The sequence below is a fragment of the Lactuca virosa genome, chromosome 2 (genome assembly GCF_052849685.1).
Source record: "Lactuca virosa cultivar CGN04683 chromosome 2, Lactuca_virosa_CGN04683_v6, whole genome shotgun sequence".
NCBI classification, from domain to species: Eukaryota; Viridiplantae; Streptophyta; class Magnoliopsida; order Asterales; family Asteraceae; genus Lactuca; species Lactuca virosa.
Window position 1 is genome coordinate 28,920,892 of NC_136427.1, and position 72,089 is coordinate 28,992,980.

Genomic DNA, 72,089 nt, shown 5'->3' on the forward strand with positions numbered 1-72,089 from the left:
TATGTTCCAGATATGGACTGTGGTCATGGTTTTGGACTCCAAGTTTGAGTCTTGGCCCTGTTCCCTTCATTTTGATCTAAGTTGGTGTTTAAGTCATGTATTGGACATATGTGGCTGGAAAGCTTCGATTTTTATGGTCCTTGGGGTCAAGGAAGACCCTCTAGACTGTCCCATGTTAAGGCTAAATGGATTAGGAGCTTAGTGCTCATTTTTGGTCAGATCCGGACTCAAACGTGAGGAGTGAAGCCTCACGACGTGAGAGCATGTTCGAGGAAGTTTTTGGGCCAAATTCACGACCTCACGACATGAGCGTAAGGTACTCATGACGTGAGCATCACCTGTGCAAGTTTTGGGCTCTTTGATTGTGGGCTAGCTTGGTATTGGACTTATCCTTTGGTTTGGGCTCATAATGCACTAAGGATTTTAGAGTAATGGACTTATGGTTGGGCATGACTTACTGGGCTTGCCTTAATGGGCCTTGGATGATGAATTGGGCCTTAGTGGGCCCAATGTAGTTAGGCCTTGATTGGGTTAATGGGCTTGGACCTTTGGGCCATCGGAAAATCATTGGTTCATAAAAGTAAATAGGCTTTAGGGAAAGGCCCATGTAAGGGTTTGGGCCAAATTTGGTAAATTGGGCCATTGATGGGTTTTTATGGATTTTATAGCTTTGGGCCTTAGTTATGAATCTTGTTGGGCCAGGGGTAAAATGGTCAATTTACCCCCAAGTATGGATTATGGATCATGGTTTGGGACCCAATTGCTAATTGGGTGATATTTTGGTATTGATTCCTCGAGGAATTGTCAGGGCAGCAACTAAGGACTTCGTGCAGTGAGCTTCAGCATTCGAGGTGAGTTTCCTCCTGTTTGAACGGGTCGAAGGCACCAATGCCGACCCGTATTTATAACTAAATGTATTTCGAACTAAGGTCTAATGTCGGGCGGTGCCCAATGTATGTTTATATGATTTCCGGATTATGGTTCGATGTCGGGCGGGGCCTGAGGAATGTTTATATGTATGCTTGATTTCTTCGTGATTCTTGCATGTGTTTGTAGTTATATGCTTTCCGGATTACAGTCTGATGCCGGGAGGTGCCCGATGAATGTTTATACGTTTTCCAAACTAAGGTCCGATGTCGGGCGGTGCTTGAGGAATGTTTATATGTTTGATTATACTTGTTGTCTATGTGATACTTGTATGTGCCTGGTAGGGAGGTGAGTGTGGGCGGGGTCCCGTATCTCATCACTAGCTGAGTGTGGACGGGGTTCCATATCTCATCATTAGCAGAGTAGGGGCGGGGCCCATGATAAGCGAGGCCTTAGGACTGGACCATGTAGTACTGTGTATGATTCTTTATGTACTAGCATGATTATATGATATTGTTTGTATGTGTATAGCGGGTGGGGCCCAGTGACAGGCAGGTCCAGGGAGAAACAAATTTGTATATTGAGCGAGGCTCGATGCCATGCGGGGCCTGATGTCGGACATTTTCCGATGTTGGGTGGGGCCCGATAAAGGGGCGGGGGCCCACTTTATGTGATTATGTGTATGATATGTGGTAGTTTGGGGAGACTCACTAAGCTTCGTGCTTACGCTTTTCATTTTTGGTTTCAGGTACTTTCAGTTTCAAAGATTAGAGCTCAGGATGACTGCATTGCACACACCATGATGTTTAGCCTAGGATGTTTACTCTAATGTTTTGATTTGGAAACTCTGATAATAATGTTTTGAAATACTTTGACTCGTGTTTTGATGGAATGGTTTGATAAATATGGTTTTATTAATAATTAAAAATGAAATTTTTGGTTATGATTTTTGGGATGTTTCAGAGATGGCTGGATTGGGAGGCACTGTGCGTCTTGAAGATAAACCCACTACCCTCGTGCTTCGGGAATCGAGGAATACACTTCTTGATCGTCTGTATCGAAAGCGCCTTACTGGTTCTTCCAAGTCTTCCAAGGGGCCAGTGACTAGGTCACTTGCTCATCCAAAGACCGATCTTGCGCTGGAATCTGAATCAATTATTGATTCTCAGGTGAATCTCGATGCCGGTGACTTTGCTATGACCTCTTCTACCCTTTTGGAAAAGAAAAAGACCAAACTTGAACGTCCTCATGGTAAGTGTAGCACCCTATTTTCTCTTTACAATATAAGCGACCAGTTACGTAAATAGACGTTTTTGATAGAAGACTATTTAGGATAAATAGTCTTGATGAAAGCCACAGCAATTGTAAAAACGAGAGGGTGCATATAAAAAACGCCTAAATCTGACTTCATAGGAAGAAGTTATGATTATTAGAAGTTTCAGTGTAACAATGTACGACACAGAAACCGAATTTTAGATTGGTCGAGTGTTAGACAAAACAATCTAAACGAGATTTGAAGATCTCTTGATTAGGAGTCTGTCGATATAAAAACAGTCGATAACGGATGTCTTATGAAAGAGTTATGATTTTCATACAGGCATTAACAGTCTAAGCACGTTAAAAATATAACTTTTAAAAATAAAGTGAGATTTAGGCAACAAAGCTTAAATGAAAGTTATAGATCTCGTCGATACCGACGTGTGGATATAAAGAACGTAAAAAACGGAGCTCGTATGAAGAATATATGAATTTTTGAAAAATCAGAAGACTCGGTGCGCCTCCGCATGTGTCGACAAGTTGTGCGGCGCGCACTGACACTCCGCCAAATCCTGGCGCATGTTAGTGTCTGAAAGGAGCCACATTAACGCCCCCGACAGAGTGTGTGACACGCACCCAAGCATGCGCGTGACGTGCACCTCTTTCCAACCTATAAATACCTCTCAAATTTGCACCATTTCCTCACATTCAACCCTTTCTTCTCTTTGAATCCTCTGAAATTTGGAGCTCAGAGTTTCTCTAATTGTTAGGGTATATTAGTAAGACTATGATGTATCTAAGAGCCCGACAACTAGAAGCTCTCGGGCGATAGTTCTACCCTTGTAAATCCCGGTTCAACAAAATACAAGCCACAATGGTTTTCACACCAGGTTCAACTAAGTATAGGTCACTATGTTTCTTACACCATGCATCGACCAAATACAAGCCACCATGGTTCGGCTATGTATAGGTCACCATGGTTCTTACACCAAGGTTCGACCAAATACAAGCCACCATGGTTCGGCTAAGTATAGGTCACCATGGTTCGGCCAAATACAAGACGCCATGGTTTTCACACCATGGTTTGGCTAAGTACAGGTCATCATGGTTCTTACACCATGGTTCGACAAAATACAAGCCGACGTGGTTTTCACACCATGGTTCGGTTAAGTATAGGTCACCATGGTTTTTTTTATGTACGTGTATAAATTAGAGTTTGTCTATATTTTGATCTTTTTTTAAATACATTTTTTGCTTATTTTTATGCAGACCTTTTACGTATGAGTCGGGTCATATATAATACAATTCTGATTATTTGAACTTACGTTCGTTAATTACAAAAAACCTTACTTTTTTTATATACGTACCCCTGTAGTATATATATATATATATATATATATATATATATATATATATATATATATATATATATATATATATATATATATAGTCTGATTTTCCTTAATAATTTTCTAAACTTTTGTGTTTACTCCATCTATCGACAATTTAGTTTATGACATCGATCTTGTATATTTATTTAACAACAAATACAACAATACGTAACTTTTATTAATACAATCGTGAGAATTCAATTTATAAAACGAATTAACCCGCCGCCACACAAAAAAGAAAAAACACTAGCTAGAATAAAAAGAAAAATGACATATTGTAACCATCATAGTAATTTAAAAACCCACACAAAGTGGCATATGTAATGTTTAATTGACCAAGTTTGGAAAAACTATTTCAATGTATAAAATGCGTAATATTTTTTAATATGTATAATATTCATAAAACATATGTAATGTTTATTTTTTTCAATTTACTATAATAGTTATTTTAATAATATAGTAATTAATTATAGACGAATACCTTTTTTTAATACATCTGTAATACTATAATTTATAAATTCGTTGTAATAAACATATACGGATAAAGTTTAGAACAACTTAATAAATATAAAAGTTATTTATGTAATATTATAGATACTAGATTATGACCCGCGTTAAACGCAGGGAACATAAATTAAATACATATCACATTAATAAGTGACATTGTCTTAGGTGAAATTTTAATAAAAAAATGTAGTTAGATTCATTTTTGGAGTTTTTGAACCAAATTTATTAAATAAAAATATTTAATATTTATATTAGAGCAACTTGGTTTTTCAATACAATAATTTTTAATATAAATGATTCACGTGATCTTTGTTTTATCAAAATATATTGTTGTAATTTATAATATATATATATATATATATATATATATATATAATGGACAGCAATATAAATTATTTTTTATGTTCATATAGATAGCAGAATTTAACATCCAAAATGACCTTATTGGCACTGTATACAATCATATTCACAATTATAAATGAGTAAAATATTAAAGAATAAAATTATAGCAGTAAAAGGGGGCAGCAGTGGCAGTGGTAGGGGTATTTCAGGTAAAGAGAACGCAAACATAGATGTTGTTATGCCCTTATTCATCATGCAAATAGTATTCAATGTAGATGATTATTTTTTTTATGTGGTGAATAGAAATATACCAGCTTCATTCATTGATATAAACCATTGTATTTGATTCATGATTACATTTGATAACCCTCACATATTAATAACATCGATTACACAAGTTTCAGGAATGTTGCAAACAGAGGATATAACGTTGATTATACATAGACTCACAAACAAACATAGGTCAACACACTAAAAAAATCGATAGAAAGGATATAATTTTGTTTCTGTAACTAAATGAATGAAACTAATATGCGTAAAATAGATTGATTAATTTTTTTAATGATCTCTCAATAGGAATACAGTAATAAGATTTAATAAGAATAGAGTAAATGCAAGAAATTGGAGAAGAAGAAGGCGAACAGAGTAAAGAAAGAATCTGGAAAAAAAATTGGAGAAGAAGATCGCTGAAGAAGAACACTTTAAATCGTAAGACTCAATCCAAACTCGTAAGAATAACAACTTCAATGTAATCGTATATATAACGTGTTTTTGAATAAGGAAATTATTATCTTTCAAAAAAATTGGGATTCTAAGATATCATCTTGTAGATTTTCGGCTATTCATCTGAAAAAAAAAAAGATATTGGTTATATTGATTCAAAATTTCAAATTAATTGACTTGCTTATTTAATGAGTTTTAAAATTTAAACCATTATCTCAAATTGATTAATTTTACATGGGATATACTGAGAGATAAATTATGAATAATATTGACTTTAATTTTGACTCTCAAATATTTTGTTGATTTAATGGGATTAGATTAGATTTTATAGGTTAATAACCAATTATTGATATGTTTATTTAATGAGTTTTTTTTATTTTTTTTATTTTTTTTTTATTTTTTTAAGTTAAACGGGTTTCAATTTTGAAGCCAAAAGCTATAAATAAGGGAGTTAAATTGGGATCAATATTAATTAGGGTCAATGATGACATAGATCGTCAAAAGATGTCTTGAAGGAGATGCATGCTTCAGTTTGTAGAGATTTGTGTGAAGCCAAAGCAATGGTGTGATAATTGGAGATGCATGGAAGAGGCGATACACAAATTCTAAGAATACATGAGCAAAAAGGAACCACCTTGTGGTGTTGCATTCTGTTATGAACACACAAAACATCAATTGAAACACAACCATTGACATGAGGATGAAGAGGATTAGGGAATTAGGGTTTAAGAGAGAAAAATAGAGGAGAAAGATGAGGCAACTATTAATATTTTTGGCCAGAATTATGGAGAAATTGATATCTCTTATATAAATAAAATGATATGTTTTAATTGATTACATAATTGTTAAATTTAAAGATTCTATAATTTATGTAATTGTGTTAGAATTGTGAAATATATTTTAGAAAGTAGCGATAGATTCTATAATTAAATGCATTTGTGTTCGAAATGTGATTGCTGAATTTAAAGATTTTATAAGTTAAAGATTCTATAATTAAATGTTCGAATTCTATTTGGAGAAGATGATGCCAACAATTTGATCTAAGGGTAGAAAACATATGATTGAAATACAATCAATGGTCAGGATTCCTTCATTGGTGAATTAAAGGTTCTCTTTTAATAATATTTAGAGATTATTTTTTTCGCATCAGACCAAACTCGATGTTTTTTTAGCATTATTATCATCCTATATTATACATTCTTGATAGTTTTGAAAAGTTCGTTGCAATTTCTCATTTCTTTTTGAAAGTTCGTTGTTATTTCTTGTTGCTTTTTCGTTGCAATTTCTCATTTCTTTTTGAAAGTTCGTTGCTATTTCTTTTTGCTTTTAGAAATAAGTTTTAGACAATTTTCTTTGTATTAGACCAAATTTGAAGGTTAGTTTCGCATTATTACCATCGTATATGTTCCATTTCATTTTTATTATTTGAATATAGTTTTTGTAGTTCAAAACCGATACGAATACAAAAATATTGACTATATATTAACCGACTCTCTATAATGTATAATTAAAAAGCAAGAAAGTGTAATCATAATTTGTGACAACCCGAAACTTCTATCTTGTACACTTATTCAATTCAATCAAAATTAAACATGTTTTGTCGACTTCTTACACTGTTTGAGGGTTCGTTTAAGTGATTCTAAGCTTGAGTGTGACCAAGGTAGAGTTTAGGAATGAGTCAGCGAGTCGTATACTGTCAAAACAAGGCCATGCACACCCTTAGAGAGAGTGTACGGCCGTACACATGGGTGTGCGGCCGCACACACACCTCCTGGACGCACACACACCTACTGGCAGTACACTCCCTTCTAGGCAGCACACCCACCCTATATAAAGGGTAGACTCCTTTCCTTTCATTCCTTTAACACCTTGGCAACACACTCAAGACTCTTCAACCGCAAACCCTCCCAAGGCTTCAAAGACGTGAGTAATCCATCCCTTAGCTTGTTGTACTAGAAGAACCGCTTCATTTAAGCCCTGATTCATCAAAGTTCATCGTGTTCTTCATCATATGAAGGAGTACGGCCGCACACCTTCATAAGGGTGGCCGTACACTCCTAAAAGGCCCTCCAAAGTGAGAGTTGTACTTCCATATTCGAGTTGGACATGAACCTAGCCTTGCTACTCCCTAGATTTGGCATTTTGGACATCATCTTGTGGGGTGTACGACCGCACACACCTGTGTACGGCCGCACACACCCTTGTGCGACCACACACTCCCGTGTGCGACAGCACACTCCTGTGTGCGGCAACACACTCAAGTGTGCGACCACACACCCAAGTGTGCGACCACACACCCAAGTGTGTGACCACACACCCAAGTGTGTGACCACAAACCCCTGTGTGCGACCACACACACACTCTAGGACCACAAACCCATTTTTAGGACCCTAAACTTGTACTACAACCAAGTATGGACCTAGAACACTTCATGAATTGCAAGTATGGACCTTGAAACACCCCAAAGACACCTCCCAACATGAGTGTACGGCCGCACACCCCTTGGGCCGCACACCCATGGCCGTACACACCTTTAAGGTGGTCATACACCTCCCTCATGCAATCCTTTAAGGTCATAACACTTAGTGCAAGTAGTTCCAAGTCCCTAGAGTGGTTCTCCATCACATCTAGTGGTGAAATACCTTCATTTGACTCCTTTATGTGTCATTACGAGTTAATTAGGCTCAAATTGTGTTCAAGGCTTCACTTGAACATCCAGCTTTCCGTATCGATCCTTCAATCAAACCACTTACCCGAGGTGAGTTCATACCCCTACGTTTTTCCGAGTTTTCATGTTTTCAGTGGGGGGATACAAGCAAAAGTACAAGGAAACTTATACTCAAAATATATTATTTTGTTTAAGATAATTATACTTTCAGCATGCTTTTAACACGGAAAACAGTTTTACCAAACGATTAAGAAATCAACTCGTAGAAACAGTTTTCAAAACTAGAACAATGAAATTGTGAATCATGTAGTAAAATGTATTATTTTATAAAGGATTCATGCAAATCATAAACAGGATTTTCAGTATTATTACTTGTAAATTTGTTAGTCTAAGTTGGAGACACGTCCTTGGTAACACTCCCACAGAATCAGAGTGTAGGACTAGCACTTATGACCAGAATCTCTTGTAGGGAGAGCGTGACTGTTGTGTATAAATCTATGCGAGACTGACTACCCCGCACCTCGCTGCTAGCTACAGTGGGACCGGCAGGTCTACGGGTGACAAAGTCATAAAGGATATTGGCCCCAGTACATGCCATATCCAGTTAATGTATGGTCATGACCCTCGCAACGTAGATAACAAAGATTTACTTTTGTAATAATGAATCAAGTGAACTAACCTCAAAGTAATAACCGATAGATTACTGGAGGGTATTATTAATAATATCTTCAGGACTTAGTTCATAACGGTTTTCTTTTATTTAGTTTTTAAGGCTAATATACCTCTCTGGGTGTAACCAGGGTTTCTAAAAGAAAACTGCTTTTATCAACACGAGTATGGTAGATACTTGCATACCTCAGTTTAAAACGGAAAATCAACCATCAACCTTTAGGGAAAATATAGGATTTTCCCGGGATAAACCGGCTATTCAAAACTAATTGTTCATCATGTAACCAATGGATATTCATATTCATTCCACGACTCCTTGGATTGTACATACTTTGTACGAATCTGGAAGTCATGGAAGGAATCGGTTTTCAAACACGCTTTTCATAAGAAAATATAGGATTTTCTTGAGGAACACTTTTCAAAAGGATTCCAAGAACACTTTTGCACCAAAACTAAATGCTTATGAACTCACCAGCTTTATGCTGATATTCTTTCAAACTGCTTGTATTCTCAGGGAATCAGTAGACAGGTACTTCTTGGATTTAGAGGAGCCGGAGCAATAAGAGTCATGTTTTCTATATTTTACATACTTTTGATGTATTTAAAACAAGTTTCAAACTGATGTAAACACTTTTCATATTTGTATTCAATGTTTGGTTATGTTTACTACGCTTGCTATACAATTGTTGTGATACTACGCATGACGTCAACCACCCCCGAACATTTCCGCCGTTCCGGTTTGGGGGTGTGACAGATTGGTATCAGAGCCCTTGTTTATAGCGAACTAAGTATACCGAACCTTACATGGTATACAACTATGAACAATAAGGGGCCTAAGTGCTCTAAACTAAAAGTATATTTTCAAAATATAAAGTATTTAGTAACCAGTATACTAGTATGCATACATAACAGAACCAGAGTCATAGATAGAACGAAACAAAAGTATTTGGATGTTGGGACACTGCAGTCAAACCTGGGCAGTTATGTAACCATGTCTAGGGTCAATATAGCCTGATCAACTATATTCATTCGAGACATGACCAACATGTGCTTGGGAGTGACTGTGGTGTTACAACAAGCCTAAAACTTACCAAGAACAAAAACATCCAACATAAAATACTATAGGAGTATTTTAGCTAGAGCCAAATTCAGTATACAGATTCATTCCAAGTGTTGATACCACTTTCTTCTTAAGTGATAACTTACTTGCGTTAGTAACCTTTCTGTGCTTATCGCTCGGTAGAATACTTTTACTATCAGGATGAGATATATCTTGTTTCATATATCTCGAGGACTTACCATCCTCTTCTTCCTGATTTTTTCTAGAACAAGATGCCTCCCCGACCCAGACCCGTCAGAAGAAATGACGATACTCCACCACCACCACCCCCTCAGTTCGACCCCATCATGTTCCAGGCAGCAGTTAAAGCCGCCGTGACTGCAGCAATGGCACAAGTGAACTCTGGTGGGGCTGGAGGTGGAACCGACCCCCAACGGCAAGACGGAAGTCAGGGACATCAAAAGGAGTGTTCCTACAAGGACTTCATGACCGCAAAACCCAAGCCCTTCGACGGGAATGGAGGTGTTATCGCTCCAACTCGATGGTTCGAGAAGATCGAATCCATCTTCGAAATTTGCGCCTATTCCGAAGCCAACAAGGTGAAGTTCGCCGCCTGCACCTTCACCGACAAAGCCTTGACCTGGTGGAATGGTCGAGTCAAAACCCTAACCCTGCCAGTGGCTAATGCCATGGGTTAGGAAAGACTGAAGGAACTCATGCTTGCGGAATACTACCCGAGAGGCGAAGTGCAAAAGTTGGAGCACGAACTCTGGAATTCGAAGATGAAGGGTTCCGACATCGCTGCCTACACCACTAGATTCTGTGATCTGGCTCTCCTCTGTCCCGGAATGGTCACCCCGGAAAGAAAGAAAATTGAGAAGTACATTTGGGGACTGACACAACCAACCAAAGGAAATGTCTTGGCCGCTAGGCCGACTACATTTGATAGCGCCAAGCGTCTGGCGCAGACTCTGATCGATCATGGAGTCGATCTTGACGAGGTGACAGCTGCTCCTGCACTACAGAAGGAGAGTAGTGGGAAGAAGAAATTTTGGAAGAAGCGCAAGGGCCAGTCCTCTTAGGAGCCCTCCAAGAAACAACAAATAGTGGCAGTCCACGCTGCTACTACTCCTGGTACTACTCCTCCTGCAGTCCCCGTTACTCCAACGAACCCCAGTCGCTATGCTGGAAAACTACCTCTGTGCAACAAGTGCAACTACCATCATCAGGGACAGTGCCGGGAAATGTCGTGCACCAGCTGTGGCAAGAAGGGACACACAACTCGATTCTGCAAAGGACCAGTCCAACCAATCAATCAGGCTCCTGAGGCGGGTGCTAGTCAAGCCTGTTATGGATGTGGAGAGGTTGGGCACTTCAAGAGAGATTGTCCCAAGGCAACAACAGGTGGCAATACAGGAAGGGTGCTGGCGATGGGCCAGGAGGAAGCAGTCGCTGATCCTACCGCTGTTACAGGTACGTTCCTCCTTGACAACTCTTATGCATGCATTCTTTTCGATTCTGGTGCGGAGAGAAGTTTTGTTAGTCATGCATTCAAACATCTAATCAAGTGTAAATCCCAACCTCTAACCGAAACATTCACCGTCGAGATGGCTAACGGAAAGAAGGAGAGCACTAACGATATATTCATAGGCTGTACTCTTACCCTAGACGGTCATTCCTTTCCCATCGACCTTATGCATGTATCCATTAAGAGTTTTGATGTTATTATCGGCATGGATTGGTTAGCCCCAATTGTGCTGATATCCTTTACTACGAGAAGGCTATTCGTCTCAATCTTCCCTCTGGCGAAGCCCTCACTATTTTCTGTGATAAACTCAGTTCGAGCCTTCGTATCATTTCATGCATTAAGGCCCAGAAGTATTTGCGGAAGGAGTGCCATGCATTCCTAGCTCATGTTGTCGATGAGACGCAAAAAGTTAAAGACCTCGAGAGCATCCCCGAAGTCTGTAACTTTCCTGACATCTTCCCTGAAGATCTTCCAGGAATTCCTCCCAAGCGTCAAGTCGAGTTTCGCATCGACTTAATCCCCGGAGCTACTCCTGTAGCTAAATCTCCTTATCGTTTAGCGCCAGCGGAAATGCAAGAATTATCTAGCCAGCTCAATGAGTTGATCAGCAAAGGATTCATAAGACCGAGTTCCACACCCTGGGGAACCCCGATTTTATTCGTAAAGAAGAAAGATGGATCCTTCCGGATGTGCATCGACTACCGAGAGCTGAACAAGCTTACCATCAAGAACCGTTATCCCCTACCCAGAATTGATGACCTCTTCGATCAACTTCAGGGAGCCAGTTACTTCTCGAAGATAGATCTAAGATCAGGGTATCATCAGTTGCGGGTTCACGAGGATGATGTGCCCAAGACAACATTCCGAACTCGCTATGGACACTATGATTTTGTAGTAATGCCCTTTGGTCTAACCAACACACCGGCAATATTCATGGACCTGATGAATCGGGTGTGCCGCCCTTTCCTAGACAAGCTCGTGATCGTGTTCATTGATGAAATACTTGTCTATTCGTGGAGCGAGGATGATCATAAACAGCAGTTGAGGCTAGTGCTAGAAACACTAAGGGCGGAGAAACTATATGCAAAATTCTCAAAGTGTGAGTTTTGGATCAGGAAGGTAACTTTCCTTGGTCACGTGGTTAGCGAGGAAGGCATACACGTGGACCCTTCCAAGATCAAAGCGATTGAGAACTGGTCAGCACCAAAGACACCCACAGAAATCCGCCAATTCTTGGGTCTCGCTGGCTATTATCGCAGATTTATCCAAAACTTCTCCAAAATTGTTAAGCCTTTAACCACCCTGACACAGAAAGGTGTAACCTTTAGTTGGGGAGAAAAGCAAGACACTGCGTTTGAAACATTGAAGCAGGCCCTATGCAGCGCACCTATCTTGTCCCTGCCCGAAGGAACGGAAGACTTCGTTGTCTACTGTGATGCATCCAGTCAGGGCCTAGGCTGTGTGCTCATGCAGCGGGGAAAGGTTATCGCCTATGCCTCGAGGCAGTTGAAAACACACGAAGTCAATTACACAACTCACGATCTAGAGTTGGGAGCAGTGGTCTTCGCGTTAAAGATCTGGAGACACTATCTTTACGGATCCAAGTGCACTATCTTCACCGATCATAAGAGCTTGCAACATATCTTTGATCAGAAGGAGTTAAACATGAGACATTGGCGATGGGTAGAGCTACTCAGTGACTACGAGTGCAAAATACGCTTCCATCCCGGCAAGGCCAATGTGGTAGCAGATGCCCTCAGCCGAAATGAGTATTCAGGACGTGAGGTGAAGGCATTAACAATGACTATCCATTCCTATTTGTACACGCAAATCAGAGAGGCTCAGCTGGAAGCCTTAAAACCAGAGAACATCTCGGATGAAGCCTTGCGGGGAATGGATAAGAATTTAGAGGTCAAGGGAGACGGAGTTTATTATTTCATGGACCGTATCTGGACCCCGAAGTATGGTGGTTACAGAGAAGTTGTCATGAACGAAGCTCACAAGACTAGATACTCCGTCCACCCAGTTTCAGATAAAATGTATCTGGATCTCAAACACCTCTACTGGTGGCCGAACATGAAAGCAGAAATTGCTACTTTCGTGGGCAAGTGCCTGACTTGTGCCAAGGTAAAAGTAGAATATCAAAAGCCCTCAGGTTTGCTTCAGCAGCCAGAAATACCTGAGTGGAAGTGGGAAATGATCACCATGGATTTTATCACCAAATTACCCCGATCTCCGAGTGGGCACGACGCCATGTGGGTAATTGTCGATCGGTTGACTAAATTCGCCCATTTCCTGCCAATCAAAGAAAACTTCAAGATGGAGAGACTCACACGAATATACCTTCGAGACGTAGTTCGCCTTCATGGTGTACCTGTGTCCATTATTTCCGATAGAGATAGCAGGTTTACATCGAGGTTTTGGCAATCACTACAGAAGGCTCTTGGAACTAAGTTGGATATGAGCACGACATATCATCCTCAGATAGATGGACAGAGTGAGAGAACAATTCAGACATTGGAAGATATGTTGAGATCCTACGTCATCGACTTCGGCACGTCATGGGACACTCATCTTCCCTTGGTCGAGTTTTCCTACAACAACAGCTACCATACCAGCATCAAGGCTGCGCCGTTTGAAGCCCTCTATGGCCGCAAGTGCAGATCCCCTCTGTGCAGGGCTGAAGTGGGTGACACGCAGCTAGTCAAGGGTCGAGTCCCTGACAGCACTCTCACTGGTCCTGAAATCATCCGAGAGACGACTGAAAAGATTGTACAAATCCGAGAACGACTGAAAGCCTCACGAGATAAACAAAAGAGCTACGCCGACAAAAGAGGAAAACCCTTGGAATTCCAAGTTGGTGACCGCGTCCTTTTGAAGGTCTCACCATGGAAAGGCATGATACGTTTCGGAAAACATGGAAAGCTAAACCCAAGGTACATTGGGCCATTCGAGATCCTTGATAGGATCGGTCCCGTAGCATACAAACTCCAGTTACCCCGAGAACTCAGCAACGTCCATCCTATCTTCCACGTGTCGAACCTAAAGAAGTGTCTGTCCGACGAGACACTTGTGATTCCTCTCGACGAGATCGAACTAGACGAAAGTCTACGTTTCGTGGAAGAACCTGTCGAAATCATGGACCGAGAGGTCAAACGCATAAAGCAGGGCCGCATCCCGATAGTGAAGGTTCGCTGGAGTGCCAAGCGGGGACCTGAATTCACTTGGGAGCGCGAGGATTCAATGAATCAGAAGTACCCTCATCTCTTTCCAAGTTTATGATTGTACTCTATTCTTGAATTTCGGGACGAAATTCCCTCTAACGGGGGGATGATGTGACAACCCGAAACATCTATCTTGTACACTTAGTCAATTCAATCAAAATTAAACATGTTTTGTCGACTTCTTACACTATTTGAGGGTTCGTTTAAGTGATTCTAAGCTTGAGTATGACCAAGGTTGAGTTTAGGAATGAGTCAGCGAGTCGTATACTGTCAAAACAAGGCCATGCACACCCTTAGAGGGAGTGTATGGCCGTACACATGGGTGTGCGGCCGCACACACACCTCCTGGCCGCACACACACCTCCTGGCAGCACACTCCCTTCTAGGTAGCACACCCACCCTATATAAAGGGTAGACTCATTTCCTTTCATTCCTTTAACACCTTGGCAACACACTCAAGACTCTTCAACCGCAAACCCTCCCAAGGCTTCAAAGACGTGAGTAATCCATCCCTTAGCTTGTTGTACTAGAAGAACCGCTTCATTTAAGCCTTTATTCATCGAAGTTCATCGTGTTCTTCATCATATGAAGGAGTACGGCCACACACCTTCATAAGGGTGGCCGTACACTCCTAAAAGGGCCTCCAAAGTGAGAGTTGGACTTCCATATTCGAGTTGGACATGAACCTAGCCTTGCTACTCCCTAGATTTGGCATTTTGGACATCATCTTATGGGGTGTACGACCGCACACACCTGTGTACGGCCGCACACACCCTTGTGCGACCACACACTCCCGTGTGCGGCAGCACACTCCTGTGTGCGGCATCACACTCAAGTGTGCGACCACACACCCCTGTGTGCGACCACACATACACTCTAGGACCACAAACCCATTTTTAGGACCCTAAACTTGTACTACAACCAAGTATGGACCCAGAACACTTCATGAATTGCAAGTATGGACCTTGAAACACCCCAAAGACACCTCGCAACATGAGTGTACGGCCGCACACCCATGGCTGTACACACCTTTAAGGTGGCCATGCACCTCCCTCATGCAATCCTTTAAGGTCCTAACACTTAGTGCAAGTAGTTCCAAATCCCTAGAGTGGTTCTCCATCACATCTAGTGGTGAAATACATTCTTTTGACTCCTTTATGTGTCATTACGTGTTAATTAGGCTCGAATTGTGTTCAAGGCTTCACTTGAACATCCAGCTTTCCGTATCGATCCTTCAATCAAACCACTTACCCGAGGTGAGTTCATACCCCTACGTTTTTCCGAGTTTTCTTGTTTTCAGGGGGGGATACAAGCAAAAGTACAAGGAAACTTGTACTCAAAATATATTATTTTGTTTAAGATAATTATACTTTCAGCATGCTTTTAACACGGAAAACAGTTTTACCAAACGATTAAGAAATCAACTCATAGAAACAGTTTTCAAAACTAGAACAATGAACTTGTGAATCATGTAGTAAAATGTATAATTTTATATAGGATTCATGCAAATCATAAACAGGATTTTCAGTATTATTACTTGTAAATTTGTTAGTCTAAGTTGGAGACACGTCCTTGGTAACACTCCCACAGAATCAGAGTGTAGGACTAGCACTTATGACCAGAATCTCTTGTAAGGAGAGCGTGACTGTTGTGTATAGATCTATACGGGACTGACTATCCCGCACCTTGCTGCTAGCTACAGTGGGACCGGCAGGTCTACGGGTGACAAAGTCATAAAGGATATTGGCCCCAGTACATGCCATATCCAGTTAATGTATGGTCATGACCCTCGCAACGTAGATAACAGAGATTTACTTTTGTAATAATGAATCAAGTGAACTAACCTCAAAGTAATAATCGATAGACTACTGGAGGGTATTATTAATAATATCTTCAGGACTTAGTTCATCACAGTTTTCTTTTATTTAGTTTATAAGGCTAATATACCTCTCTGGGTGTAACCAGGGTTTCTAAAAGAAAACTGTTTTTATCAACACGAGTATGGTAGATACTTGCATACCTCAGTTTAAAACGGAAAATCAACCATCAACCTTTAGGGAAAATATAGGATTTTCCCAGGATAAACCGGCTATTCAAAACGAATTGTTCATCATGTAACCAACAGATATTCATATTCATTCCACGACTCCTTGGATTGTACATACTTTGTACGAATCTGGAAGTCATGGAAGGAGTCGGTTTTCAAACACACTTTTCATAAGAAAATATAGGATTTTCTTGAGGAACACTTTTCAAAAGGATTCAAAGAACACTTTTCCACCAAAACTAAATGCTTATGAACTCACCAGCTTTATGCTGATATTCTTTCAAACTGCTTGTATTCTCAGGGAATCAGTAGACAGGTACTTCTTGGATTTAGAGGAGCCGGAGCAATAAGAGTCATGTTTTCTATATTTTACATACTTTTGATGTATTTAAAACAAGTTTCAAACTGATGTAAACACTTTTCATATTTGTATTCAATGTTTGGTTGTGTTTACTACGCTTGTTATACAATTGTTGTGATACTACGTATGACGTCAACCACCCCCGAACGTTTCCGCCGTTCCGGTTTGGGGGTGTGACATAATTTATTGATGTTAGTTAAAATATAATTTATTTGTGGAAGAGGTTAGTTTTTGGTTATTTATTTGGGAAGCATAATATGTATTCTGCATTATAAGTGCTTACCTTTTGAATTTAGCATTTGTTACTTTAGAATTTTATTTTGGCTTGACATAGTCATGATCATCCCATATTTAATACTTTGCTCTTCTTGCACCTCTACTACCTACTGAATTACATTCATTAAATCAAGATTTAACGTTTTTTAAAAACAAATATAGACAAGAAACTTTAAAACTCAATGGATACGCTAAAAGAGACAGGAGACTTGCCTTTTGTGAGATCAGTAATACCAAATTTGACCACTTTCTGCAAAATAATTTAAGAACCGAAGAAAACCTGATTGCCTAAATATGTAATATCATTATTTAAGTCATAACCTGTTATATGCAGAAAATTGAAAATTTCATCCAAAACTCTGTTACATGCCATCAAAGTTGAAAAAAGATCATCAATAGTTAGATGAGGGTATTAATTTAAAAAATCGTCTTTCACTATTTGTTAGATGTATTTTTTGATGACAGGAATAATTATCAGGCCAAACATAATCTGTAGAAACCATCCTAGCCAAATCATAGATCGCTTAATCAACAAAATAGAATACCACAGTCGTAGATGGTAATACAGTTAGAACATCTTTTTTCTAAAAGATCAAGAAATAGACAATTTATTAGAATCTTATCATGTTGATAAAAGTCATAACAAAGTGTAATAGAATGAATCGATAGTTTACAATAAATATAAAAAATGAAGCCCTATCAGAGATAGAAAGACCCGAGGACAAGACAAAAAAGCATGTAACAGTACAAAGTTGCAAATAACAAAAACACATGATGCTAAAAATCTAGAAAAAAAAATAAAACCAAAATTTATACAAGGTTGTGAGGTGAGCGTAGAGAACTTGTGTCAAATTCTTTGAGACATTTCGTCAAACACCTAAGGTGCATGTTCTAATAACCCATCTTTTGAATGTAACATGACAAAAAAAAATCTAATGTTACAAGAAAGTGTGGGAAATGAACTAAATTAACATGTATTTAGATTATGCAAATTATTTTGAACAATGTTCCTTCAAAAATATACTTATTATTGTTTCATACCTACATATAAAGTTTAATAAAAAAAATGTTAATTGTAATTATACAATTTGATTCTACCATATAAATACGACCACATAGAAAATTTAAGAATCAAATAAAAAATTTGTCTATAATACCGTAAATCTGATATTCAAGGAAATAATATCATTCCTAATTTAAATTCTAACTTCTTAGCCTACTTTTGATATGGTTCATGTATTAATATTTAGAGAAACCGGTAGGCAAAGATGTTGATATTAAGTGTTGTATATTGTTGTTACCGGTAAAAAACAAAGTTTTATTTTAATATTAAAAGTTTTTTTAATGGTAAGTATGTTGCTATAATTTGTAAAAAAAAAATCAGATAGCTATTGCAGTTTGTAGAGGTTGTTGAGGATCGAGTCCAAGTTAATAGGTTAATCATTTAATATGAAAAGTTATATATTGTTGTTTTGTTTGACTTAATCTAGACTGAATGATGTAATATGTTAAGCCAAAAAAACCTTATGTAATATTTTATGAGATTTCAAAAATAGAAAACATAATATGCGTTTTTGTCGTTCAATATAATTCAATAAAGGGAACAGGTAATCCGCCACCCCCTATCCTTTGTTTATCCCCCTCCCCCATGATTTGGCATTAGACATATATATATATATATATATATATATATATATATATATATATATATATATATATATATATATGAATATATTTTTTTAGTAAAGATTATTATAAATAAAAAAAAGTATAAATAATTAATCAACGTTGCAATTAAATTGTTAAACAATAATAATTATTATACATATTTAGCCGTTAAAACTAGAACGATAATAATGATTATAAATATTTAGTCGTTCAAAATACGGGGTGACCCGTTCAGCTATAGTTAAAAAATTTCAAGTTTTAGAAAATAATAAATTATTATATACAAAAATAAATTTATAAAAACCAATTTATAAAAACCTTCAAATAAATACAACAAATTAATAAGGATATATAAAATATAAGTTATTTTTATAGAACTAAAAATTGAAATAGTTAAAACGGTTAATATATATATATATATATAAAATGATTTTGATCTGACATAAAATAAAAGGGAGGGGGGGGGGGGGGGTGGGGGGGGGGGCGATTTAACAGACCCCTTCAATAAATCAGAAATATTTATGGTTGTACTACGTTTATATTTATTGTTGGTCTAAAAGAATATATTTATAGAAATATTTAAATGATTAAATGATTAAATAACTAGCACAGTGTTCCATCAAAGGAGCCGCAGAAGAAATAAAAGAAACCAACTGAACTCCTGATTCAGAACATGTACCTGTCCCGAGTTTCCACCCAACCAAAGATCCACCTTGATCTCACCGTCAATCCACAATGTCCTTCGCCGTCAACTCACCGCCGGCCGTCAGACACTTCCCCCTTTCCCGGTCATCCGTTTGCCGCACGCCACGTGTCACCATGGTCGCCCGATCCACCACCGGTGTCTCAGTCTCCACCGCCGCTGCACTCCCTATATTAACCAAATTACAAAACGACTGCGCCACCCCTCTCCCCGTTCTCCGCCACGTTGCTGACGCCATGGCAACTGATATGCGAGCCGGCCTCGCCGTGGATGGCGGCAGTGATCTCAAGATGATCCTTAGTTATGTCGATTCTTTGCCAACTGGGTATGATCTGTTCTTTCAACTTTATCAATTTTTTAACTCTGCAATTTGATTACCACTTTTAAACCCAAAAACTTTCAAATTTTTGATTTTTGGACGAGTATATGATTCATAATAGTGGGTTCTTCTAAACATTTTGAATTCGAATTTGAAGCTTCTAAGTCAAATTGACTCCTTTTTTTTGGGTATTCATCTATATTTGGATATTGAAACTGAACTAAAGAGGATTTTGTATATAGGGATGAGAGAGGGTTGTTCTATGCATTGGATCTTGGTGGAACGAATTTTCGAGTTCTTAGAACTCAATTAGGAGGAAAGGAAGAACGAGTGATAGACACAGAGTTTGAGCAAGTTTCAATACCACAAGAAATCATGTTTGGCACTTCGGAGGTCTGTTCTTCATCATGATCATTGTCATTTAATTTGTTTCTTTTGTTCGAATTTCTCATTGATCAATATATGGTTTAATGGATTTGTAGGAGCTGTTTGATTTTATTGCCTCTGCCTTAGCAAATTTTGTGAAAAAAGAGGGGGGAAAGTTCGTTTTGCCAAATGAAAGAAGTCGAGAAATGGGGTTTACTTTCTCTTTTCCGGTGAAACAAACCTCCATTGATTCCGGGATACTAATCAAATGGACTAAAGGTTTTGCAGTCTCGGGAACGGTTTGTATTTCTCTCTTTATTACATGGATCTGGATTAGATGAGACTTAACAAGCTTTCTAGGGCTATCTTCGATGAGAAACTATTTTCCACCTTGTTTCATGGGACAATTTTTGTCTCATTTACATCAAACCCAGTCCAATGCATGCCATACGTTGTACAAATCATGCTCCAATGCATGCCATACGTTGTACAAATCATGTTCTGTTCTGTCAATTTTTGTCACATTTACATAAAACCCTGTCCAATGCATGCCAAATGCTGTATAAATCATGTTGCGTTCTGTCCTGACAAATTTTCTCATTTACATCAATCCCGGTCCAATGCATGTCAAACGTTGTACAAATCATGTCTTGTTCTGTCAATTTTTGTCACATTTACATTAAACCCTATCCAATGCATGCCAAAGGTTGTACAAATCATGTTTTATTCTGTCAATCTTTGTCACATTTACAGCAAACCCTGTCCAATGCCAAACGTTGTACAAATCATGTTGTGTTCTGTCCTGACAAATTGTCTCATTTACATCAAACCCTGTCCAATGCATGCCAAACATGGTATGCACCATGTTCTGCTCTATCTTGTCAACTTTTGTCTCATTTACATCAAACCCGGTCCAATGCATGCCAAACGTGGTATGCATCAGCTCTATATTGTCAATTTTTGTCTCATTTACATCAAACCCAGTCGAATGCATGCCAAACGCTGAACAAATCATGTTCTGTTTTGTCTCATTTACATCAAACCCTGTCAATTTTTGTGTCATCTACATCAAACCCAGTCCAATGCATGCCAAACGCTGTACAAATCATGTTTTGTTCTGTCTTGTTCTGTCCTATAAATTTTTTTCTCGTTTACGTCAAACCGTGTCCAATGCATGTCAAACGTGGTACACATCATGTTCTGTTCTGTCTTGTCCTATCTAAAAATCGGAGCCTCTGTGACATTCGTACGATATTGAGAACTAAAGTCAAGTTTGAATAATTGTGTTTCAGCCCGGAAAAGATATTGTCGCGTGTTTAAATGAAGCTATGGGAAAGCAAGGGCTGAATATGCGGGTATCCGCACTTGTTAATGATACAGTGGCAACACTAGCCGGGGCAAGATATTGGGATGATGATGTCATGGTTGCGGTAATTCTCGGGACAGGAACTAATGCTTGCTATGTAGAATCCGTGAATGCCATTCCTAAACTACAAGGCCATAAATCTAGCTCTGGAAAAACGGTTTGTACATTAATTTTACTTATAATGTTATATTAAATTTAAACATGCCACTTAAGTTACTCATATATAATTAAAAGTTCTACTCCTTGCCTTTGTATGAATTTTCAGCTGAAATTCTGACCTCATTAGTTATGTCATGTGGGATTGTTTTCAGATAGTCAATACAGAGTGGGGAGCGTTCTCAAAAGGTCTTCCTTTGACTGAATTCGATAGAGAGATGGATGCAGAGAGTATAAATCCCGGTGAGCAGGTAAATCTCCACCATCATTGCAATCGAAAAAAATATAAGCTAAAATTACTAATCTACCCTTTTTACACGATTATCAACTTTTTTGGAGATAGTTATTTGAAAAGACGATATCGGGTATGTATCTTGGCGAAATTGTGAGACGCGTACTTGTGAGGATGGCTGAAGCAAGTTCGTTATTTGGAAAGGATATTCCTGATAGACTACGAACTCCTTTCACGCTCGGGTAATTAGTAGAATAAAGTTATAATTTTTTTTTTCTTGAAAATATTGTGTTAAATGGTATCTATTTTTGAAAACTAATATTAAATTAAAATTATAGGACCCCAAATATAAGTTCTATGCAGCAAGACACTTCTGATGATCTTGAAGCTGTGGGATCGATCCTTTATGAAGTAACAGGGGTAAATTTGTCTTTTCAATATCCTTCTCAAGTTTCAATATATTATTGTTTTAACCGAGGCATGGTTTGGTAATTCGTGTCAATTGCATAAATTGGTAAAAAAAAGGTGAAATATTGTTGCGTAAATTGTTAAAAGAAAATAAAACATTGTTGAATGAATTGGTAAAAGACGAATCATTGTTTGGTAAGTAAATGAAACAATATTATAAATAAACATTTAGGGAATGAAACGTGGTCACAATTGTCTTCTTATGATTCATATGTTCATTTTTTGAAAAAAAAAGTTCTAGGAAAAGCTGTCGATGATACTATATAACCTAATAACAATAACAACAATTTAAAGAGAAAACGTCTACATTTCATTATTGAGAGAAAACTTGAAATACAAAGAAACAAAAATAGACTTCAATCTGATGGTTAACCTAGTTAAATCCTATATAAAAGCCCAAATGCAAAATAAGCCCAATAACTTATTATGCTAACAAAAACAACCACCTCACCCACCCAATAACTTATTACCACCTCTTCTTTCATATGGTCTTGGACTCTTGGTTATAATGTTACATTTTCGGTCATAAAGTGAAAAGTAGATTCACATTTCATCGAAAAAACCAAAAAAACCAGGGATATATACAATAAAGTTCTAATATTTTCATCGATTTGACAAGAAATTCCTAAAATTTATTTTTTTGACAGTAAAGTCCAAATTACCGGCAGTTTTTAACACTTTTACCATTTTTTCCCGGTTAGCCGGTAATTATGATTTTTTTGTCAAAAAAATAAAGTTTAGAACTTTCTTGTTAAATTGTCAATTAGGACTTTACTGTCAAAAGAATAAAGTTTAGGACTTTCTAGTCAAATCGTTGAAAATATTGAGACTTTAGTGTATATATAATTTTTTTTGGTTAGAAATTTAATTGTATGATACTCTTTAACCATAAGAGTTATTGAAACATTCTCTAATCAGCTAGATCCTATTGAAATCCTTAACGTTTGCTTCTTGTTAAATCGTTTTTTTAATCTCAACAAACCGACATTGAAAAAAATGGAGATAATCAAGAAAGAAAGAAAGAAAGAACCAGGGTTGTGTTGGCTTTTTGCAGTCCTAGAAATGGAGAAATAAGAAACCGAAAAAAACGAAATTGCCCTTCTTTCCCTTCTCCACATTCACACCCTTTTGACTAGGCATGTGTTGTTTGTGTTTGTATAAAGCCAGGGCAATTTCGTTTTTTCGGTTTCTTATTTCTCCATTTTTAGGACTGCAAAAAACCAATACAACTCTGGTTCTTTCTTTCTTTTTTGATTATCTTCATTTTTTTCAATCTCGGTTTGGTGAGATTAAAAAAACGATTTAACAAGAAGCAAACCTTAAGGATTTCAATAGGATCTAGCTGATTAGAGAATGTTTTCAATAACTCTTATGCTTAAAGAGTATCATACAATTAAATTTCTAACCAAAAAAAATTATATATACACTAAAGTCCCAATATTTTCAACGATTTGACAAGAAAAGTCATAAACTTTATTTTTTTGACAGTAAAGTCCTAATTGACAATTTGACAAGAAAAGTCCTAAATTTTATTTTTTTGACAAAAAAAGTGCTAATTACCGGCTAACCGGGAAAAAAGGGTAAAAGTGTCAAAAACTGCCGGTAATTTGGACTTTACTGTCAAAAAAATAAAGTTTAGGACTTTCTTGTCAAATCGATGAAAATATTGGGACTTTACTGTATATATACCAAAAAAACCACTTCATTGTATAAACTAGGTGTTAGATCCGTGTCATATATGACTTTTTTTAAAAAAAATTAATATATTTTGTTAAGCATTACATGTTTAATAATTTACAAAACTGAATTTGGAAAGAATATCAATATTAGCTGTGAATGAATCAATTTTTGCAAGGTTTCTGCAAATTATCGTGAATTCAAAAGGGATTTGCCGAAAATTATGTTTTTCAATTAGAAAGGTTGATTTTAATTTAAATTGATTTTAATACATTAATTGACAAATTAAGTGAGAATTTATGGAGACATTTAAATTTCCTTATTTTCTTTATTATATTTTTAGATTTAATTACAAAGCCAAAATACCACAATATGCCAAATGGATTTAAATGAAATTCAAAAAATTAAAAAAATGTCATGTGACATATTGAATTAAATGAAATTGAAAAAATTAAAAAATGTCATGTGACATATTGAATTTGGTGATTAATGTGACAAAAAACCTTCATTTATTAGGTAGGATAAGAAAATTATCAAACGTGGTTTATGAATATTCATTTTAATCCTTCTTGTTTTAAGACATACAATTTGATTAACAAACTCAACACTGTATCTCAGATGGATTCAAATTTAGATACGAGGAAGATGGTGGTGGAGGTTTGTGACACGATTGCAAAGCGTGGTGGCCGATTGGCGGGAGCAGGAATTGTTGGGATACTACAAAAGATGGAAGAGGATTCAAAGGGTATTGTGTTTGGAAAACGTACAGTTGTTGCCATGGATGGAGGCCTATATGAACACCACCCTCAATACAAGAGATACCTTAAAGATGCTGTAAAAGAGCTTTTAGGGCCGGAGATATCAAGCAATGTAGTTATCGAGCATTCGAAAGACGGATCTGGTATTGGAGCCGCTCTCTTAGCAGCTACAAACTCGATATACGAACATTAATTGTATATTGTAAGGGTAATTATTGGCCCAAAACTAAATATGTATTGAATGTATCTTATGTGTAATTTTTATAAAAATTCCAATTTTTGGAGAATAAAATAACATGAGCGATTGATGTTAATGAAAGGGTAAATTGGAGAAAATGGAAACGAGTATTATCTTTTCTAACAATATAGGTAATATACTTTTAAGTTTTGCTAATGATAACAATGTATTGACATTTGTTCACTCATAACAACAATGTACTTATATTTTTTTTTACCGATAATAGCTATATGTAACTCATATTAACGATGTACTTACGATTGTTTACCTATCATAACAACGTGCTAATATTTCTTTAGATAACAACAATGTGTAACAAATAAACTACAATGCTTATATTGTAATGTAATCTAATTAGTTACATTGCTAGTATAAGTAAAAGATAAAATACATTGTTACTATCGATAAAAAAAATGTAAATGCATTGTTATTATAGTACAAGATCAAGAAAGTTGCTTATATTTGCTTATTGTTATCTAAAAACATGCACAAATAGGATTTGAGAGCATTTCTATAAAATGATTCGTACTTGAGCAGTCTTTTTCTGTGAAACCATCCTGACATAGACAATGACCGGTCTACTTTTCCATTTCTTACGTCCAATCGAGGACAAGTTGTTGAAAGAGCATTTAATATGTTCATTAGTCAGTTTAAGTGAAAAATCCTTATTTTTTTCTTCGAAAAAATAAAGTAAGGCTGAGCGTTGGTTGGTTTTGGGTAAAACTGAACCCAAACTAGAAAGTTAGGTTTTCAACTTTTGAAACCCATTGGGTTCGGTTTTAAAATGGGTGTGGTTTTTGGAATCTGGTGTTGTTTTTTCTGCTTCAACCCATGGGTTGTTGGGTTTTGGGTTTTAACCCATTTTCCAACAATTCTAAAGAAAGTGAAAGAGACGTGTGGGTTGATACGTGGAGTCGATGGTTAGAAAAAGAGACAAAATGGTGAAGAATTGAGAGGGAGACCGAGTCTGAGCCGTAACCCCTAACCTAAGTCGTATAAAAGTAAAACATATTTATTTTAAGTTTTAAAATATACACACATTAGGCATGTTTCGGTTCAATGGGCCAGTTTTCCAGTTCTATTTTGCATATTGGGTTGGTTCGTTTTTTGGGTCGGTTTTCAAAGTACAAACTTGACACAAATTGATTTTTTCGGTTTTAAAATTCAAACCCTAAACCAATGGTTTGGGTTTGGGTTCGGTTTTTTGGTTTCAGTTTCTTCGTTTTTATTTTATTTATTTATTTATTTATTATTTGTTGATTTTTTAGTTTCGGGTTTGCTCACTCCTAAAAGTAAGCATATGAGAGATACAAAGTATAGTGGTTGATGATGGGATTACCGAAAGGTTCACCCTTCGATTTTTACAAAAAAAATATAAGCCATTTGCATTTTATATGTAAATCATGTCTTTTTAACGTAGGCTCACCATTTGGTGTAAGTTATTCGGACCTAATAAAGCTCAAGGGTGATAGATTTGGATCAACATCAATGGCCATCTTTTTTTGTTAAATGTAACTTGTTTACATCTATGTTACCGTACGATAAGGAAAAAAGAACAAGAAAATACAAGCTCAAATGGAGCCAATTTGTCTTTGAAAATCCCAATCTCATCTCAGTAAAAGCTTGTGCATGGTTTCGGCTTGGTTCGACCTTTGACTAACCTGAAACTACCAAAATGTTTGGTTTCTATTTTGAAAAAGGGCCAGTTATTTGGAGCATTTTTATATTTTTAAAGGACCTCCTAATAATTACTCTAACTTTTTTCCTAAAATAAACTAAACATTACAAAATAATTATCTTTTTATTAATTACCATTACATAATATTAGACCCCTCATGATTATTTTATATTTTACTTTAAATAAAACTAATCATTATATAATAAAAGGGTTCAATATAAAGATTTGTTTATAGAAAAAAAATATCATTTTTATAAAAAAAGTATTAAAATAAAAATATATTTATCTTTTTCAAATCTATAAAATAAAATATTTTAAATAAAAATATTTAATTATTTTTTCTGGTTTTATATGCAGTTTATTAAAATCATTTTTATATGAAAGTATAATAATAAGTGACTTCAAATACGATATAATAATAATAAAATAAAATTCCAATGTAATACATAACAAAATAATTCGAATATATTTTCGTACATAAAAATAATTCAAATATATTCGTACATAAAATTGTAGTGGAACAATTGGATTTTTTGGTGCGTGTGTCTTCGCCTGGTTGGACCACAGAAGCCACTCATTCGCCGCCACCGTCGGACAACCCCAACTGCTGACTCACCACCTTTCTTTTCCTCATTCTCTCTTTATTTTTCCGACAACTTCTAGTGGTGGGAAGAATGAGATTTTTTGGTGTGTGTAGATTTTCATTTTAGATTGGTGTATGCTTGTGTACATACATAAAACAATGGTCATTGTAGATATATGTACCGTCACTACATTTTCTATTAGTAATACTTAGTTTTTATTTAAATATTTAATATCATTTTATTTTTATTTCTTGGTTTATAAAAATACTAAAATATAGAAAATATTAAAATATATAGAAAACGTTGACACATATTATTATTTGATTATAAAAGAATAAAATATATAATAAATAAAAGTTGATAGTAATTAAATGATAGATACGAGTTTCCCAAAAAAAATAGCTTTTAGTAATCATACAAGCTATTGATATTATAAATACACGTAAATTTATACCTAAAAAATCATTAATGAGGGGTCCCCTAAGAAAATCTACGGTCCAATTAGTAGGACCCTTTGAAAAATCAGAACATCAATTTTTTTTGTCTTTTTTTGTAACGTTCTATAAATATAAATGTAACGTCCCATTTCTGGTATGTAATTTAAATAAAGTATTTTCCTTTCTTAAGAGGATCTCGACGAGTCAGTAGCCCAACTCGTCGAGTAGAGACGGGAATTGCACGCGTCTTTAGTAGGCGACTCGACGAGTCTGTATCTCGAACTCGGCGAGTCCGCTAGTCTGGATGAAACCCTAAATCCCAAGGTTTGTACCCTATTTAAACGTCATTATGGCCTCCCACCCCAGCCTCCAGCACCTTTAGAGCATTTCTCTGTACAAACTCTAGTCTCCATTGTTGAGCTTGAGTGTTTTGTGATAGCTTGGAGTTGTAGAAGAGAAGGAAGGAAAAGAAGATCAATAGAAGAGAAAGGAGATCCAGAATCTAGCTTCCACCTGCTTCATATTCTGGTAATAAAGTTATTACCTTGCCTATTCTTCCATTAAACCCTCTTTTATGCTTGTTTATATCTCTTTTGGAGCTTTATATGATTCAAACTCGAGATTTGAGCTCTCCTTAGGATGGAGACCATAGATCTGGATGTTATTGAGCTCTAGGAACTCAATATAACTACCTTTATGCAAATATAGCCTTGTTCCAAACCCTAAGTGCTTAGTGTTGGATGATTTTGGTGTCTTAGCCCCATTCTCGTGTGCATGCACGTAAAGTTGGAAACTTTACGTGCAAAACCATTAGGTGAATACGTCACAATGCCGGCCTGTTTAGATAGTAGTAGTATGTATGCTTGATGTCTTCGTGACTCATGCATGTTTTGTGTAGTATGTCGGGCAAGCCCGATACAGTATGCGATTATACTATATGTTGATGATATGTTATACCCAAGTTATTCCGGACTTTGGTACGATGTCGGGCGGGGCCCGATGCAGTGGGCGGGGCCCAATATGTGTTATTTGTATTATTGTATGGTATGTGGTAGTTTGGGGGAGCTCACTAAGCTTCGTGCTTACAGTTTCAGTTTTGGTTTCAGGTACTTCCGCTAGTAAATGGCATGGCACACACCACAGTTGCAGTTTTATCCTGGGAGTTTTATTCAGATATTTTGATATGATATTGACTTCAGCTTTGATTTGATACATTTACTATGGCGTTTTGAGACATATAATGCATGGTTTTATTATATAACATTTGACGTTGTGAATTTTAGTAATGTTAAAACAAAAATTTTTGAGTTGTATTTTTGGGATGTTTCAAGTTGGTATCAGAGCCTTGGTTTGAGGGATTCAGGCACACTCTCGGGTGTGACTGAACTTAAGCTAAGGAAATGGTAAAAGGATTCTCAAAAGAAAAATGTTTTCGAAAAAGAAAACTTAAAAAGAAAAGAGTTTTTTTTTTTAAAAAAAAGGGGGTGTGGTGCATGCGATCAGCCGAGCTCAAGTAAGTACTCCCAAATTACCCATACAAGTTTATGTTATGATTATCAGTTTCAGTTTCAGTAGAACAACATGCTAGAATAGGACTAAGGATCTAGGAGGATGCCTTATGTGCCTGCTATATGTGTTTCAGCTTTATGAGAATTGCATGCTAGCATTGAGTAGACAGTAGTAGGATAGCCTGTTTAGGTTATGCCTGATAGTATGAGCTTAGCATTGTATGCTAGTACAATTCTTGTTATAAGAATAGAAATTGCTGGAGTAGTTTCCTGTGTCTGAATGCTGTTTGCTTTGTGCTTTGTGGGACTATGAGTGATGGGAGTTAGCCATTAGGTGAATACGTCACATCACATGTGATCAGGGTTGAATAATATCAGAGTGCTGGATTTGGCCCTATTGCACAGCTCTTGTTTGAGTCTAACCGTTGTGGGGACGAGTCTTTACTGAAAGGATTATATGAGCCTCGTCACATGTGATGGTATTCAGGTGATGGCTAATTGGCATTACAAGGAGGCCTTCAACAGCTGAGGACTGGGTTGGGTGGAGTCAGAGATTTCCCTAGGGCAAGCCTAGGATGAGAATAGCAGAAATCAGTAGCATTAGAAGTAACTTGGTGGAGTCAAGGCAGTTCTTGAAGAAAATACAGATAGATGTGGAAGGTAGTATGGGCCCGTACTACTGAAAGCAGAGGATCCGTACTTGAACCAAGGAAGGCTGAGATGAGACCAGGGAACCTGTAAGTAGTAGCGATCCCTCGAGATATATCAATGTTTCTGACGTTTATCATGATGTGATTTCAGAATGGTGGTTTTGCGCCCTAGGCCAGCAGTTGGCACTTCAGGAGCCGGCGAGGGATCAGGACCAGGCTCGGGGGCCGAGCATCTAGATGAGCAGACCAGGGAGTTCCTCTCTTCAGAGGTTACTCGCACCATACTTGAGAAGACTCATGTGATCTTCGGTTCGATCAAGGAGGGTATTTTAGAGCTGATGGACGAGAGGTTGAGCACATTCTGTGCTGAGGTGGCGGCCATGTTGGGGTCGCGCACACTCACCTTCAGGGAGTTCCGGGCTTATGGAGCTCCAGACTTCCATGTGGCACGGGATCCCATTGCGAGTACCAGGTGGTTGGAGGATGTCGCCAATGCGTTCCGCACCAGCAGATGTCCAGAGGGGGACAAGGTCAGACTATCATCCTGTCTTCTGAAAGACAGGGCACGAGATTGGTGGGAGGAGATCAGGCATGTTATTGGAGATGACGCAGTTCTTAATGCGATGACCTGGGCTGATTTTACTACCAGGTTCAGAGCCGAGTTTGCACCGGTTATTGACGTGCAACAGTTAGCTAGGGAGTTTCAGGATCTCACTCAGACTACAGAGACTGGCGGAGATTACCGCCAAGTTCAGGGAGAGGGCTCTTCTCGTTCCTCAGTATGCAGCTGATGAGGAAATGAAGAAGGCCCGTTATCATGAGATGTTGCGGAGTGATATCCCTCAGTTTGTGAGTCGGTCCAGCTGTAAAACGCTGGATGATATGATTACGAGGGCTCGTGAGAGGGAGATAGATCTGGAGATGGAGAGGAAGAGGAAGCCAGAGGTGGCTTCTAGTACGGGGAGTTCGGGCAAAAGGCCCAAGGTATCGGATCATAGGTCCAGGGGACCGCAGAGCCACAGTCGATGTGGCAAGTGTGGGAGATTGCACGATGGGGCGTGTAAGGCAGGGAGTCCCAGCTGCTTCAAGTGCAGCCGGACAGGGCACATGATCAGAGATTGTACTGCTACCACCACCACCACCACAGCATCTGATCTGATTTGCTTCCATTGCAATCAGAGGGGACATAAAAAGTCCCAATGTCCGAGTTTGGCAGCAGCAGGGAAGGTGGCGGCACCTGCGCCTGCTACATTGAGGATTACAGACGGCCGTCAGGGCCGGGGTGAGGTGCCAGTGGCGAAGAGTAGGGCTTTCCAAATGACAGCAGAGGAGGCACGAGCAACTCCTGATGTGGTGATGGGTATGTATTTTCTTTTTATCTCCTTATTGATATTGATTGTTTCTTATGGTTATATGTTTTCGTATAGGGTCGTTCTCAGTGAACGACATTTCAGATACAATATTGTTTGACTCGGGGGCTACCCGATCATTTGTCTCACTTGCGCTTAGCAAGAGGTTTAGTAGAGCTCCGGGGGAGCTGGATTGTCCACTCGAGGTCGAGATAGCCGATGACAGGACCGTCAGGGTCGCGAGATTACATAGGGGGTGTTCGCTGTAGTTATTTGATGAACAGTTTTCAGTGGATTTGGTTCCTATTCCCCTGTGAGGGAATAATGTTATAGTGGGTATGGATTGGCTGAGACCCAATGGGGCAGTGATTGATTGTGAGCTGCAGTTAGTGAGGGTTCGCACTCCCAGTGGGGGAGAGTTAGTGATTCAGGGCGAGGGGCCACAGCGCGGACCGGTTCTTTGTTCAGCGGCGAGAGCGAGGCGCTACGTTCAGCAGGGTTGCGCAGGGTACATCGCCTATGTTATAGATTCCCGGGAGAAGGGTAAGGCGACAGTTGACGATGTACCAGTAGTGCGAGAGTATTCGGACGTATTCCCAGAGGACTTGCTTGGGATACCTCTGGAAAGACAGGTCGAGTTTCGGATTGACCTGGTTCCGGGTGCGGCTCCGATAGCCAAGGCACCATATCGGCTGGCTCCTCCAGAGATGCAGGAGTTGTCTACGCAGCTGCAGGAGCTGCTAGACAAGGGTTTCATCAGGCCGAGTAGTTCACCATGGGGAGCCCTGATCCTGTTCGTGAGGAAGAAGGATGGGTCGCACCGAATGTGCATAGATTACCGGGAGCTGAACAAGATAACGGTAAAGAACCGTTACCCACTCCCGAGGATAGACGACTTGTTTGACCAGCTTCAGGGAGCATATTGGTTCTCCAAGATTGATCTTCGGTCAGGATATCACCAGATGCGGGTCAGGGATGAGGATGTGCAGAAGACCGCTTTTAGGACCCGCTATGGTCATTATGAGTTTGTGGTGATCCCGTTCGGGCTCACCAACGCTCCAGCCGCGTTCATGGATCTCATGAATCGCCTATGCAGACCGATGCTGGATCGGTCTGTGATAGTATTCATTGATGACATCTTGGTTTATTCCAAGACTCAGGAGCAGCACGAGGAGCACTTGAGAGAGGTGCTAGAGACGCTGAGGAGGGAGAGACTTTTCGCGAAGTTCTCCAAGTGTGAGTTCTGGTTGCGCGAGGTGCAGTTCCTTGGGCACCTCGTCAACCAGAGGGGTATACTAGTAGATCCGGCCAAGATAGAAGCCGTGATGCAGTGGGAGGTCCCGAGGTCTCCATCTGAGATTCGGAGCTTCCTAGGACTGGTAGGGTACTACAGGAGATTCATCTAGGATTTCTCCAAGATAGCAGTTCCGCTCACTCGACTGACCAGGAAGTCTGTGGCATTTCGCTGGGGGCCTGAGCAGCAGGCAGCATTTGAGACCCTCAGACATAGATTGTGTGAGGCGCCAATTCTTACACTGCCAGAGGGAGTGGATGACTTCGTAGTTTACTGTGATGCTTCGATCATAGGTACGGGGGCAGTGTTGATGCAGCGAGGGCATGTGATAGCTTATGCCTCCAGACAGTTGAAGCCTCATGAGTCTAACTATCCGACACACGATTTAGAGCTGGGGGCAGTGGTGTTCGCCCTCAAGATTTGGAGACATTACCTCTATGGGGTCCGTTGTACCATTTACACGGATCATAAGAGTCAGAGGTACCTCATGGATCAGCCGAATCTAAACATGAGGCAGCGTCGGTGGTTAGATGTGGTTAAGGACTATGATTGTGAGATCCTTTACCATCCGGGCAAGGCCAACGTAGTGGCCGACGCCCTGAGCCACAAGGCGGTAGCAGCCCCGATCAGGGATATTTGTTTGAGGATGACAGTGATTACTCCTTTGTTGGAGCAGATTAGAGAGGCACAGGTTGAGGGCCTGAAGGAGGAGAGGCAGAAATATGAGAGGATTGTGGGCCGAGTAGCTTCCTTTGACTATGACAGTCGAGGATTGTTGACCCTTCATGGGAGAGTTTGGGTACCGTACTGGGGAGGAGTACGGCAGGTGCTGATGGATGAGGCCCATAAGTCTCGGTTCTCCATCCACCCAGGGGCGACGAAGATGTATAGAGATCTTCGACCCGATTATTGGTGGCCCTGCATGAAGCGGGACGTAGCTTGGTATGTGGAGAGATGCCTGACCTGCAGGAAGGTCAAGGCGGAATATCAGAGACCCCACGACAAGCTGCAGCCGTTAGACTTTCCCGTGTGGAAATGGGAGGATATCACTATGGATTTCATCACTAAGCTTCTCAGGACCGCACACAGAGTTGATTCGATTTGGGTTATAGTGGATCGGCTGACCAAGAGCGCGCATTACATACCGATTCAGGAGAGCATATTGGCCGAGAAGCTAGCCGATATTTATGTGCGCGAGGTAGTGGCACGGCATGGAGTGCCTGTATCAGTAGTATCAGATAGAGACGTCCGGTTCACTTCTAGGTTTTGGAAGCGGTTTCATGACGAGATGGGGACTCGTCTTCACCTCAACACCGCTTTCCACCCTCAGACGGACGGGCAGAGCGAGAGAACGATGCAGACTCTCGAGGACATGCTTCGGGCATGTGTTCTAGATTTTGGTGGCAGTTGGGATACGTATCTTCCATTAGCGGAATTTTCGTATAACAACAGTTACCATGCCAGTATTGACCGCCCTCCTTTCGAGATGCTTTACGGGAGGAAGTGTAGGACCCTGATTTGTTGGGGCGAGGTCGGTCAGAGGGTCATCGGGAGCACTCAGGTGATGCTCAAGACCACAGAGTTGATCCAGCAGGTCCGTAGCAGACTGCAGACTACACAGAGTCGGCAGAAGAGTTACGCCGACAGGAGGCGTTCGGATTTGGAGTTTCAGGTGGGCGATATAGTCCTCCTGAAAGTGTCACCTTGGAAGGGTGTCATCAGGTTCCAGAAGAGGGGCAAGCTGGGCCCCAGGTTCATTGGTCCCTTTAGGGTTTTGGCCCGGGTGGGTCGGGTTGCTTACCATTTGGATCTTCCAGCAGAGCTTAGCCAGATCCACAACATTTTCCACGTTTCTCAGTTGCGGAAGTGTTTGGTGGATGAGTCAGCAGTGGTGCCATTAGAGGATATTCAGGTTGATAGCAACCTGAGTTATATCGAGAAGCCAGTTGCGATCTTAGATCGGAAGACGAAGACCTTGAGGAACAAGGTGGTCCAGTTAGTGAAGGTGCAGTGGCAGCACTGGAAGGTTCAGAGTGGACGTGGGAAACTGAGGTGGAAACGAGGGAGCACTATCCAGAGTTATTTTCAGGATCGGTAGCAGCAGACTTCGAGGACGAAGTCTAAGATAAGTGGGGGAGAATTGTAACGCCCCATTTCTGGTATGTAATTTAAATAAAGTATTTTCCTTTCTTAAGAGGAACTCGATGAGTCAGTAACCTAACTCGTCGAGTAGAGACGGGAATTGTACGCGTCTTTAGTAGGCGACTCGACGAGTAAGTATCTCGAACTCGACGAGTCCGCTAGTCTGGATGAAACCCTAAATCCCAGGGTTTGTACCCTACTTAAACGTCATTATGGCCTCCCACCCCAGCCTCCATCACCTTTAGAGCATTTCTCTGTAAAACCCTACTCCCCATTGTTGAGCTTGAGTGTTTTGTGATAGCTTGGAGTTGTAGAAGAGAAGGAAGGAAAAGAAGATCAATAGAAGAGAAAGGAGATCCATAATCTAGCTTCCACCTGCTTCATATTCAGGTAATAAAGTTATTACCTTGCCTATTCTTCCATTAAACCCTCTTTTATGCTTGTTTATGTCTCTTTTGGAGATTTATATGATTCAAACTCGAGATTTGAGCTCTCCTTAGGATGGAGACCATAGATCTGGATGTTATTGAGCTCTAGGAACTCAATATAACTACCTTTATGCAAATATAGCCTTGTTCCAAACCCTAAGTGCTTAGTGTTGGATGATTTTGGTGTCCTAGCCCCATTATCGTGTGCATGCACGTAAAGTTGGAAACTTTACGTGCAAAACCAGCCCTAGAAGCCCAGATCTATGAATTGGATGCACTGAGACCGACTAGAATCGACTATATAGAAGTGGCATGCAGGAGACTCGGCGAGTCCACGCCGTGACTCGGCGAGTCCAAGGCAATCTTCTTGCCTCAAGAACAGACTCGACGAGTTGTTCATACAAATCGGCGAGTCACAGTCTGGACGTGTTCATATGGCGAAGAAGAACTTGACGAGTTGTTCATACAACTCGACGAGTCGGATGAAGTTAGATTCGACGTTAATTCGGAAGAAGAACTCGTCGAGTTGTTGCCAAACTCGACGAGTTGAAGCAAGTAGAGGATTAGAAAAGGTGTTAGAGACTCGGCGAGTTGGCGGCCCAACTCGGCGAGTCCGGTCAACTGAAAGTTGACTTTGACCAGGAGGTTGACTTTGACCAGGGGTAAATTAGTCATTTTACCCTGAGAACAGTTATCAGTATCTGATTTAGTGTCTATGGAATTTGTAGCCGGGGAGTTCCGGAGCAGCAGTCAGCCAGTTTCAGATTTAGCATCTCAGCAGCCAACGTTATGAGGTGAGTTCTCTTCCAATAGGAACGGGTCTACGGCCACAATGCCGGCCTGTTTAGATAGCAGTAGTATGTATGCTTGATATCTTCATGACTCATGCATGTTTTGTGTAGTATGTCGGGCAAGCCCGATACAATATGCGATTATGCGATATGTTCATGATATGTTATACCCAAGTTATTCCGGACTTCGGTCCGATGCCGAGCGGGGCCCGATGCCGAGCGGGGCCCGATGCAGTGGGCGGGGCCTAGTATGTGTTATTTGTATTATTGTATGGTATGTGGTAGTTTGGGGGAGCTCACTAAGCTTCGTGCTTACAGTTTCAGTTTTGGTTTCAGGTACTTCCGCTAGCAAGGGGAAGAGCTCGGGATGATGGCATGGCACACACCACAGTTGCAGTTTTATCCTGGGAGTTTTATTCAGATATTTTGATATGATATTGACTTCAGCTTTGATTTGATACATTTACTATGGCGTTTTGAGACATATAATGCATGGTTTTATTATATAACATTTGACGTTGTGAATTTTAGTAATGTTAAAACAAAAATTTTTGGGTTGTATTTTTGGGATGTTTCATTAAATAAAGACATGATATTGAACTTATTTATTTTGCTAGATCAAATAAAAAGAATGGAAAGTCTAGCTCTTTCTTTCTTTCTTTCTTTTTTTTGACTTAATTAAATGTTTTAAGCCTATTTATGTATTTTTTTTTGAAACAACAATTTTAATCTACTCCTAAACTAGTCATTAATATCACTTATATCTACGACAAGACTTAAACCCTCAACTTCAAAGAGAGAGAACAACATTGAATACCACTTATATATCGGTAAAAGAGTAAAGTAAGTGGCTACTCATTTTTTAAACTTTTCGAAATGCATATTTTCTGTTACGAATTGTACTTCTATTTTTCATTTACAATATTGTACTTCAAAAATTACCGAATTACTGCAACATACTTTAAATCTTATATTTTTTTTCTTATTACAACATAAAGCCTTTATAAATTGTACTTCTATTTAGTTGAATATGTTGTTCATCTGTTACATCTCAATTTACGTAGGACACTAGGGGGTTTTTACATCATGTCTATCATGGTTTCAAATACCCCGATTTTATTTATTCCATGGATAACAGTTTCGATTGGACCAGAGTTCTCATCATCATCAAGGTTAATCACTCAATTTAGTTCAAAGTCTTGGTTGCAATTAATTCATGAGATCAAAACACTAGGCAAGAAGTGTATACTTATTGTAATATTTATTTTCACTTGCAATGTAATCTAAGCCACCAATCTCCTCCTTCAAGAATCCAATGGCCTATGTTTATCCATACCATGTATACCAACAAACACGAAATCTCAAGGCTTCTTCTGATCCCTTCTTTAAAATCTACAAGATCTTATCCCCTCATAGCTAGCTTATGTTTTCTCCATAAACTTATAAAAACAGATAGACTGCAACTATATTTCCGCTTATTCTAGCGAAGTTATGGTATTACAATTTGAAGTTAAATGTAGGGTTTAGGTCATTTTTAGTCTATAGACCTTTCTGGGTGTTTTATTTTGATCATTATATCTTGTTTAAGCTATCGTTGGGAATTGGACTTGTTTATTTTTGTTCATTTTAATAACTCTAAGTGATGATCGCCGATGTATAACTGTAACAACCGTTCCAGGAATACTTCTTCTGAGACTTGGTCATTATTTTAGACCTTCAAGATGTGGAATTTGGTGATGTCCACGACGTGGTGGAGGAAGCTCCACGACGTGGCAAGGATTAATGAAACATGCATTCTTTTAATGTACCACGATGTGGCAAAGGCATGGCCACAACATGGTGACGACCATTATACAAAACCCTGATTTCTGAGGTTAGTGCCCCTATTTAAGGGATGTGATGGCTTGGGTTTGCTCACCCTCAGCCTCCATCACCCACTCTTGACTTAGAGCAAACCCTAGCCTCCCTTGGAGGTATTTTGAAGCTTTTTGGTGGTGTTTTGTGGTTTTGAAGCAAGAAGAAGGTGCTCTCAGTCTAAGCTTCACCAAGCAAGCTCCTCATCACATTCTTACACATATTTTGTACCCTTGTAAGTCCTCAAGTTCATACCATTTGTGTGTTATCCTTCTAAATCTAGACTATTAAGCATTTTTCTTAATGTTCAAGGTGGTTTGAGTGGTTGGATTCCATAAAGTTGGCAAGTTTATGAATCCTTGAGGTCCTTTTGTGGTCTCATGTTCCAGATCTGAGGTTTTAAAGAGTTTTGGTTCCATACATGAGGTTTTGACCTTATTTTTACCATTTTTGACCTAACTTGAGTTCAAGACATGCATTGGACATGCATGTCCAATAAGAAATCATTTTTATGATGACTTTGGGAGAAAAAAGCTGTAACATGTCAAAAATTACAAAGAGACTTTTCATTTATAAATAAATCAACCAATTAAACCCTTTATATCAAAACCATTAAGTAACATTCGATTGATTAAAACCATAGATTATCAGAGTTCAATTACAAAACAACCGAAACCAATATCTTGGATGCGTGTGTAAAGTCTCGCCAAACTCTTCTCGTGAACAACCTAAAAAACATTTTATCCACAATGTAAGCGTAAAGCCTAACGAGTTTCCGAATGTACCACATAGACCATCATACATACAATGCATCCAAACAAAACAATCATATCTCCTATATATATATATATATATATATATATGTATATATATATATATATATACCTTGACTCCATTGCCATGGTCCCAATCACAATCTTTCCTATCATTAGGCCCAGCCCTATGGAGTATACGGGTCTTGCCCTGACTCTATTTCCATGGTCTTTCCCCACAATGTCGAGGGCTACATCTCGATCTCACATACAAGTGCTAGGGGCGACATCCTGGTCCTCCATACAATAAATAAAATCATAAAGTTATATGTAGTCGGGGATCAAATAGACAATCAAACAAATGATCCACCTGTAAGTGAATAATCAGACCAGAACATCACAACCAGGCACTAGACCAAGAGTTCATAGGATATCCAACTTAGACTATATAAAAACCAAGCTATCTCTACCATATAACCATATAGCATGGACTAGCATAATACATTCCCTTGGTCACCTTCCCTAGTTACCCTATCATTGACCACTTCGCAAATAAGTCCTTAGTCGGTCAACCTACATAATCTTGATAACTGGCCTTCCCCAATTAACCTAACCAAACATAACCCTACCAAAAATCATACAATCTATAGGCAAAACCTTATCGGTCTAACATACAATGATACCAAGCGCCATACACTGCACATGCATAACAAGGAATTATCATAGTCAACTAGCATACTTGTACTCTAACAGTACCCATATCTAACCCCTTGTACTAGTCGATTCCACAAACCAGCTACACCACAAACATATAAATCCTCAATCAACAACTCACATCCTCCAAGTTTGACCTAAAGTCAAACTAGTCAAATTTCAATATTTAACACGACATAGAGGCCTCTTGGCCATATCGTGGCCATGTATAGACAAAACAATCAACATGTAGGACATTGCCATGTCGTGGTCCCTATTTATCCATGTTGTGGAAATGTCAGGACAATACCATCATGACTTTTGACTCTACCACGACGTGGGCCTTCCTTGGCCACGTCGTGGGAACTGGCAGTTTGTCCCAAAACTCCATTAAGAGCTTAATCCTTACAGATCAAGGCACAAAACTTCAGATATACTTATTCCTAATGATTTAATGGATAAAGTTTCCAAATTTATCTATTAGGACCTCACCCCAAATCAAATCTACAACCCTAGGTCCATTAAGCACTTAATATAACCAATACTTGCAGATGGGACCAAGAACTCTCAAACTAAGACCTTATTCTCACTTAATAGAAGTCCATGACCATAAGAAAATCATATTAAGCTCTAGTCTTCCTCAAAAAACAAGAGCATCCAAGAATGGGAACAAATACTAGGGGTGAGCATGGTGCAGTTCGGTGCGGTTTTTGTATAAAACCGTAACCGCAACCGCAAATTGCGGTTTTGATTCGGTTCGGTTTTGCGGTTATTTTTGCGGTTTTGCGGTTATTTCGGTGCGGATTCGGTTTTTAACCACAAAATGAGGTGGTGTAGTTTTTCGGTTAAAAGGATGCAGTTTTTCATGTTCAAAACAAAAAAATTTAGTCAACTTTCATTTATTTCTAGATTTTCATTGCAAATAAATCAAAATTTTGTTCCATTTTTATTCTTTAAATTTGCATTTTATTATGTTATATATTGAATTCATTTCCTTCATACAGTTAACAATATGTCTAACACTTACTAACAACAAAACATATTAGTTTAAGTTTCATCCAACCTCAATTCAAACTTCATCAAAATAGTTAAATAGTACCCCCTCGATTAGCTAATTTATTTTTATTAATTAAATATAATTATTATAAATATTTAAATAATATATTAAATTATTCGGTTTGCGGTTATTTCGGTTAATTTGGTGCGGTTATTAAACATAAAACCGAACCGCACCGCAATTTTTCGGTTTTTCAAAATTAAAAACCTCACCATCGGTTTTTGTTTCAGTTTCGGGTATTCGGCTTCGGTTTATGCGGTCATTTTGGTTTTTTTGGGTTTCGGTTTGGTTTTTGCTCACCCATAACAAATACCAATCATCAAAGTTAAGAACATGGATCTCAAAAGAACAAGGTCAACGTGTAAGCTTTTTACGTTCAAAGGTTCGAAAACTGGAATAGGATGATGGATCTAGTCATGCTCTATGCTTCCTTACACCAAAATAAACTTCCTTATTATTTAAATATGATGGAAACCCTAAAAAGCTTGGGCTAGGGCTGCAACGACTATCACATCGTGGCCATACTCTTGCCACGTCGTGGAAACCAAAGTAGACATGTGTTTCATAATAATCATGCCACGTCGTGGGCATAAGCTCAGCACGTCGTGTCATATGGTTTTTTTCTCCAAAAACCCATCTTGATCACGTTAAGCGTTTAGCTGATACTTCTGGAAAACGGGTTTTACAACTCTTCCCCACTAAAAGTAGATTTCATCCTTGAAATATGTCCTTACCACCAACTCTTAAAACACCCTACGAAGCCCTTATAGGTCCCCTAAGCCCGTTCCCATCCACAAGTCGAAGCCACTTAGAATGCCCGAACCTACAATAATTTTCGTAAGGATTTCCAAAGCCAAGCGTATAAACCATACCCGAGCAGAAACTTCTAAAGGTTGAAACCACATTCGCGGCAAAACTGGAAATAAGTTTTTAAAAAATCATTCCCTTTAGAACCAAGGCCAACCCAATTCTGAGCTATAAACATGCGACCTGACGAAGAGACAACACCAACACATCAACACTAAACTACATTGAGAATAACTAACTTCCTTAACCATAATCTGAAGACTCCCAAACTATGTATAACTTCGAGATAGACATAGCCACCCGAACCTCAACCTTTTCAACCCAAAACTCACAATCTGATTCGACCAAGGCCTCCCTGGCCTTGCGTTGGTTTGCTGATAAACTGAAGGATGGAATACCTAACCAACCACCGTAGTCGACAACCCAACACTTAGACGCCAAAAAGCGAGACCTCTAACAACCCAACGGACAACGACTATACTAACATATACAACAACACGACTCTAAAAGCCCTTACCCCATAAATAGAGGAATAAATAATCAAATAATCAAATAGCGACCAGTATATTCCAACCCAAGTGAATGCTATGGTCATCCTATAGTCTTACAACCACTTCCGTTGCTACATCCCAACTACAGTCATTCCTACCATGATCCAACCATGGTCTTCCATATGTGAATGCTATGATCCAACCATAGTCTTAAAATCACTCCCATACTACAACCCAACCATATCCTTTTTGTCATGATCCAACCATGGTATTCCAAACAAAACTACAAGGATACCAAGCAAGACTAACACGACACGGACCCCTAATATACTAAACCCCATCAGTTGTTTGGGCCGTGCTTCGAACCTCATATCCTTCATAAGACAAGAACAGGAAGAGAGGCCCTCACATAACCCTCGAACCGAGCCTATTAACTAACTCTACCTAGTGCTACAACTGATGCTCCTAGTCTTCCAGATGAGATAACCTTGAACCTTCAACATCTGCTTCCTCGGTCATAATCGACTGATGAACAACACTTTTTTCACAAATATTCATTCCTGAAAACCATCAGAACCTATTACTTTATATCCTCCAATGTGAGCTTTAAGATGCCAAACCACCCATATCCTTTCGATTGAATAAGAGATTCTCCCCCACTTGGAATTAGCTAGACTCTGATGCCTTCAAATCCATACATAATTCCAAGTCAATCCAATGGCTTCACTACTTGTTCCTTGCCACCATACCAACATAAAAGCAAAGAGAATCCAAATCATACAAAAAAACCTAAGAGATCCAACACACATATGCAATCCTAAAATCAGATCAGCAATCCAAATATAAATAATTAACCATAGCAGAACCAAAGCTGATAACTCAAACCCTAACCCGTGGGACTCCAACTATCCCATATCCTACATCTGGTAATTGCCAAGCTAAAGGCACTGGATCCAAAACCACCCCATTCGCTCTCAGAGGACAACCAGCCTTAACATGGTCTAGATGATTACAAATGAAGCATACTCTTGACTCCCTCTGACTAAGTCCTGACTGTAGTGACCATCTTGACAGCATCTGAAACACCTCGAAACTGGGGCATGAGAAGTACCCCGATGAATATGACCACACCTATCGCAAGATCTGTGAGTCTCTCAATTGCCTGACCAAATGTCAGTCACCCTAGCTTTCTTAACTGATGCAACTGATGCAAAAACCTGATCATGTTTCCTCTTTCATTGCTGGGTCTCTAACTCTAAATCCCTTTCCCTAGCTGCCTCCACCAAACTAGAAAGAGTCCTATGATTCGAGATGCTCATGTGCTTCCAAATCTTTGTCCTCAACATGCCTTGGTGGTGAGTCATCCTCATCTCCTCTGAAGCTGCATACTGAGGGCAAAACAATGCCCTCTCTCTAAACTTGACGGTTGACCTTATCCACCGTCCATGTAGTCAGCTCAAGTGCAAAAATCTCCAGGACCAACTGCTGAACCTCAATCACCGACACAAACTCCCTCTTGAATCAAGCGACAAAATCTTCCTAATACATAAACTCGACCGCATCAGGTTCGAGGTTCTGAACAACCTTACACCACCACTCTCTATCTCCATCGCGTAAAAGACACTCTACAAACTTGACCTTGTCCTCTGTTGGAAAAAATCTGGCGTAAAAGGCACTATCCACATCTGCAATCCAAAACATACTGATGATCGGCTCCCTACTCTAAAGAAACAAGGAAGTCCATAAATGTCAAATTCCTTGAACGTAACTATACAAGCCCTGAGTCGACCGACCTCCCAATCAGGCCGAAGAACCCTAAGCTACTCATCCATCACTAGAATCCAATCCTTCCTGATTATGCTGACCAAGCCTGGCATATCCTTTTTCATGAACCTTGAAATCTCAGCAAAAATGATGTTACGGATAACCTCCTCACGGAAAGTCGCCATCCTGAGTCGAAAAGACAATGAAACTCATCAAAACAATGCATAGTGCAAACCCACACTATGCATACCCACGTATAGCTTCCTGGTATTCTTGTAACGCTCCCTGATCCAAGTATGGATCTTATGCTTTCAGTAGTACGAGCCCAATACTACCTTCCACATCCAACCATACCAGTTCCAAGGACTATTCCAAGAGTCCCAAGTCATTTCACATCACTCTTCTAAACTCTTCATGTGCATTCATATTTCTATCCATATACATAATACCATACTTCCTAGACTCTCTTGGTAGGATCCTTCCCTTCCCATAAACCCAAATAGCTAGAAGTTTCTACCAACATCGCTGGTTGTCTCGAGCTTGCAAGTTATACAAAATACAAGATCGAATAGACTGTTGAATAAATAATTCTACCCTAAGTCCACAACCAGATAAGGAATATGAAATAAGGATAAATCAATCATTCTAAGGCTATACAATCCCAATCGTGTACAACTCTAAATCATACACCTAGAAATTAACATTATCAATCTAGAATTCAAGCAACACATAACAAAAAATTCTCTAAACTAAGGCATCACACATGTCAGACAATTATATCATGCAAATCCTGAGCGAATCTACAATGTACCTTCTAGCATGCATAACAATTCATAGCACAAATACAAGATCATATGGGTATATTGGGAATTACTTACTTCCTGAGCTCCGACTGACTATGCGCATCGCATCCTCCAATTAGTATAAAATAATTTTAGAAAATCATTTGCTCGAATAAAAGCATTTTCTTATTAAAAACTCTTTTAGAAAATCTCTCAACTATCAGTTTGAGTTCAGACACATCGTAAGGCATGTCCGAATCCCTCAAACCAAGGCTTTGATACCAACTTGTAATGTCCCGAAAATTACAAAGAGTTTTTTCATTTATAAATAGATTAACCAATTAAACCCTATATGTCAAAAACCATTAAGTAACATTCGATTGATTAAAACCATAGGTTATCAGAGTTTAATTACAAAACAATAGAAACCAATATCTTCGATGGGTGTGCATAGTCCTGCCGAGCACTTCACACGAACAACCCGCAAAACACTTTATCCACAACTGTAAGCATAAATCTTAGTGAGTTCCCCAGTATACCACATATACCATCATAAACATAATGCATCCAAGAAAAACATAGGCTTTATGGACAAACAATAAGATCTCTTATCCATATATATATATATATATATATATATATATATATATATATGTATCATACATAACGGGACTAACCCTAGGGAGTATGCGGCCCCATTCCTGACTCCATTCCTACGGCTCCAACCATGGTCTTTCCTATCACTGGGCCCAACCCTAGGGAGTACATATGCCCAACCCTAACTCTATTTCCATAGTCCTAGCCATGGTCTTTCCCTACAACGCCGAGGGCCATATCCTGGTATCAGATATAAGTGTCTGGGACCACATCTTGGTCTTCCATACAATACATAAAATCATTAAGTCATATGTAGTCAGGGATCAGATAGACAATCGAGCAGATGATCCACCCAAGAGTGAACAATCAGACAAGAACATCACAATCAAGCATTAGACCACGAGTTCTCAGTCTATCCAACTTAGAATATAGTGAACCCAATCTATCTCTACCACATAATGATATACATGAACACATAATGTGACCAACATACTACATTCCCTTAGCACATAGCCTTCCCTGTTAAATCATAAAAGTGACACTCTTGAACTTGAGCTACCGCAGCTCTCAAGGATCCGCAGTCAAACATTCATCAGCAACCTCATCCGAAGTCATCATCATCCGCAGCTTCACCTACTACTTTACTTAGTTTAACTTTATCTACTTTTACTGTAATACTCTCTATTGTCTAGTATGCCTTGCATGGCTACTCTTAGAGATTTGATCCAATGTAATTCTTGAGTCTCTATATATAGAGCTCATTCTTTCTCATTCAATACAACTTCAAATCTATCAATTACATCTCTCACTCCTATCTACTTACGCATCTTAAATCTCTCCTTACTCTCAAAGTTCACTAGAACATAACTAAATATTATTTCTCTTCGGAGCAAGTCTTTCGTGACTTAATCACTAAGTTTGATCTCGCTTACTAACTTGGTCTGAATGTATTCCATGTTATGAATCAACTTATGTGTATACTTGATATATCACCTGCTGTCATTTATATTTCCTTACATTTCCATAACTAACTCTCTAATTATCTAACTCGTTAACTTATTATTGTTGAGCTTTTAGATCCTTTGAGATAAACTATTCCGCAACTATACTTGTTCTAACGTTTGTTCAAGTGTGTCTCAAGTTTTTCTCTCAACAATTGGTATTAGAGCCATAGTGGTTGCTTTTTGAAAAACAAAACTCTGATTTTCAAAGGGCTGTCTATACCACTGAAGCTCATTTCTCAAAAAAAAAAAAAACAAAAAAAAAACAAAAAAAAAAAAAAACAAGGAAAAAAATGGCACAAGCATTATGTCTGAATGTTTCCAACAGTGTTGGTGGTTCAAATCGAGCTCCAATATTCGTGGCAAATAAATACCATTACTGGTATCAGAGAATGGAAAGATACTTAAGGAGACTTGGTAGAGATGTATGGCGGTCCGTAGAAGAAGGACCACATGTCCCTGTTCTTACACCAGTTCAAACTGATGGCGCCACAGCCAGACTAGGAGGAGGACAACCAGTCATGAACCGTCCCACCAAAGAAGATTTCGATAAAATGGAAAATGATGTTGTTGCTTTTTATGAAATCTCTTGTGGAGTTGCTCCTGAAAACTTCGACATTATCATAAACTGCAAATCGGCAAAAGAGATCTGGGATGTTCTCAAGAATTTGTACGAAGGCTCAGAACAAGCTCAAGATAAGAAGCTCACAACTGCACTCAATGAATTCAACAATTTCAAAGCTCATACTGGCGAAAGTTTAGAAGACTCCTTTAAAAGGTTCAATCTGATAGTCACCAAGTTATCTAATGCTGGCACCATCCGCAGTAACCATGAAACAAACCTTCAATTTCTCAACGGTTTGGGAAGACATTGGACTACTTCTAAGATGATAGTTCAAGGGGATAGAAAGATTCATTCATTGTCTCTCTACAAGCTCTACGGGGAACTGCAAGCACAAGAATCCACCGTACTGAAAGACTGTGCTGACTTCGGAGGACCACTCGCTCTTATAGCACAAGCTCCACATAATCAATCCTACTCTCCCTCATATGACACTACACCGCAGTCATACGAAGCCGACTTAGAGTATGATGATGATGAAGAATTTCAGAAGGCTATTGCTCTTGTTAGTCAACAGTTCAACCGGCTACCACCTCAATCTTTTCGTAAAAATCAACAATTCAACAAACCTCCATTCAACCGTAACTTCAACCCACAGAATAATCACTCTCGTTATTCCAAAAGTTCTCATCTACCACCACAATCTCAAAATACTCAACCAAAGGAGGCACCACAGTCCATTCAAACCACTGACTCCGGTACTCCCTCAGAAGACAAAAGTGATGTTGTGATATGTCACAAGTGCAACAAAGAGAATCATTTTGCAAAAGATTGCAAAGCAAATGTGGTGAAAGACAGAGCATTCTACCTTAGAATGGCTCAAGAATTGGAGGAAAAGGAAAAGGCTAGGGCATACGTAGCCCATGTCAAAAGAGACCATCAACTTTGGTCATCCGAAGATGAAGAAGAAGCCATCAGCAATATCAAAGGAAAAGGGAAAATCTGCATGCTAGCAACTGCTGATGATGATGGATCTACAAAGCTGGAAAAGAACTACTGCTACATGGCAAAAGATGGAACTTTAAGCATTGTCGAACAGGTAAAACTCATGATTCAAACTCTAAACTATAACATGCATGACTGTCAACCCTTCATAGACAATCTTAATAACACATGTGCTGCCGTCCTTACAGACTATATAGCGTCCCAAGAGATGTTTCATGTAAGAGGACGACTGGACAACAAAAGACTCAAAATGGCCATGTTAGAAAAGGACTTAGAGTTAGAAAAAGATGCAAGAATGTTGAGTGAAACACAACTAGAGATAGCTTTGAACCAAAGAGATTTAGCTCAGAGTGAGATTGTACGCTTAAATCTATTAATAGAAAAACTGTTCAATGAAAGTGAAGCTATTGAAAATTTGGTTAATAATGGAACTGTGGACAATACATACAATTGGGGTTGGTCCAATGGATATCTTACCGCAAAGGATTCCTCACCCCGGTTTAACAAAGATCATCTGTATGTCCCTCCGGACCGAGAATTTCATTTCCCAGTCAATGACAAGACCTTTCCCGAAGATATCAGAACCCACTTTGGTAGACTTCATAATCTAAGTAATAACTGTGTCATTGAGGAAATTGTGCCTGAGGTTTCGGGTCACACAAGTGATCAAACTCCTCCCTGTGGCACAATCTATTCAAATTCTCAGACCTCATCAGTTGTTGATGAAGAAATTGTCATAGAAAGTCCCGAAGCCTCACAGGACTTTCCATCTCTGCCCTCAGACCGCAGTGTCTCTCACTGTAGTCATGAGCCTCAGAAGTCCCACAAAAGTCCCACTGAAGTCATAACTCAGACTTACTCTTCGGTAGCTAAATCATCCTTACCACATACCACAATAAAAGGCTCTGTGACTCTTCAGCCAATTCACCATGAATTACCCATAGAGAACTTTGAAGTGGGTCAATGCTCTCAAAACCCTGAATCTTCAAGTTCGGATGAGTCAAGCCCTCGTTGTCAAAAATTTTCAAAGGTTTCCAGGAAACCGCCGCTGAACACTTATGACTGCGGTTCTCCAAAAACATTAGCAAAAAAGGCTTTCAAAGAGGAAATTCGATCCCGAGGCACAAATCGACAAACCTTTTCTAAAAATAAAAGACATATCAGATTTCCAAAATTTAAGAGTTTAGAAAAGTTTGTTTTCTCTCACTATTTTTCAAAAAACTCTCCCATCAAGAAAACATGCAAAAAGGAATGTACAGTTTCAACCTTCATTCCTAACTCATCTGACACAACCCAAAAGAAAGAAAAGTCTTTTCGGAGCAATGGTTTTCAAATCTATTCCTCAGATGATCCAAAATGGAAGGGTATTTTACCCACTCCAACACTTTTAAAATCACATCAAAATTTCAACAAGTGGAGGGGCACTTTACCAAATCCTATAAAAAGGTCCAAAGAATCTACACGTGCTAAATCTTTTTCGAGACGAACTTTTTCAAATTCCAACAGCACCAATGCCAGATATTACCAACCTCGGACCGGTCACAAGCTTACCTCATCTTTCAGACCGCTGACCAAACAAAATGTCAGAATAAAAGACAAAATTTCAGCATGTCAATGTCAATGTAGTTGTCAAAATGGCTCATCTCATGTCAAATCTGATCCTTTTCAGAAACCTCGTAATTTTTCAAAAAAACGCAACACTCCAAAATCTCACAAACACCCAGGACTAGGATTAAAAACTGACACGAAACCAGTCCCTGCAACCTCGATTCATGCATCAATCAGAAACTCATCCTTTGTCCCAGGCTCCAAACTAGTTTGGATGCCTAAACTAACCGTGTAATTCTCAGGCCTTGTGCAAGGAGGAACAAGAAGAAGAATGGTTGATCGACAGTGCCTGCTCCTTGCACATGACCGGAAGGTTAGAATACCTTCGGGATTTCAGGCCAATTTGCAACGGTGGAAACGTCACATTCGGCAACAATGCGAATGGGATAATTCGAGGTTATGGTGTTCTTACTAAGGGAAACTTCTCTATTCAAAAGGTTGCTTATGTATAAAGCCTTAAACACATTCTCATCAGTGTTGGTCAACTATGTAAGGCAGGCCATCGTGTTGAATTTGATGACCAATTTTGCTATGTAATGACAAGCGATAGGAGCACGTGTCTGATCAAGTCCCGATCCGAAGGTACTATGTATCCTCTGGATGTATCTCTGATCATAGGCAAACCACAGTTATGCTTCCTATCCAAAGCAGTATCCGAAGTCAGCTGGCTATGGCACCGCAAGCTAGCTCACCTCAACTTCAGATACATCAACAATTTGGTCACCGGAGAACTAGTTAGAGGTCTTCCAATCCTCAAGTTCAGCAATGATACTCTCTGTACTGCATGTGAATGTGGAAAGCAATCCAAAGCAAGTTACCCCATGGTGATTGACTCTTCAATTTCTGAACCATTGGAACTCTTGCACATTGATCTCTGCGGTCCATCTACCGTAGCCAGTCTTCATCACAAGAAATACATACTGGTTATAGTTGATGACTTCACACGTTTCACCTGGGTTTCTTTCTTACGAGTCAAATCAGAAACTCCGCAGATATTGATCAATTTCATCAAGGAAATTGAACTTCAGATCAAGTTACCAGTTCGACGTATCCGAAGTGATAATGGAACCGAGTTTACTAACCATCTCCTAAATAGTTTCTTGGTTTCCAAAGGCATTACTCACAACTTCTCAGCTCCCTACACACCGCAACAAAATGGGGTAGTAGAGCGAAGGAACCGTACTCTAGTAGAAGCTGCCAGATCCATGCTCAACTTCGCCCACCTTCCTCTCTACTTCTGGGCCGAAGCAGTGGCCACAACTTGTTTTGTACAGAACCGAAGTATTGTCTGCAAACGTCTCAGCAAAACACCGTATGAGGGCCTTAACAACCGCAAGCCAAATGTCCGATTCTTCCATATATTTGGGTGTAGATGTTTCGTAATCAACAACAGAGACCACCTCAACAAATTCGCACCAAAGTCTGATGAAGGCATCTTCCTTGGCTACTCCACTAACAAAGTTGCTTATAGAGTTCTCATTAGACGCACAAGGCTGATAATTGAAAGTTTCGATGTGAAATTTGATGACTATCACATCCGCAACACCGCTCCATCAACCGAAACGACAGCAATCCTAGAAAGTGATATTCCTGCCTCTTCGGGTCCACTAAACCTAATTGAAGTAAACTATGACGATCTCTTCGACCCTGTAGAAACAGCCAAGTTATCCGAAGTTCTTGTGTCCCTGGAAGCTCAGCAGCAACATGCTGACGTATCTGGTCCTACACTGTCCGATGAGGTATCACTAAATACTTCCACCTCGCCGGTTGAAGGGGAAAACTCAACTCCGGACCATACAACAACCATCGAGGTTCCAGTACTAGAAGATGCAGCTCCAACCATTATCCGCAAAGATTTTCAACCATCAAACGTTTCTTCGGACTCGGATGATGAAAACATAGAGAACAATGACACAAGAATAGATTCGAGGATTATCACACTCCCAATCCAGGGGGAACCTTCGCAGGTTCAAGGGGAACTCCCGTCTGCACTCCAGGGGGAACCTTCACCATCTGCCCGAGAAAACTCTGATCCCACATTCCCAGTTCAAGACAATTCAGCAGGATGTTCTCAAGTCCAGGGGGAACTGCCATCTCCAACCGCAGAGTCTTCCGATATTGAAGACATTCCCTCTACCGCAGCTGCTGATCATCTGCAACCCCGTCTACATGTGTGGACGAAGGACCACCCACCAGGTCAAATCATCGGCAACCCATCCGCAGGTATCCAGACTCGATCTTCCAAGGATTTATTGTTGGATAAGGTGTCTAAGTCCATAACTTATTTGGTATATACTTGACCCGACCCGACATGGTCCATTTGGGTTGCACTTCACCCAAACTAGTTATGGATAATTTTATGAGAGTTGTATACTTACGATTTATTAATATATTATAAGTTATAATATATTAATATAAAGTCATGTTACTTAATTAGTTTAAATCTTGAATTAATTATGAATTAATTTAGTGATTAAAAGGAAGACTAATTAAATCATGGGCTATTATATTTATATGGTGTGGGCTAACACTCATTTGGGAATGGGCTAAGCTTATATGGAAGTCCATGGATGATCCATGGAGCTTTTACCCATGGATCCTTGGAAGAGGAAAAGACATGGGTTATTAGGGTTTCACCCTAACCATGTACACTATATAAACAAGCTTATGTTGCATGAAAAAGACACTAATGTGTGTGTAAGTGTGGTGGCCAAAATCAAGAGTTAGTATACTCTCTCATACATCTTTTCCAAGTTTGTGGTGATTTGTGATTTCCATTTGAGGCATTCACATTATTGGTGCTTGGCTCTCAAACTCCAAGGAATCAACAATCAACAAAAGGTATGTAATTCATCTAGTTCTTTTATGGTTAAAAGTACCCCATGCCATGCTAGATAGGTTATAAACCTTGGAAAATAATATTTTGCATGTATCTTAGACAAACATAGATCCAAGGTTTAATAGGGTTGCATGTACACTTAGGAAGTGTTAGAATGCTCAAAACCCAACAGTGGTATCAGAGCCTAGGCTTGTTTGTTTGATACTTGATGCAAAATAGTGTAAAAAGTCGATTTTTTTGCTGTCTGACTGATGAACTCGCCGAGTCCATGGGGGGACTCGCCGAGTTCATGTGTAAACTCATCCTACTCGGCGAGTAGGTTCGTGCACTCGGCTAGTAGGAGCCTCAGAATGCAGATTTTCGACTTTTGCTGCTGGAAATGGACTAGAAACATTACCCTAAACTGTTTTGGTGTTTTAAAACTTGTTTTAGTTGGTGTAATGGTTGTCCTAATCCATTTACAATAGCTTATATCAAAATTTCATGCTTTGTATGTGTTCATATAATTCTTGAAACTTTGATGATCATGTTCATGTTCTTATGAATTTAGAAGATGATAGGAATTATTTGCTGAATTGTTTAGGATTAATTCTTGATCATTTATGTGTTTTAATGGAGTCCATAATTTGTCCTCAAGTTATGGATATCCAAAGGTCACTTCTTTTAAACACACACTTAAAACACATAAGTTATATGGAAATGAAGAGTCTTCATTTTTATGAACCTTTAATTCATAAGTTATGAAATGAAAAGTTTTGAATAGTTTCAAAACTTGTCCTCAAGTTTTGGAATTTGTAAAGTTACACACACTTTAATATACTTTAATTCCAAACCCTTAGAGTTTTAAAAGTTAAAATTCAACCCTTATACTATTTATAACATTAATGGTTAATTATTATATATATGTATAAGATCAAAGTCGTCTTACCGCTAGTACGCCTCATTCACGAAGCCAGTCTATAAGGTGGGTATAAGGTTGTTGCCTATAAAATGGCAACTTAATGGGTGTCCACTCTCACCCACCGCTTGCTTGACTGGTGGAGGGTCGTTAGCCGAACGGGTAGGACAAGGACTTATAAATTCTAATTAAAAGTATGATGAATATTATAAAGTAACTAAACCTTTTATAAATTCCCAATCTTAGTTACTTTAGGAAAATGTGAATATGGTGCTAACCCATGAAATTCACACTTTGTACCTTACCAAGTCGTTGGTGGAGCGTGTGTGGTTAACCGGCACACTAACTTGGACTAGTAAGGATCACGAAGGGTGACTTAATGTTTATCATAGATCGGTGGAGCGTGTGTGGTTAACCGGCACATTGATTAGGTGATAATATTAAGGGTACCAAGTGAATTTGCATGGTTATTCACACCTTGTTTTGTGATCCTCGGCATCCCAGTCACAAAACTTGAAGGGCACAATCGAGATTGAAACATGCCATTGAAAAGTTCAATGAATCTCAAAGGAATCTAGGAATTTCAAAAACCAATAAAACCTAATAATTCATTTCGTTTTCATGGTGGAAATTGGTGAATCGTCATTCACCTACCTTCAAATATATTATAGCTTAGATTACGACATCCCTCTTCTAAGTTATAATATATTGTGTTGGATCCTAGCCTTAATATTACATTTGGGTGTATTATTAAGGATCCGATATACCTAATCTAAACTTGTTTTCTTCTTTTCAGATGTCTTCCAACAACAAAGCTTCGGGCTCTAACCCTACTGGCTCCTTTTCCCTCATGAACCTTTGTGGGAGGGTCATCTTTGATGGTTCCAACTTCATGGATTGGATCCGGAACATCAGGATGGTTACTCGTTACAAGGACAAGGAATATGTCCTCGATAAGGAGGTAAAGGAGCTTGATGAGTCCACTGCTACTCCTGAGGAGGTCGCTGAGTATCAGGCACATGAAAGAGATGCCACCAAGGTGGCATACATCATGATGGCCACCATGACAGCTGAACTCCAAAAGTCCTATGAGGACTATTACCCTTTTGAGATGCATCAGGATCTGATGGAAAGGTACCATCAGAGTGCTCGTCAAGAGCGGTATGAAATAATCTCCTCCATGATCACTACCCGTATGAAGGATAGCTAACCAATCACGAGCCACATGCAGAAAAATGCAAAGGTATGTGGACCGTCTAATGAAACTGAATGTGAACTTCCCTTAGGAGTTGGCAATTGATATCATTTTGCACTCCTTGCCCTCGTGTTATGATCAATTTCGTATGACATACCACATGAAGAAGGAGGAAGTTACACTCAGTAAGCTTCAAGGACTTCTGAAGACTGCCGGAAGTGGTCTTAAAAGTAAGTCGGTTGCTACTCCTACTCCTACTACTACCCCTGTTTTGGCTATCGGGCAAGGCAAAGGGAAGAAGAGGAAGCACCCTTCGAAGGGTACCAAGGGAAAGTCCCTTGAAGGCTCCTCATTTGGAACCAAAGGTGGTTCTATCACTCCTTCTGCCATCCCTAAGGATGTTGAATGCTTCTACTGTCAAAATAAGGGGCACTGGAAGCGAAACTGCCCAAAGTACTTGCAGGATGTCAAGGATGGGAAAGTGAAACCATCTCATGCAGGTATTTACACTATATTGTCTAATAACTCACCATATTCTAATTCTTGGGTTCTTGATACAGGTTGTGGTATTCACATCTGTTGTGACTTGCAGGGCCTAAGAAGAAGTGAGGATGTGGAGCACGGAAAGATAAACTTAATCATGGGGAACAAGAAGGTTGCACCTGTTACCAAGATTGGAGTTTATACTTTGTTGCTAGATAGTGGGTTAAAGTTAGATTTGAATAAATGTGTGTACTCGTCTGAAATGGCGAGGAATATTATTTCCTTTCATGCTTTGTACAAACAAGGTTTTACCTTTTCTTTTGATAATGAAGTTGGTAGTATTAATGCTTTCTTTAATAATATTCTTTATTTTAAAGCATTACCTTGTAATGGTGTGTATGAAGCTGTATCGGTTGTAGATAATTTAGGGAATAATGTATTGTGTATTGATTCTTCTACTAGCTTGGATAAAGCATCTTTGTGGCATTGTCGTCTTGGACATGTAAGCAAGAAACGTATAGGCCAGCTCCAAAAGGATGGAGTCTTGGAGTCGTTCGACCTCAAGTCGGATGATAGTTGTGAGTCTTGTCTACTTGAAAAAATGACAAAATCACCCTTCACTGGTACTTGTGCAAGGGGTGAGGGTTTGTTGGACCTTATACATACTGATGTATGTGGACCATTCAAAACCGCCATAAGGGATGCTAATCGCTATTATGTGACTTTTATTGATGATTTTAGTAGATATGGTTATGTCTACTTGATCAAACATAAGTCAGAAACTTTTGAAAGGTTTAAAGAGTTTAAACAGGAAGTAGAAAATCAATTGGGCAGGAACATTAAGATGCTTCGATCCGATCGAGGTGGTGAGTATCTTAGTACTGAGTTCCTCGACTATCTTAAGGAGTGTGGGATTGTCTCACAATTGACACCTCCCAGGACACCACAGCTGAATGGTGTAGCTGAGAGGCGCAATCGAACTTTGTTGGACATGGTTCGCTCTATGATGAGTCGAGCTTCACTACCAATCTCTTTTTGGGGGGTATGCCTTAGAGACTGCCGCCCACATCCTTAATCTAGTCCCTACAAAGAAGGTTGCCAAAACACCTCATGAAATGTGGACTGGGAAAGTTCCCAATCTAGACCATATCAAGATTTGGGGTTGCGAGGCTTTCGTGAGGCGCGAAACTCATGACAAGCTCGAACCTCGAAGTGAAAGGTGTATTTTCATCGGCTACCCACAAAAATCCTTTGGTTACCTCTTCTACAGACCCAGTGAGAATGTGGTCTTTGTGGCTAGGAGAGGAGTCTTTCGAGAGAGAGAATTTATAAACCAAGGAGATAGTGGGAGGCAAATTGACCTTGAAGAAATTCAAGACTCAATTGGTGAAGGAACCTCAAACACTAGCAATCAACTTGAGGAGGAAATTCCTGTTGATCCAGCTGACGAGTCTGTACTTCCGAGGCGTTCCACAAGGGTTAGGAACACACCTGAGTTTTATTATGGATTTAATATTACTACGGAAGGTGATACATTTATCAGTGACAGTACACTGGTAAATCTGGATGAACCTAACAGTGTTAAGGAAGCCATGGCAGGCCCAGAGTCTGCTAAATGGAAGGAGGCTATGGACAGCGAGATACAGTCCATGTATGACAATCAAGTTTGGAACTTGGTTGACAATGTACCAGGCCGTAAGACAGTCGGGTGCAAATGGATCTTCAAGAAGAAGACCGACATGGATGGGAAGGTGCACACTTATAAGGCTCGACTGGTTGCGAAGGGGTTTACTCAGACTCAGGGTATTGATTATGATGAAACCTTTTCACCAGTATCAAAGATTAAGTCTATTAGGGTTATGCTAGCCATTGCTGCATTTCATGATTATGAAATATGGCAAATGGATGTCAAAACCGCTTTCCTTAACGGAAAGTTGGCTGAGGATGTTTACATGAATCAGCCAGAAGGTTTTGTCAGTGCAGAGTACCCCAATAGAGTGTGCAAGCTTGAGAAATCCATTTATGGATTGAAACAAGCATCTCGAAGTTGGAATCTTTGTTTCGATGAGAAGGTCAAAGAGTTTGGTTTCTCAAGAAGTGAAGATGAGTCCTGCGTGTATGTCAGAGCTAGTGGGAGTATAGTTAGCTTTTTGGTACTGTATGTGGATGACATACTACTCATAGGAAATGACATCCCAACCTTGCAGGAGGTTAAGTCCTGGCTTGGGAAGTGCTTTGCTATGAAGGACCTTGGAGAAGCTACCTATATCCTAGGGATAAGGATATTAAGAGAAAGAAGTAAAAGACTAATTGGACTTAGTCAGAGTATCTACTTGGATAAGGTGTTGAAAAGGTTCAACATGCAGAATTCCAAGAAAGGAGAATTACCGATCCAAAACAATGCCAAACTGAGCAAGGCTCAGAGCCCGAGTACCGAAGATGAGATAGCTGAGATGAGTCGATTACCTTATGCTTTCGCTGTTGGTTCGATCATGTATGCTATGACTTGTACCCGTCCTGATGTGGCCTTCGCTTTGAGCATGGTCAGCAGATATCAGGGGAACCCTGGCAAGGCTCATTGGACTGCGGTAAAGAATATTCTCAAGTACCTGCGGAGGACTAAGGATTGGATCCTTACCCTTGGTGGGAGTGATGACTTGAGAGTAGTAGGGTATAGTGATGCTAGCTTTCAGACTGATAGGGATAACTTCCGCTCTCAGTCGGGCTAGGTCTTTACCTTAAATGGAGGGGCAATCACTTGGAAGAGTTCCAAACAGGAGACTGTAGCTGATTCGACTTGTGAATCAGAGTACATAGCAGCGAGTGAAGCGGCAAAGGAGGCGATATGGCTGAGGAACTTCATCGGAGACCTTGGAGTTGTACCAGCTATTAAGGAGCCTATGGAGATTTTCTGTGACAGCAATAATGCGGTTGCCTTAGCCAAGGAACCAAGAGATCATGGCAGATCCCGACACATTGACAGAAAATATCACTTCATAAGACACAAGATAGAAGAGGGACTCCTCGTGGCAAAGAGGGTATCGTCAGATGAGAACCCTGCGGATCCCCTTACGAAGGGACTGACGAGGGTTAAGCATTTGCAGCATGCGAGGCGCATCGGGCTGAGGGACGATATTAGTTTTACAGATTAGATAATTTTTCTGAAACTTGTAAAATATAATCGACGTTTGATGATGAATAAAATGTGTGATTTATTTAGGAGTAAAGTGTTACTATCATTGTCAATTATTTACTATTGTTTCAGTTTTGCATGTTTTGACTTCCAGAATAATTAATTTATTCAAACTTCCACAATCAGTCATACGTCGGAAGTAGGTATGAATCAAGATTGTCATGAATTGGGTTTGTAGATGGCTAAAGGTGTTTAGACATAGCAATGGTTGCTACAAAGTTCATGAGTGCTCATAAGTTATGAGTATTGGAATAAACCCACGCTCACTTGTATCACTTCATGGAATTTATCTCGAGTGATCGTGAGACGGTAATATCATATAAGTCTTCAAACCTAGAGATATGAGTTGTTACCTATGAGTTGGTTGTGCATTGATTGCACGTAAACGCATCAGTAACTTGATGTTATAAAACGTGCCTTTGTGTGCAATTCAATAAGTAGTAGAACAAGCATATGAGTCGAAGTTTATCTGTTCCTTCTAGAAATAGAAGCGATATCAGGGCCCCTCGATGATTTTGTGTTGACCCATGTACCGGGCCCGGTCAGAACTAAATTGATGTGTTCAGTTAAGTTCTTTGTCAAACAAATCGGAAATCGAGAAACAATTGCTAGACAATAAGTAAGAAATTGTTCCATGTATTTGTCCGGCTGATATCATGAGAGCAGAGGATTATATGATCACTTATCTAAAATGGCGCTTCATAGTTCACAAGAGTTTTCGAGAGCTACGATTGCCGGTTGGTTCCTGAAGTAATATAGGCAAATACAGTTATTAGACTTATCCAAGTGGGAGTCTGTTGGATAAGGTGTCTAAGTCCATAACTTATTTGGTATATACTTGACCCGACCCGACATGGTCCATTTGGGTTGCACTTCACCCAAACTAGTTATGGATAATTTTATGAGAGTTGTACACTTCCGATTTATTAATATATTATAAGTTATAATATATTAATATAAAGTCATGTTACTTAATTAGTTTTAATCTTGAATTAATTATGAATTAATTTAGTGATTAAAAGGAAGACTAATTAAATCATGGGCTATTATATTTATATGGTGTGGGCTAACACTCATTTGGGAATGGGCTAAGCTTATATGGAAGTCCATGGATGATCCATGGAGCTTTTACCCATGGATCCTTGGAAGAGGAAAAGACATGGGTTATTAGGGTTTCACCCTAACCATGTACACTATATAAACAAGCTTATGTTGCATGAAAAAGACACTAATGTGTGTGTAAGTGTGGTGGCCAAAATCAAGAGTTAGTATACTCTCTCATACATCTTTTCCAAGTTTGTGGTGATTTGTGATTACCATTTGAGGCATTCACATTATTGGTGCTTGGCTCTTAAACTCCAAGGAATCAACAATCAACAAAAGGTATGTAATTCATCTAGTTCTTTTATGGTTAAAAGTACCCCATGCCATGCTAGATAGGTTATAAACCTTGGAAATTAATATTTTGCATGTATCTTAGACAAACATAGATCCAAGGTTTAATAGGGTTGCATGTACACTTAGGAAGTGTTAGAATGCTCAAAACCCAACATTTATCTGATCACTGTCACTATGCATCGTTTATGTCCTCGGTCGAGCCCCGAACGATCAAAGAAGCATTACTAGAACCAGACTGGATATCCGCAATACAAGAAGAGCTAGAAGAATTCAAAAGAAACAAAGTATGGCAGCTCGTTCCGAAGTCGCAAGGTCACACCATTGTTGGTACTAGATGAGTGTACAAGAATAAGTTGGATGAATCCGGTGCGGTCGTCAGAAACAAGGCAAGGCTAGTTGCCAAGGGATATAGTCAACTTGAAGGTATTGACTATGATGAAACGTATGCTCCGGTAGCACGAATAGAAGCCATCCGAATCTTCTTAGCATACGCAGCTCACAAGAATATCAAGGTTCATCAACTGGATGTGAAAAGTGCTTTTCTCAATGGTGAATTAAAAGAGGAGGTTTATCTTCAGCAACCTCCGGGCTTTGAAAGTCTTGAATTCCCAGACCACTGCTACAAGCTTGAAAAAGCAGTCTACGATCTAAAACAAGCCTCAAGACCGTGGTACGAGACTCTCTCTGAATTTCTTGTCTCGTTCGGGTATAAAAGAGGAGTGATTAATCCCACTTTATTTAGAAAAGCAAATGGTGATCATCTTATGCTTGTACAAATATATGTGGATGATATCATCTTCGGATCAACTGATCAAAAAATGGTGAATGAATTCGCTAAGCTCATGACCAACAAGTTCCAAATGAGCATGAATAGAGAGATTAACTTCTTTCTAGGACTTCAAGTGAAACAAGTCCCTCAAGGGATATTCATTCATCAGGAGAAATACACCTCTGAATTGTTAAAGAAATATTCAATGGACAACTGTTCTTCGGCTAAGGTCCCCATGGCCTTCGGATATAAGATATCTGCTGATCCCTTAGGCGAATCAGTTGATCACAAGACTTATAGAGGTATTATTGGCTCATTGATGTACCTCACCGCAAGCCGACCAGATATCGTCTTTGCAACAGGTGTATGCGCAAGGTACCAGGCTGACCCAAAAATGTCACACATGACCGCAGCCAAGCAGATTCTAAGGTACTTAAAGGGTAGCAAGACTCTTGGCTTATGGTACCCCGCATGGAATGACTTCAGCCTACAAGCATTCACTGATGCAGATCATGCCGGATGCAGACTAGATCGTAAAAGCACCTCCGGTGGATGTCAATTTTTGGGTGGAAGACTCGTCAGCTGGTCATCAAGAAAACAAAACTGTGTATCATTGTCTACCGCAGAAGCTGAATATGTGGCCGCAACCAGCTGTTGTTCACAAGTCTTATGGATGAAAACACAACTATTGGACTACGGATACAGAATGCTGCGGATACCAAATTATTATTTCTATGAAAGTGCTATAGCGATTTCTCACAATCTAATTCAGCACTCCAAGACAAAGCATATTGAACTACGGTATCAATTCATCAAAGACCACATCCTGAAAGGTAACATTGAACTAATTTTTGTCCATACTCATGAAGAGATTGCTGATGTATTCACAAAGGCACTTGACTCTACAAAACTCAACAGTTTCTTACAAATGTTAGGAATGATGAATCCGGACCCACAATTCTTTTTCAATTGATAGGTACCGCAGACCATCCTTGGTCTCCGTTGTGGTCCTAACTGAAGTTACTTATGATAGATGGTTCTAATATATCTTGTGTACCGCAACCATATATCATATTTATCCTTCAATGGTCCTTATTGTTTGTTATTACTAATCCTTGTTCAAGTGTTCTCCTCAGTTCTTCTACCGCAGTCATCCAACCTCCCATCCACAATGGCAAATGATCCATCCGCAATGAAGTTTCAATCCACAATCACATTGATTGATTTCTCAATTGATTCATTAATTCTTGAATCATGGTGTTCTATTTAATGATCCTTCATTAAATAAGAAAAACTTAAAAAAAAACATTCCTTGTGTAACTGTCCCATTCTTTTTGAATAAACCTTGTGTCAGACCTGTTTTAGGTATGATGACAAAAAGAACGATTTCCCAAAATCAAATCCCTTTTAAACTGTCCCTTCCCATTACCCCTAAAACGTCCAATCCGTTACATCTTCCCTTTTACACAACGGATTAAACCCACCCTCACCACATGTTCTTCAGACGTGGTGTTGTAATCTAACACTTCCTTAAATGCTAACCCCTTTTGGTAAATCTCGAAAAATAGATTAAACCTTTTCTTAATATGTGGCTGAGATTCCCTCTTCTAATCAAAGAAAACACCCAAACGTTTTTACCTAATTTCACTTAGGGTAAAATCAATTACCGCTCCAAATCCGCCACTATAAAACCCCCTTCTTCTTCCCCAAGAAAGGTTTACGCTTTCTGAACATCGAACTTCTTCTTGCACTCTGTTTTTCTTGCAAGTTTCTTCAACTCCCAAAAATGGTGAAATCAGGCATATCCAAGAAACACTCCAAGACATCTGCCTCAGCAAACCCAACTGGTTCAGACTCTGCATCAACGCACCAAATGCCAACGATTGCTTCAAGCAATTTTAGGGCTGTGTTCGAAGAGCATTCCTCCTATAATGCTCCGATCAAGTTGATGATCAAATTCCTGTCCAATCACCCACTATTTGGTCCCTTCGATTCATTCACAGATGTGGTTCCTCTTTCAATTCTCTTCAAATGTGCCTTCTCTGCATATCGACCCCTCGAAAATCTTCAAGAGGTGCATTTGAATCTGGTGAACGATTCTCTGGTCATTCTGACTAAGGAAAAATTCCTCACTGCCATCAACCTGTTAGTTCATCCTTCAACCAAGGTTTTCACTCCAAGCATAGCGGACATTCTTTCTGCACTCTACCAAATGGGTTACCAGAAGAAAATCAAAGGCATAGGTGAATTCAAGAAAAATCAGTTGCCTGCGGTATGGCAGTTTGTTTGCTATTTCGTGATCCACAGCCTGTCAGGCAGAACCGGAGGCACTGATAACATGGGTCTCAAGCTATTGGAGTTGATGTGGAGTATTTTCACTAGCCACGATGATAACTACGGTCAGATCTTGTGGGATGACTTCTTGCAGTACATTCCCAAAGAGAGTCCAAGAGAAAACCCTACCGAACTCACATTTTCCAGGTTTTGGTCTCTATGCATCTCAGATCTTCATGCGGATGCAGGACTTAGCTTGGGCAACGACACCAACCTCTTCATCACTAAATATCTCAAAAGGTGCAAACCCTCTACTGATCAATCTGTTTTTGGACCTATCAGACGGCTACCAGTCCACATTCTATCTACCCTTGGTCTTGAAACCACTGATGTCACAGACCATATAGAGGCTACGGAAGGTATTGTCCCATACCTTCCTACCCCGCCTCTACAAGCTACATCTGCACTCACCATCCCTGGTAGTACCGCAGTCCCATCCTCCACGACACTATCAAACTTGTCTTTATCACAAAGATGCAAGCAGTTAGCCTCAGCCCATCAAGGCCCCCGCAACACCAAGAAACATGGAACCCCTAAGAAGAAAGATGCTCCCAAGCAAGCTGACCCTTCAAAGAAACAAAAAATCATACAAACTGTGCCCTCAGATGATGAATCAACTGAACATCGATCTCACTCTCCCTCTATGAGTGATTCTGATGAGGATGCACAACCCATCTCGATTCTCAAGAAAAGAAAATCCAATCCCACAGACCAAATGCGTGACCGGACTGATGCCGCAGCCTCTCAAAAGGCTCCGGTACTCCTTGGGGTGGCCGCACACCCATTCAATACCACAATCGAATACCACTCAGACACAGAAAGTGTGTCTGTTTCACCTCAACGTGGAGACTCACCCCCAGCTCAATCCCAAAGGGATGGAACTGGTTCTCTCCCTAAGGTCTCCACGGCTTCCCGTCTACACTTCTTTTCCCCTGAGGAGTTGAACTCCATCCTTTTGTCTGTAACCCAAACACTGCAAACACCTTCCCAACTGCAAGGCAATTCTTCAGCCTTTGCCAGAACTGAGCCGAGGCCAGACTTGACCACTGGTCAAGGAGATCGAGGAAGCTCAGGAAATCCTACTCTACTTACATCTTTTACAGGTGGTTTAGGCACGATGAGCACCAATGTGCAAGGATCCGTGAACCCGAGGGACACCTCGGTGCGATTCCAAGGATTTGACGGTGATGATTCGAATGATTCATGGTTACATTACACTCCGGTTTCTGAGTCCGATATCAAGAAATATGCCGCTTTCCATAGGGCATTTCAAGCAAGAAAGGATTAGCAAATCAAGCGACTTCAATAGAAACAACAGGAGATTCAATCCGTAGCCAAGTACTGGGCGGACACAATCAACAATGCCAATACCGTATCCACCATTCTAAAAGTACAAGAGTGGATGTCCGAAATGGCTGAGACAATCCGCAAGGCTCAGTCCAGTCATGGTGGTGAAGGTACATCTAAACTCCCTCCAGCTCCAACTCCAGCTGCTAGAGATTCTCAAGACGAGGGCACTGCAATCGAAGTTAGCTCCGCTCCTACCTTCGGATTTGATGATTTTGATCTCAATGAGGTAAATCAGCCTAACCCTTCTGATGATGATCTGATGATGTTTGATGAGGAAGAGGAATCGAGTGGTTCTCAACACTCAACCTCCAAGCCTAAGGAGAAAAAGAAGAAAAAGAAGATGGCTGTGTCCAGAAAAGAATTTCTGAGTCTACAATCCAAAGTAGATCAAATTCTTGCTGCGGTTAAGTCCACTCAGCCGCAATCTGAAGATATTCCAGGACCGCAGTCTTTAATTGAATGAATCAAAAGACTGGAAACCCGTGAAAGACTGGCTGCTGAGCGCATTTCTGTAAAAGTTGAAATGGGAATCCGATCCGTGGATACAAGTCGCCAGGCTGATCATAAGCAATTCATGGCTACTTCAGAACGCCTCATCTCTGAGGTATCCGCAATCAAGGCAGATTTACAAACAACCATTACGGACCAGTCAACTCACTCACAGAAGCTGATAGCTGAGACTCACATTGCCTATGAGTCCACTATCTTAGTCCTTCAATCAACCATCAACAGACTTCAACGATCTTTATCGTCCAATTTTCACGGCCCTGAAATTCTTCAACTTACAAAGGAGATTCATCGACTACTCTTTAAAACCACCATCCCAGACAATCAGCAACTGGCTGATGTTCTTAAAGCTCAATTTCAGGAGGTGTGTGCCAAAGTCGATGGTCTTAAGCAATGGCTTGAGGAAGCTCCAGGTTTGCATTCCTCAAGAAGGGGAAGTGATGAAGACCATCACTCAAACAACGTCTCTCATCATCGGAGCCCCCCCCCCCATCATAATTGAAAAAATTCTCTCACCGCAACCATCTACTCATCAGACACCACCGCAACATCACTCTCCCTCTCAACAGAAAATTACTCAAGAAATTTCTCCCGAGCGACCTGAGACTCCCCCTCACTTCAAGAATATAGCATCCAACATGTCATCCGAACACTCCAACGACTCTCCCGCGACGATACAGAAGAAAGCAGATTGGAAAGCAGCGAAGTTTGCTAAACTCATCTGGAGAGAAAACGGATTAGACATCACCATGGATGAATCCTTAGTCAATTCCTGGATCAATCCCCACCGCAGACTGCTAGATGATGACTACAAACCCTACCTTACTTATGCTAAACCCCCTTCTGATGGTTACTGGGATGTTCCAATCTCCCCAAACGCTAAATACTTCACTGTTTTTGAGCAGTTTGACCGTAGCCTACCTGATCACAAAATACTGCCCATGGAATTCGAAAGACTCAATCGATTCTATCCCAAACATGCCTCTTCTATAGAGAAAATCTGGTCCAATGATAGACCATCAGCAGTCAAGAAATTTAAGCCCCAGAAATTCATGAAAGCTGACTTCATTCAGTATACTCTTACAAGAAGGAATCAGGACTACGTCCGCACCCAAGCTGACTTCCCATGTATGAATCCAGAAGAAGTCTTCCTAATAGCAAAGGTGTTCCAAAACAAAAGCGAAAAGCATCCAAAGATGAAGATAGCACTTGAAAGGGCAAGCACATTTCTGAGGGAAACCGTCTGCGACTTTGCAAAGATTGATGTAGACGTCTACCCTACAATTGCCAAAAAGTTCGATCTACCACCATTTGATCCTGCAGCGATGCCTACTGAAGGTTATCAAGAGAGATCCCTAGGTGCAACAAACTTCCCAGAACTTGGATTCATTTTCGAAAGGAAGTTCGATAAGATCAAATACTTCATCCCCATGACTGCCATGAATCGTCTTACAAGGAAGCAACTTGAAATTTGTCGAACCGTAGTTGAAAGATCAAAACACACGACTGCCGAAGTCAAGTTCGAGATTTAAAGAAGGATCACCTGGTTGGAACATATCAGAAAGTTTTGGTGGATTCTAATCACTTAGGGGGGAAATTGTTAAATCATAAAAGTGACACTCTTGAACTTGAGCTACCGCAACTCTCAAGGATCCGCAGTCAAACATTCATCAGCAACCTCATCCGAAGTCATCATCATCCGCAGATTCACCTACTACTTTACTTAGTTTAACTTTATCTACTTTTACTGTAATACTCTCTATTGTCTAATATGCCTTGCATGGCTACTCTTAGAGATTTGATCCAATGTAATTCTTGAGTCTCTATATATAGAGCTTATTCTTTCTCATTCAATACAACTTTGAATCTATCAATTATATCTCTCACTCCTATCTACTTACGCATCTTAAATCTCTCCTTACCCTCAAAGTTCACTAGAACATAACTGAATATTATTTCTCTTCGGAGCAAGTCTTTCGTGACTTAATCACTAAGTTTGATCTCGCTTACTAACTTGGTCTGAATGCATTCCATGTTATGATTCAACTTATGTGTATACTTGATATATCACATGCTGTCATTTATATTTCCTTACATTTCCGCAACTAACTCTCTAATTATCTAACTCGTTAACTTATTATTGTTGAGCTTTTAGATCCTTTGAGATAAACTATTTCGCAACTATACTTGTTCTAACGTTTGTTCAAGTGTGTCTCAAGTTTTTCTCTCAACATTCCCTAGTTACCTTGTCATTGATTACTTCTCGATTAAGTCCTTCGCTGGTCAACCTACAAGTCATCCACCCCCGAACATTTCCGCCGCTCCGGTTTGGGGGACATCGGATGAAGAAGTTATGAATTTTTAACAGACCGGGACATGAATATCCGTTAAAATTCATAACTTCTTCGTTCGATGCCCGTTTTCGTCTGTATTTTTGATAGAACCCATTTTTTATACGAAGGATGGATGCGTAATAGAAATATCTCAAGATTTATCGTGTATGAATATATGAAAATATGAAGAACATATGATGAGAATTCTTAGAAGATGAGAAAGAAAGAGATAAAATATAATTGATGAAGAACATTGGTGGGAGAGAGAAACTCTCCCTAGGTAGGGAGAACCCACTAATTCTCTCTCTAGAATTACATTATGACTAAGAGTGTATATTAAAAAAGTGACCACCTCTCCCTTTATATAGGAGGGAGAGATAAATACACCAACGATACAATAAAGGAAAAATACAACCTAACTATCACTTATTATTTGTAGAGCATTTCCATGCTCTAAAATTTTTTACCATTGTACTACTATTAACGAGACCTTTGATTCTCGTTTAGGTTGTGTTGGCTAAAAATCATCCGATCTTTATTTCGAATTTCGGGCTGTGTACTGCTATGTTAAATATTAGAAAAATCATAACTTCTTCATACGAAGTCAGATTTGGACGTTCTTTTTATGGACATTCACGGTTTAACGTATACCACAACTTTCATTTAGATGCCTAAGGCTAAAAAGTATTTTATTAAAAAATCATTTTTACACTAAACAACGTTTTGCCGGTTTTGTCGCAGATCTTCGATTGGTCATAACTTCTTCATTATAACTTGGATTTCAATGTTCTTTATATTTTCGGAAACCTTGTTATGATATCTACCACTTTATTCATCTGTGTTTTCCGAAGCGTATCAAGCCCTTCCAGGGTGAGACTTTCAACATGACACAATCACCAATCTGGAATTCCAAGGGTTTTCTCCTTTTGTCAGCTTAGCTTTTCTGTCTATCTCTGGAAGCTTTAAGTCGTTCTCTGATTTGTACTATGTAACACCCGAGAATTTCCAGGTATTATTATTATTACCTTAAGTGAGTAATGGGTTGTTTTGGTTTGGGCTTCAAGAATTAGGCTGAGAAGTGTCGTACGAAGGGCATACAATGCCAGTACGCTCAGCGTACTCACGAGATAGAAACGCGCATGCCATGCACGTACGCCCAGCGTACCAAAGGGTACGCACAACGTACGCGCGTAGGTTCTAAAACCCTAAATTTTAGGGTTTGACCCCTATATAAAGAACATTATGCCCTTGGTTCAGCTTCCCTCTCACCTTTAAACACTCTCACCGTAAACCCCCAACCTTTTGTGTCTTGTTGCGACGTGGAGGCCATTTTGGAGCATTTGGGTGTTGTTTTGAAGGTTTAGAGAAGAAAGAAGTTTGAAGAAGGAGCAAGGATTCGAAGGAAACTTGTAGATCCAGAGGGTTTGCAACATTTCTGACTCTTTTGAGGTATCAAGTTCCATACTTGGCTATTTCATGACTAGATTTGCTACTTGGGGGTTTTATGTCCCTTTTTGACCCCATTGTTGAGAGTGCTTAAGTATTGTTGGTTCTAGAGCATAAGAGCTGTCCTTTTGGACTCTTAGAAGCACCCAGGGTCATAAAAATCGGATCTTGGTGGTTAAGCCAAAGCCATGCAAGTGTTAGATGGTCTTAAAGCTTGTGTAATGGACCAAAATGATGTTTTGACCCCAACCATGTATGCAAGCACATAAAGTCCATAACTTTATGGATTAGGAGGTCTTAAAGGACCTGGATCTATATTTTGGACGTAAAAGACTTAATGGAGTAAGTCAAAAGTGAAGTCCCAAGGAACCTGGGTAGTACGCTAATCGTACACCCTGGTACGCTGCGCGTACTGGGCTGGTTCATGGTCCGTTACCGTTTACGGTCCGTTATTGTTTGCGATCAACCTCCGTTTTTGGCCAAGAGTACGTTGGGCATACTTGCTAGGTACGCCGCCATACGTATGCAGAATGGTAACCATGGGTTTTTGGGGCCTTAAGGATCTGGGCTTGGGCTTTGGGCCCTGTGGCCCACTGAGAAGTATAACTTTGGACTTAGAAACCTGGAGCTAGAGCATTGGGCCTAGGTATGAGCATAGGCGGGTACCCGCCTCATTTTGCGAGAACTGGAACCGAAACCGGAACCGGCGGTTCCTAGAAAGTTAGAACAGGAACCGGAACCACTCTAGGCAGTTCTTAAATGTTTGGAACCAGTTTCAGAACCGGCGGTTCCGGTTCCGGGAGCGGGTAACCCGGCTACATTAATTTTGTTAACTTTTGTTGATAAAACGGTAAGTTAGTTTGATCTAAACCGAATGAATTTAGACCAAAGACGGACAAATCAGACAAATATATTCTAAATCGTTCTAAGTAACACACACATATTTACATAAAATACTAATATATATATATATATATATATATATATATATATATATATATATATATATATATATATATATATATATATATAAATCGGCTCCGGCGGGTACCAAGCGGGTAGCAGTTCCGAAAAAATGAGAACCAGAACCGGAACCGCTTAAGGCGGTTCCATAACTTTAGGAACCGGAACCAGAACCACTTAAGGCGGTTCCAGTTCCAAAACCGGCAGTTCCGAGGCGGTTTCGGTTCCAAAAGCAGGTACCCGGTTCCGATGCTCATCCCTAATTGGGCCTATTGGGCCAAGATTGAACCCTTTGGAACTATTACATTTGGACTTGGAGCTTTTGGTCCCAATTAGGGGGATAAGGCCCAATTCAGGAATTGGGAAATTAGTGGGCCTTAAGGAGCCTTTAATGGGCCATTGAAAGGGCTGAGTTAATGAGTTAGATTCAGGATTCATAGATGCCCCCATTTGGATCGAAGGGTAAAATGGTCATTTACCCTAAGTAGGGTTATGGACTCTGATTAAGTGTTAATGTGTTTGTGTTAGCCGGGAGCCATCAGAGCAGCTGTTAGAGACTACATTCTGCGAGATTCGACATGCAGGTTACGAGGTGAGTTACCTTCCAGTATGGGTGGGTCTAAGGCCACAATGCTGGCCTACCAGCAGGAGTAATTGATAGATAACTGTCTTTGTGATAACTATCTAGATTTTCTAATGCGTGAAATGATTATGTGATATGCTGTGTGTGTTAGTGGTAGTAGCAGGGAATAGGTTATCCTGACTCAGTCGTTAGAACCGAAGGGTAGGTCATTACCCCAGATATGTCTGACCGTATGTTTGTGATTTGTTATTATATGATAGTGGTAGGGGGTGAGATAGTCCCCGTTGCCGGTTAAGATAGACCGGAGGGTAGTCGGCACCCCAGAACAGCCTGACATGGGTAGGTCAATACCCCAGAATGGCTTCACATGGGTAGGTCGGCACCTCGGAATTGTCCGACAGTATGTATGTCGTATGGTCTGTGGTATGACGGGGGAACTCACTAAGCTTTGTGCTTACGTTTTTCAGTTTTGGTTTCAGGTACCTCTTCATCTAAAGGGAAGGAATCAACAGGGTAGCAGCGCATCACACACACATGAATCCACAATTAAGAACCCTGGGATTATACTATGATTTTATACTTATGAAAATATGGTTTTGAGTCATGTAACTATGGTTTTGGTGATTGGTGTGATATCAGTACTGATTTTCCTCAAACGATTTTATAAGCAATATGATTAAAACAAAAAAACTTTTGGTCTCGATTTTTGGGATGTTACAAGTTGGTATCAGAGCCTTGGTTTGAGGGATTCAGGCACACCTTCGGGGGTTTCTGGACTCAAATCGAGGGCTTGAAGGATTTTTACAAGAAAAAAAATAGTTTTCTAAAATTTAAAAAAAAAGAAAAAAAACAAGAGTTTTGAGTAAGAACAAGGTGTGTGATGCGTGCGACCGTCCGAGCTCAAGTAAGTTTTTCCCCAAGATACCCATACATGTTATGTTATATGTTATGTGATTATGATAATTGCATGCTAGACTAGGGCTAAGGATCTAGGAAGGATGCTTTACATACCTGTTGCATGAGTTTATTGAGCTATATGATAGGGCTGGTTGTTCAGCAGTATGGTAGCCTAATTAGGTTATGCTTGGTAATGGTTACTCGATGCACGAATGTTGCTTACTTTGTGCTTATAGGGGTTCCAGCTAGCTTAAACTAACTAGTAAGCGCATAGGTAATAGTATTCGCAAGTTAGTTATGGAAAGTTGGTAGTGACTCCTTGTGCAGATGATGGCGGAGAATAGGTCGGAGAGAGCCCTAGGACAAGCCTAGGATGAGATTAGTTTGGAAAGAGGTATTAGTATAAGGAACTCGGTGAAGTTGAAGCAATCCTTGATGAAAGAACGGATAGATGTGGAAGGCACTATGGGCCCATACTACTGAAAGCAGAGGATCCGTACTCAAGTCAAGGAGGGTTGAGATAGAACCAGGGAACTCGGAGAGTGTGTGAGACCTCTCGAGAGTATGTATGACCTTCACGTTTATGTGTTTTATTTCAGTATGACGATTACACGACATGGAGCAGGAGGTTCAGGGTCTGGGTCAGGATCAGGATCAGGCTTGGGTGCGGGATCCGAGCAGGTTGATGACGGGCTACGTGATTTCATCACGTCTGAGATCACGAGAGGTATCCTTGAGGCGACCCTGGTCATTTTTGGGTCGATCAAGGAGGGGATTGTTGAGCTGATGGAGGATCGCCTCCGAACATTCATGAGTGACTTGGCGTCCAGCCAGTCGGGTACGCGCACACTGTCCTTCAAGGACTTCAGGGGGAGTGGCGCGCCAGACTTTCACGGGGTGAAGGACCCCATTGCTGCCAGGAGATAGATCGCAGACATCGAGTCTGCGCAGTTGACGAGCTTCTGCTCGGAGGGGTCGAAGGTCCGCTTTGCAGCGAGTTGTTTGAGAGACAGAGCTAGGGATTGGTGGGAGTCAGTTGGTGACTCGCTGGGAGCCCCAGCCATCGAGGCTATGACTTGGTCGGATTTCATGACCAAGTTTAGGGCTGAATTTGCACCAGCTGTAGAGCTTCAGCAGCTGGCCAGGGAGTTTCTTGACATGAGACAGACTACAGAGTCAGTGGCGGAGATCACCGCAAAGTTCCGGAGAGGGCCTTGTTGGTAGCTCAGTATGCAGGGGATGGCGAGATTGTTGGGTTTTGAGCATTCTAACACTCCTATGGTGTACATGCAACCCTATAAACCTTGGATCTATGTTTTCTCTATTATACATGCAAATATTAACTATTCCAAGGTTTCATCCTAACTAGCATATTATGAAGCACCTATACTACAAAGTTCTAGTTAGATGACATACCTTTTGATGTAGCTTGATGTCTTCAAGCTTTAAGAGCTTAGCCCCAATAGTGTGGAAGCCTCAAATGGAATCACAAATCACCAAAACACCTTGGAAGAACTTGAGAGAATATGTATGCACACTAAAATCGGCCCACTCTTATTTTCACACACTTGTGCCAATTTTGTGAGCCAAGGACCCCTTTATATATTATGGAGGATTAGGGTTACATCCATGTAAACCCTAATACCCATGACCTTTCATTTACATAGGATCAATGGGTTAAAAGCTCCATGGACCATCCATGAAAGCTTAGCCCAACCTAAATGAACTTGGCCCATTCCATATATATAAGAGTCCATATTTAATTAGTTCTTTTTGATCACTTAATTAACTCTAAATTAATTCTTGATCAATACTAATTAAATAATATGATTCCATATTAATATATTAGAACTTATAATATATTAATATAAATCATAAATATACTATTCTCAAAAGACTATCCATATAAATTGTGCCGGTGAAGTGCAACCCAAATGGACCATGCCGGGTCGGGTCAAGTACATACCAAATATAGTTATGGACTTAGACATTAATCCAACAGTCTCCCACTTGGATAAGTCTAAAACTATTATTGAGTATGACTTCAAAACCTAACTGGCAATCGTAGCTCTTAAAGCCGCTGTCGAACTCTGACCTTCTCAATGACTTGTCCATTAGATAAGGGATCATATTCCTCCATTCTAGATATCATATGGACTGAGACATGGATTATAATCATTCTCTCTGTCCATTTGT

General features: G+C 39.8%; 1 protein-coding gene across 1 annotated transcript; it reads left to right on the forward strand.

The window, feature by feature from the left end:
* The first annotated feature begins 19,219 nt into the window (after positions 1-19,219).
* On the forward strand, positions 19,220-24,952 carry HXK3 (hexokinase 3). The gene is made up of 8 exons (XM_079077862.1): positions 19,220-19,616; positions 19,853-20,003; positions 20,093-20,275; positions 21,269-21,499; positions 21,654-21,749; positions 21,842-21,972; positions 22,069-22,150; positions 24,494-24,952. Exons 1-8 carry the CDS (start codon positions 19,324-19,326, stop codon positions 24,824-24,826), a joined length of 1,500 nt encoding a protein of 499 aa, XP_078933988.1. The 5' UTR covers positions 19,220-19,323; the 3' UTR covers positions 24,827-24,952.
* Positions 24,953-72,089: the final 47,137 nt, after the last annotated feature.

Bases quoted from the DNA above. Each gene is read 5' to 3' on its own strand.
- HXK3 (XM_079077862.1), top strand. From the start codon at position 19,324: ATGTCCTTCGCCGTCAACTCACCGCCGGCCGTCAGACACTTCCCCCTT. The intron at 20,004-20,092 runs GTCTGTTCTTCA...ATGGATTTGTAG, and splicing joins TCATGTTTGGCACTTCGGAG to GAGCTGTTTGATTTTATTGC. The intron at 21,973-22,068 runs GTAATTAGTAGA...TTAAAATTATAG, and splicing joins CGAACTCCTTTCACGCTCGG to GACCCCAAATATAAGTTCTA.